Here is a 68878-nt window from a genome sequence, read left to right as displayed (position 1 = left end):
GGATTGTTGATACAAGTTTGCAGGGGAGTGTGTTCTACTCTCTTAAGAGTTAATTTTTCAGGCTCCTTAGTAATAGTGTTTATAATTGTCATGCTTAACCAGTTAGGTGCATTCCTTTGTGCTTCTGCCAACCATTCCTTAGTCTAATGGACAGCCACTCTGTATTAGTATTTCTATTGAGAGTTTAGTATATCTGTGAATGTATGTGCTTAAGCCTTTGAGTCCCTAGTCTTATGCCTTTGGGTGATATGAAAAAGCTGCCACTAGGAAGAGGTCAGTTAGAGGCAATTTAGTAGTTTTTGTGCTGTGACCTGTGTGACGGAGTCATACATTTTTAGGACCAAAAGAAGGTGACTGCCCTGGGAACTCATCAAATGGTGTACTTGTAGAGAAGCAAGGACCCTGGTTGACCATCTGTGCCCCTCAATCCAGTAGAGCAGATTCCTCACTGGGGCTGTGGTACAGGGGGCAGTGCCTTGTGCCAGGTAGGGCAGCCTCGGAAGTAGCAGGGACCTGCTAGAGTCCCTTCCACCACATTTCTCCATTGTATCCCAGGGGCAGGTGGGCCGGCATGAAGGTCAGCAGTGCACTTCATTTCTGCACAGACCACCTAAAGCTCAGAGAACCTGTCAATGTGCTATGGTCTGTGCATTATTCACTTTTAACTGGGAATATTAGAGCAGATAAATGATTGAGAATAAAATGATGGTTCAGAAAGGTGTTCGATGATTGTGTTAGAAATGTAAGAGCCACCATTTTGGGATGCCCGCACAGTTCCAAACACCACTAAGCAGAGCGCTTTAGGTGTCCCGGGTCTGAGCCTTTGTGAAGTCTCTACACGTGAAAAGCCAAAGCCAGGGAGGCCTGTGGGATCATATGCTGGCAGCCAAAATTTATACCAGGCCTTGCATGCTGATTAGTCTAGAATTAGATGTTGGAAGAGTTCACTCTTAGATTGTGTTCCACTCTAATTTGGCATATAATTTATTTTTTAACATTGTGTTTTAAGGAGAAACTGAAAGAAAATTACCATCAGAGATTGTTCCCTAATCTTCATTTGCTTGCTCTTTTGCATTTTCTCTATAACTTCCATTATAAGTGTTTAAATTGTAGCTGGTGTCTATGTGTTTGGCTTTTCAACAAAGGAACGGGAAAGGGAAAGAGAGCGAGAGAACAGACAGCGGGAGCGGGAGCGAGAGCGAGACCGCGAGCGGGAGCGCCGGCAACGGGAGCGTGAGCGGGAGCGGGAGCGGGAGCGGGACAAGGAACGGCAGCGGAGGAAAGAAGAGTGGGAGCGAGAGCGAGCCAAGCGGGACGAGAAGGACAGACAGCACAGAGACCGAGACAGAGAGAAGGAGCGGGAGAAGGAAAAGGAGAAGCCAAAGCCCCGCTCCCCACAGCCACCAAGGTAGGCCACCCGCCACTGGGCTCCGTGCTGGGGTCCAGCATTCCAGATTGTGGGGCCCCGAGAGGAAGGACCTGCAGCTCCTGTGTTGGCCCTGCCTGATTTCCACACCTGTGCCCAGAGTCTCAACGTCGATCGCTGAAGAAATGTTAATGTGTTTTCGTGAGTAGTTGCTGCCCCATCATGTAAGGTGCATGTTATGAAACATGTACTGTCCACCACCATATGTCCTAAATTAGGAAATTCTTGGATTCCCAGTTCACCTGGGGCTTGGAAGAAGGAATTAGGAACTGTAGGATGTGCTAGTTTCTGGCCACAGTGTGGCACTCTAGCGGCTTGAATGCAGGACCTTGAGTCTCCCAGTGGACCACTGGCCTCTCTCCACTGAGCTTGTTCTGGGTGGCAGGTCCCATGCTGCGCTGTGAGAGCTGCCAGTTGGACTGCTGTGGTGGGCTGCGAGGACATGTCCCACAGCAAAGGCCCAAGGGCGAGGCAGGCTCTGGGGCTTTGCACAGCTTTTCTTTCTTTTTAAATGTATTTAAATACTGAAGCAGAACAGGTGGTCCACATTAAAAAATCATAGAACTTGGTGAAATTTTGTGAGTTTTTTTAGTTTTAGTGATATGTAATTCACAGATCATGCAATATACCCATTTAAAATGTACAAATTCAACAGTTATAGAGTATACAGAGGTTGGTGGGGCTATCGCCACAGTTTTAAAACACCTTTGTCCCCACAAAAGAAACCTTATACCTATTAATAGTTACTCCCCATTTTCCCCCAAACATCCATCTGACTCCTGGCAACCACTAGTTCACTTTCTTTCTCTGGATTTGCTTATCATGGACATTTCATACAAACAGAATCACACGGACATTTGGGTTGTTGCTCCCATTTGGGTACGATGACTGAACTTTCATGTATAGGTTTATGTGTGAATATAGTTTTGATTTCTTTTGGGTGAAAACCTAGGAGTGGAATTGCTGGGTCATGTGGTAAGTATGTTGAACCTTTTGAGAAAGGTTAAGACTTTTCCAAAGTAGCTGCAACGTTTTACATTCCCGCCAGACATGTCTGAGGGTTCCACTTTCTTCCTTATCCTTGCAAACACTTGTTACCTTTTTTTTTTTTAAGATTTTATTTATTTATCTTTAGAGGGGAAGGAAAGGAGAGATGGAGAGAAATATCGATATATGGTTGCCTTTCGTGCATCCCCCACTGGGAACAGGGTACCTGCAGGCAACCCAGGCATGTACCCTGACTGGGAATCTAACCTCGATGACTGGTGATGTAGAGCACTTTTTCATATATCTGTTGATTGTATGTCATCTTTGGGAAATGTCTAGTCAGATTCTTTGCTCATTTTTTAAATTTTGTTTGTTTTTAAGATTTTGTTTATTTTTAGAGAGAGGAAAAGGGAGGGAGAAAGAGAGGGAGAGGCATATTCCCTGACTGGAAAGTGAACCAGTGACCTTTTGGCTTTGCAGGAGGACACCCAACCAATTGAGCTACACTGCTCAGGGCTGTCCTTACTTATTGAGCATTTATGGCTTCCTTGTAAAGTATAAGTTGACCTTGTATGCAAGAATTTATTTCTGGGCTCTCAAGTTTATTCCATTGATCTATGTATCTGTTTTTTATTGTCAATACCATACTGTTTTGATTACTATAGCCCTGTGGCATAGTTTAAAATTTGGGAAGTGTGCCACCTCCAACTTTGCTGTCCTTACTCAGGATTGCTTGGCTATTTTGGGGTCTCTTGATGTTCCATACAAATTTTAGGGGGTTTTTCCCTAGTTTTATGAAAAATGCCATTGATATTTTGATAGGAATTATATTGAATCTATAGATCACTTTGCTGGTAGTATGGACATTTTAACAGTATTCATTCTTCCAGTACATGAGCACAGAGTATCTATTTGTGTCTTTCATCAATGTCTGGTATTTTTATTGTAGATATTCTTCATCTCCTTGGTTAAATTTATTCCTAAGTATTATTTTGGATGCAATTATAAATGGGGTTGTTTCGTTTCTATATAGTTTGTTATTAGTGTATAGAGATGCAGCTGATTTTCATATGTTGATTTTGTATTCTGCAACTGTGCTGAATTTGTTTATTAACTCAGTTTTTCTGGTGGATGAAACCAGGCAATCATCCATTTTCTTGACCTTGATTAGACAAGCTCCTTTCCTGTGTACAGTTGTGTTTCTGAAAGTAAATGTCAATACTGTATAGTCTTTCATTTTAGGATTATGTGTGGCTGCATCGGAACACTTAGTTGTGATAAGTGCCAGTTTTGACTGTTTCCATCTAAATTGCAATGACTTGACCTCCCTAAATTCGTTGTAATTTTTTTTGCTTTCCTAACTTTAGGCAAAGTGATATCCTTAAAGAACTTCAAGGGTAAATTACATATTCTGAGAGGGTTAGTTGTTTAAAAGGCTGCTTTGATCGATCTGTTACAATAATCACTCTTTAAATTTGAATAGAAAAGCTTGATTTTGGTCTTTAGTTGTCGGTCCTTTTAAAGACCCTTACTGATAGAAGCCCTTTCCCCAGAAATGCACAGTGTTTCCAGCATGGACTCTGTCCTAGGGCCGTGTTCCCCACTTGGACGCTGCTGGGAGATGAGGCCTGGTGCCCTTCTGCTCACATTCACCAGCTTCGCCCACCCCTTTGCTGTTCATTAAGTGCCTTCTGGCCTCAGCCTTTCCTCTGCCATTCCCTCTGCCCTGGTGTCTTCAGGGCTTTGCTCAAATCCCACTACTCAGAGAAGTTGCCCCACTCACTCTTCCTGTCTTCCCACCTGCTGTATTGTCCCTCATGGCTGTTATCACTTGTTGCCCTTCTAGAATGTAATCCCTGGTAGACATTGCAGTCTTGGAGCTGGACTGCAGTGTCCACCAGGGCACTGGCTGGCATTAAAACTAGTGCTCATGAACATTTGATGGGGCCATAAATGAGTTTTGGATTTTGTAGCAGCCTGCGTTTTTACCTTATCTGGCACAAATGAGTGCTGTAGACCAAGTAAAATTGCAGATCGAGTTCTGCAAACAGAACTAACTCAGCCTGCTTTCCAGATTCATAAATGGCTGTTTTCATGCATATCCAGATCCCTGGTCTTGGAAGCAGAGGCACAAGACAGACTAGCAAGCGATGTCTAGGGTATCACTGACCATGTAGCTCCGTGGTTTCCTAATCACATCAGCTAGTCCACTTCTGTGGTTTTGCAGTTTACAAGCATATTTACTCAGGCTACAGACCCCTTCCCCAGCCCTTGCTAACATGTTAGGCTTGCTTATTTCCAAGAAGCCAAGCAGTTTTTCCAAGTCAGATATCTGTATTTCCAGCTGAGGGACCCAGGAGAGTGGTTTTATGCCTATGAGAGTATATTTTGGAGAGCCATATTGTAGGACAGCCAGACAAGTCGGCTGTGCTTCTCTGCTTGTTACTGATTCATGGTACAAACACTCGTCTAGTGCTTGCTCACTATTATCTCCAGTATCGCCTGACCTTTGTAAAAGAAAGTATATACGAATCCAAAAAAAAGTGATTTAAAAGCAGTGGCATTTACTGGTTTGGCCCCCAAACAGCAGATTGCTGTGAACAGCCTCCAAATCCTGTTTGCACAATCATAGATTTGGAAGTGAGGAAAGTAACTCAGCTGAATTACTAGGTCAATGTTCAGGAAGCTTGACTAAATGAGTTCTTCCTAAAATCTGATGGAGCTTTTCTCACCAAACTAGGCTGATCTGTTCTCCATGCCACCCCACCCCTACCCCCCATTTCTTACTTGGTTTGTCCCTTCTTTTCCTCTCCAAACTCCCACTTGTGCTTCTGTGGGCCTCCACCCCCAGTACCCACTGCCATCAGCAGAGGTGGGGCACTCCTGTCATTTGATTTAGATTTAGCCTGTCTCACTGATGCTAGTGTTGAACTCCATCGTTGATTCCCCTGCTTGGAGCTCCATCAGCCTCATTACCAGCCTAAGGGTTGGGGTTTCACCAGAGCAGAATTTCCAGTGCAGCCTCCTAGTTTCTTTGCGTTGATCAGCCAGAGCTGGCATGACCACTGCAGGAAGTGGCTGAATTTCCCTGCAGTAATGCTTTTATATGATCTCCCTTTTACAGAAGAGCTTACTTATTTGGCCCCTGACAGGCTAGATGAAAAGAACTTTTCTCACCTAATATAGGAGGATGACTGACTACATTAAGAAAGAGCCACTTGGGTGGCTTTTGTCTTCAGCCACTGTGTGAGGACAGAATCTGTACTGGAAATCTTATTCACAGGGTCTATGGACCTAAGTAGGAGTGGACAGTGCTAAACTTTAATAAAGTATGGTGGTCCTTCTGTTTCGTCTGCACCAGCAAGAGCTTTAAGGCCAGATACCCCATTACTGGGAGAGAGAGGCACAAACCAGCGAGATACCAGGGGCTCCCTTCTTCCCCCACCTGTCAGCCCCCTTTTTTGTGGTTCTCCCTCACCTGCCCCATATGTACCCCTCTGACAGGTCATTGGTAAGCTGTCTTTCAGATGTCTACCTCAGGGATTTTTCAGTGTTTCTGTAGACCTCCCAGGCTAGATGCAGTGTCACTGTATTTAGTGAGAGCATCACTCGTCACCCATGTAACTACACCTTTTGAGAACTTTTGCTCACTCTTATACTGGTGCTATTTTTCAATAGAGCGGAACCTTTTAACAATAACCTCTATGCAATTCTAAAGAATGCATCTATGTAAATAGGCAAAAATTCTTTTATGAAACCTCTGTCTACTCTTTACAGCCAAGCCAGTGTCTGTGCTTTCTGTGTGGAGCTGAGGAGGGAAAGTAGGACATCCTTTGGCATAGACAAATTAATTGTATTCTAGATACAAGTAGTAACTGGGGCCTTGCTGGAGGAATTTCTCAGACTACCTGTGCATTTGAGGTTTAGTGCCCCTCGAAGTTGAAATGGTAGGCTCTTCATTTCCTAGGACACTTGCTTAATCCTCATAAGGGAGTACCTGTTCCCGCCCCTTTTCTCACACTCACTAAAGCTTAGTTGTTTCCTAGTTTCTTAGATAGGTTTCTGGTCACCTAGGGCTGCCAGCATCCTGTGCAAGGCATGTCCATGCAGTGTTGGGTGGACTGTCAGTTCACCCTCATGGTTGCCCTGGTACTATCATGCTAACCTGTGGGTCTCCAGTTTCAGGCACACCAAGGGTCTCAGGGTGGGTTGGGGGGCATGTATAGTCTTCTTCAAAGGGGTTTATAACTCCGTCTCAAAGGCTCAGAACCACTGCTCTAGGGCAGGGAGTACCTGGGTTAGGGAGGATAATGGCAGTTAAACATGGACCACCACCCTGTATGTTTCTGTCCAGCTCAGACTCACCCTTACAGCAGTGGCTGAGGCTATGTGGCCCTCTGCCACCCCAGAAAGAAGGATGACAGTCACATAGTCACTCAAGTCTGCTTTGACTGGTCTGTGAGATATTTGTGTGTGTACACACATGGTTTCCCTCAGCTTATGGCAACTTTTTCCCTCCCTGTTGTCTTGGGCACAAGCCTCTCCTCTGGCCATGCCTAACATGGTGCTAGACCTCTCAGTTTCCTCTCTGCTTTGTCTCAGAGAGACAGTGGGTGGTTTATCACCCCCTTTCAGTGCCTTCTCGTTGATATGCACATCTTATATGGTGAAATTCACTGATTCCCTGAACTTGAACATTAAGAGTTGGGAGTGATTGTACCTAGGCCCCCGTGGTGGTGGTATAGCATGCACTGGCTGTCCCGATTGGGTCAGACAACCACACCTGGACTGCCGTCAGCAACCACGCAGGATGTGCATAACCCGGGGAAGCAGTGTGGTGCTGTGATGGGCAGGTTTCGGGCCTCCCACTCCATTCCCGGTTCTGTCGTTACCCTGGTGCTCCCTGATGAGCCAGGCAGTCAGACTGGTCCGAGTTAGATTCCCCAGCACTTACACTCAGCTTCAAAATCAGCACTGACCTTTCTGTTACACAAAAGACACTCCCCAGACAATTTAATAAACCTGTTTTACCTTTCTAATCTCTCATTCTGCTCTGTCCTGGGCAGAGCTTAATTTCTTGACTTGGAGAAAGTGCTTGTGCCCACAGCGTTTTTGAGAAAAAGCGTACCCTATTTAATTTCTTGGCTCCTTACACACTGAATTTTTCAGAAGTTGCCCGACTATTTGATCAAGATGGAAAGATAAATAGTTGTCTCTCATGCATTTAAGGCTGAGTATAGACATCCGATACAGGTAGGAATGAGATAATACCGATGCATCCAGACACAGTCACGAATCAGACATGGTTAAGCCTGTTGGCGCCTTACTCTGTTTACAGGTGCAGCGGTATGTTTTCACCATGGGGACCAGGGGTGGGAAGTGGAGGAATGGCATCAAGAACCTAAGGCAGTGGTCATGGTCTCAGACATTCAGAAAATGTATTTAAATGACAAGTCCTCACCGTGGAAATAGGAAGTCTTAGTGCACACCTCTCGAAACAGCACGGACTCGTTGTTGTTGTTCGCAGTTACAGTTTTCTTAGATTTACGTGCTTGTGATAAAGTTTAAACATGTTTTCAAAATCTAAGGATTAAAGCGACGGGTCTTTTCATTCCCAGGTCACTCCTCACTGGGGACAGCCTGTCTGTCCGTCCCCCCACCTTCTCAAGCCTCCCTTGAAAGAACTGTCACCTGTGATGGCAGTCCTTAGTGTAAGTCCGCAGACCCTTGGAATGCCCTATTCCATCAGGCCCCCCAGTCAGGGTTCTGGGACTTGCTCTGGGCCCCACTGACTCAGCATGCATTGCCATATGTCCTGAGAAGGACACAGAATTGAGAAATGTGAATAGGAAATACAAGTTAGATCACATTCTTACTTGTGTGTAGTCCCTAAGAGAGGGCCACACATCATGGTAGACTTCGGAGGAGCGTTTACAGCCAGCTGGGTGGATCATAAAAAGTAATGATAGTCCTCTGTGGGGAATGCATGGGACTTCATGCAAGGTGGGCATTCCAGAGGGAGGAATGGATTGGGGTTCAGCATTTCTTCTTTTGGCAGAGGTCCACCCAGGTGAGCTGGGAATAGGAGCCTCCTAATTTGTATGGCATGGGACAGGAAGAGATTCAGAGGCAGTGTGCACTTGGGTTCCAGGCAGGTGGGGCCACCAGGATAGTCCAGGAAAGGGGCATGGCAGCCCCAAGCGTACCCGGGGACTTCTGTGGGCAGTTCTGCTCAGTGTTAAGGGAGGTGAGCAGTGTAATGCTCCACAAAGGTTCCCGGATGAACTAGCAGAGAGGAGCTGCTATGAAAGGTGTTGTGTTTCTCCAAAATGACTGTGAGTGGGTTCAGTGAGAAAATCAACGTGTTTCAAATTCCCTTGCCCTGTGTCTTTATTAGATGTTTAACCCTTTAGATTTCAGAGGAGAACCTTTATCCTGTGTATCTTTTTTTTACCTTTGACCCCAAACCTGGCATCTGCCCAGGTTGGAGTTTCCAGATGTGCTCACTCTGGCGACCTTGCATCATTGGTACTAACACCTCTGGGCTGATGTAAGATGTGAGCTCCTCCTGAGTTGACTCAAGGCCCCTTTGTTGTGCTTTGTTGTGACATTTTTGTTTGACAGTCACAGAACAGCCGACCTCTCTGCTCCTTGGAGACTCTCTCAGTGGCCTTGAACAAAGGATCAGCTGCTGGGAGTAAGGTTGTGTCCTAGCTATGCTTAGTTAAGGCCACTTCCTCTGTCAGCAATTACTGAAGGGCTTTTTCCCCCTCTCTTTTTAGAAGTGTTTATGCAGATTCCAAATTCGTTCTGCCAGCTCTTGACGCCAATATTCTTGACTGAGGTCTTACCTTGCTAGCTGTTTCCATTCAGTTGGGTTTTCTTCCTTTCCACGTCTTTAGCTTTGGTTGGTGGCATGTGTGAAAATGGTGGCAAGCCTGCCCTTTTCCATTTGGGTGTAGTTTGTTTTTCTAGTTTACCAGGCTCTCATCTGGGGTATTGTCAGTTGAGAGAAGCACTTTAGCTTTGGGTGTCTTGGGCTGTCTCAGAAACAGAAGCAGCCCTGCTTCTCTGCCAGTGGGTCAAGGTACCAGCATGGCCCCACTGCCTGAGCAGACTTGTCTGGCCACCTGGGGACCAGGGTCATAGGTTCCATGGTCAGAGGTGCCAGCTTCACCAGAATTCCAGGGCACATCAGCCTAGGCCCTGTCCCTAAGTATCGCTCCCTTACAAACTGGGTCGCGTTTAATTTGCTGCAGTGCATAAGACGACGTCTGCTGGCCCTGGTGGTGTTTTGTTTAGAGATGGTTGAGGACTGACATTTGTGGCATTGTGCTCTTCATGAGCTACATGACACTCCAGTGCCTGTAGTCAGTGGGCAGGGGCACTTTCCTACTTTTCAGGTTCTTTTTTTTTTTTTTTTTTTTTTTAAGATTTGATTTATTTTTAGAGAAGAAAAGAGGGAGAAAGGGAGGGAGAGAAACATCAGTGTATGGTAGCCTCTCACACACCCCCTATTGAGGACCTGGCCTGCAACCCAGGCATGTGCCCTGACCAGGGATCCCACCAGTGTGACCCTTTAGTTCGCTGGCCAGCACTCAGTCCACTGAGCCATGCCAGCCAAGGCTCTTTTGAGGTTCTTAAAAGAGATGACAACACATCACTAAAATTAATTATTAGTAAAATTCCTGAGAGTAAGTACTTGTCAACGGTATTAAAAGATTTTCTTTGCAGAAATGGAAAAAAATTTAAGTAATATTTGGGATGTTTTTGTAATAAATGTAAACCATGATAATTTAGGAAAGTTTTAAAAGCTTTCTAAAGGATAAAGAGAAAGAGAAGAAAAGCTGACTTGTTGATAACTCCTGCTGTTTCAGATTGGCCACACTCCCAAACTGACTGAGAGTTTACGAGCAAACCTGTTTTATTATTGGGGAAGGGCAGTCCCCTTTGCCCTTCCCCAATATAATGTGAACATTTTTCTCAAATGGAATTTTTTAATGAAGTTTTTATTGATAATTAGTTAATTTGGTCATTCTTTTCAAAACATCTACCATTAAGCCCTGGTTGGTGTGACTTAGTGGATTGAGTGCTGGCCTGCAAACCAAAGAGTCCCCAGTTCTATTCCCGGTTAGCACACATGCCTGGGTTGCAGGCTGGGTCCCCAGTGAGGGGCACTTGAGAGGCAACCACACATTGATGGTTTTTTCTCCCTCTCTCTCTCTCTCAAAATAAATAAATAATAAAAATTTAAACTCTACCGTTACAATAAATGCTTTAACTTTTGCATCCAAGTCTGAAAACATGCCTTTCTGGTTTGGGTCCCCCAAGTCTGGGGACCTAAACCCCTTGGGCCTCAGCACATTAGTATTTGACTGTTGGGAACTGCTCTGCCTGGTTTCAGGAATCGTAACTGCCCCCCATGGCTAAGGATGTGAGCGGCCTCTGGAATGCGAGCCACAGGAGACAGGAGACAAAGCTTGTCTCCGGTAGCAAACACTGCTTCTGCTTCCTCCCCCTGCCCCCAAAGCATGGTCTGATCATCGATGATGGGTGCGACCCCTCAAAGGGGGGTCGACCTAAGACGGACACCATCACTTGGGAGGCCATCATGGAAGGACTTGGTAGGCTGTGACAAAGAGGGAGCAATGGATCCTTGTGTGCCTGCTGCCGCCCTTCCCTCCCCCCCCAGCTATTCTGACATAGCCCGAGTCCCCAGGTCCTCTGGGAGAAGCCCTTCCTGGCTCTAATCCACTTAAGCCTGAAAATGTGGGAGGTAGTGCGGCTCTTTGCCTTGCTAGAGTGGATCCTGGGTAATCAGACATAAGAAAATTCCTAAAAATCCTGTGAAACCTGCTTTGCTAAGAGTGCTTTCATTCATATGTTAAGGGTCTGAGCAGGAAATGAGTATGTCTCCCAAAGTTTCTGCAACTCCCTTTCCTGACAGACACTGACTCAGACTAAGCCCTCAGATTTCTCTGAAATTTTATCTACTATTTAATCCTTGCCGCCCTGTATTCCTGTGTATCACAAGCCAATAAAAGTCCCTGGAGGAAGGGAGGGGCTCCTGGCCTTTTTCCTCTGAGAAACTGGCCACCTCTCCTCCCCAAGCAGATTATGTCTTGGTAGTGTTACTTTCATCCGTGGCGGACAGGGGGACTTGTGAGCAAAGTCACCCCCACATTTGACTCTGATGCCTGCAGAGTCACTCATTAACACAGTGATTCCTGAGCTTCATTTTGTGCCAACTGCATGATTTTCTATATCCAGGTACCCCCAACATTATTTAAAATACTTTCACTTTTTAAAGTGTAGTCACGGCCAGGCTTGTTACGTCAGGGGAGGGTGGCCCCAGCCATTTGCTCCATCTGTGTAGGACTTGCACCAGGGATGATGTATTTAGGCCCATCCATGGCACCAGCCCAGAAAATGAGAAACTAGGGACACCGCCAGGCCTTGTTCTAATACTGTTAAAGGAGCCAGCTCAGTTTGAAACTCATAGTCTTATCTTCAGAGTGAATGAAAAATTCTTCCTAGTGAGGAAATGTTGCCTCTAAAAGATGAGGGAGGCCTGTGTGTGGCCCGAAGTGGTTTTCTTTTCCATGCTGTGATGGGGTCAGTATTTGGCATTCTTTTTCCTTCCTCTTCACTACAGCAAGAACTTCAGTACTGTCATGAATGTATCGTGAATTATTCCCTTGGTTTCCATCTGTTCCTCTCTCTCTGTATGAGGAGGGCTGAAAGCTGACAGAGCTGGGCCACTTTGATGACTAACGAAAAACCTAGTGACCGAGGTGTTCCATTTCCTATTGCATTTTTAGAACTAAAATGACACAGGAAGTGTGAAGGTGAAAGCAGCTCCCGCTGGCCTATGACAGGCTGGATTTGTCAGACAGGTTTTGCCTCCTTCCTGGATTACTTCTTCACTTACAAGCTTATGTGGTAATGTGTTTCAGGGATTGGGCCAGGGTAACAGGGATTTTATGCCTCAGTTCAGGGCGTCCTCAGGGCAGTTTTTAAAGGGTGTTGTTCCTGGTTCGAGACTCTGGGCAAATAGTAGGCATAGAAATTTCTAGTCAGTGGACTGATTGGTTTTAAAGGTCTGAATGTGTCAACAGGCAATGGTTTTTATATGTTATGGTATAATGTAATTAGATGCTGGTCATAGCAAGGCCAAATATAAGCCAAGATGGCTGGGTGAATTTGTAGTATAACTAAAAATCTACCCCCACCAGGTAGTAAACTCTTATCCTGTGCTGATACCCATGAAAGGAGACATGAATATAGCAAGGTGATATTCATAAGTTTAATCACATTCTAATCCAAAGCCCAGTGGGACTTGGGGAGAAGGGTCTGATTGTGTTACTAAAGATCCTCTGTAGATAAAAATAGGCATGATGTGCCAGGCAGTCTTTGAAAGGTAAGAGGATTGGAAATTTTAACTACAAATGTTCCTCAACTCACAATGGGGGTTACATCCCAATAAGTCCACTGTAAATTAAAAGTATTGTAAGTCAAAATTGCACTTAATACATCTAACTACCGAACATCTAGCCCAGCCTGCCTTAAATGTGCTTTGTTCAGAACACTCACATTAGCCTACAGTTGGGCAAAATCATTTAACAAAATGAATACACTATAGCATCTTGGTTGTTGACCCTTGTGATTTCATGGCTGACTAGGACCTGCCCCTGCCCAGCATCACAAGAGAATATGTCATGCCAGATACCACTGGCCTGGGAAAAGACAGAATTTTGAAGTAGTTTCTACTGAATGTGTATTTCACACTACCATGAAGCTGAAAAATAAGTTGTGAACCATTATAACTTGGGGACCATCTGTATATTGGTGACCTATTTGCAGATACGATTCTGCAATGGGAATAGATTAATGGGAGAGCTCAGCCCATGAGCTCTTCCCCTCAGAGTAGGAACTTTAATGTTCATCAAAGGTGGCATCACATTACAAACCATTTGGAAAAGAGCACTGGTTAGCCAGTGCTTCAAGAATGTCAAAAAAAAAAAGAAACTCCAGATCAACTAGAAGAAAAATTAAAGTAAATATGACTTGCAGTGGAGGACTATATCAGGGTTAAGGAAGCTGCACAAGAGAAGGGAAAGGAATTTCTTTGACAGTTGAAGTGTTATTATGCTCTGTATGTCAAACACTACCACCAAACACCTTAAAAAGCAAATAGCCTGGGAATGGGTTCCAGTTCTTCATAAACGAAGAGCTTACTAGAAAGCCAGCCAAGACAAGGCAGACGACCAGAACTCACAGGTGCCAGGAAGCACAGGAGACAGAGCCCTGCAGCCATTGGCAGTGCCGCCGGGAGCAAACAGTAGCCCATTTCTGAGAGTGCAGTTGTTGGCTTCCAGTCAAGCTCATCAGGTTACAACTGCATCTGCAAAATACTGTGCTGCATTTTAGCATTTAGTGAGAATAGCATTTAGTATGAACCACCCAGGCCTTGAGATCCTTGTTCTTTCTAGCACAGTTGCCAGGATTATGGGGTTATTTTTATCTGGTGTTGCTGATGGTGCTTCACTGGTAACAGAGGAGCCCGGCATTGCTGAGAAGGAGTTAAATGGGCACCTCTTACTGGTGAAAATGTTTGACAGTTACAAGTCACTTTCTCTTTAGGGGAAAATGTTTGACAGTTTACCACGAACTTGTAAGATGCTTATCTCCTTTGACCTGCTAGTTTCACTTTTTTAGGAATTCACCTTTTAAAAAAAAGATGTCCATGAGTTTTGTATTTAGAGCCATTTTAATGTTATTTGTGGGTTTATTTTTAAATTTAGTTTTATTTTTTGTTAAAGATGTATTTATTTATTTTCAGAGAGAGAAGGGAGGGAGAAAGAAAGAAAGAGAGAGAAATATCAGTCAGGTGCCTCTTACTCACTCCCAAATGGGGACCTGGCCCGCAACCCAGGCATGTGCCCTGACTAGGAATCTAGCAGGTGACTTTTTGGATCTCAGGCTGGTGCTCAATCCACTGAGCCACACCAGCCAAGGCTGTGTGTGGTTTATTTTGTTTTGGTTTGTTTTGTTTTGTTTATTTATCTTTAGAGGGGAAGGGAAGGAGAGAGGGAGAGAAATGTCAATGTATGGTTGCCTGTCGTGCGTTCCCTGCTGGGAACTGGCCTGCAACCCAGGCATGTGCCCTGACTGGGAACTGAGCCACAGTTGTCTGGTTTGCAGGCCCACGCTCAATCCACTGAGCTACAGCAGCCAGGCACTGTGTGTGTGTGTGTTTTTTTTTTATTTAAGTTAGAAACAGCTAACAGTGTAAAAATGTTCAGATTACATGACACCTGACAGTGAATTACCACACAGTCAGGGGGGACCAGGTCTCCATCCACCAACAGATGCCGTGGAGGAGGTGCTCCTGCTGTCGGCTGAGCAGTCACAGGCAGGTCCCAGGTGTGTTTAGAGGCAGTGTGAGCACGTGTATGCGTGTGCATCACGGAGAATAAAAGAGAGTTGGAAAGGAAAGGCGGAGATGCTAATTGCTGGCTGTCCCTGGAGAGAGAGCGAGAACTCTACTTTCTGTATTTACTAAACATTTTAAATGAACTTAAAATTTTTTAATTAATTAAAAAAGATGGGGCCAGCAGATCCCTCATGCTAAACTTCTCCTAGTGGTTCTGGGACCCTGCAGGCCGGCCCGTGTCTAAGTGGGGTGTTGAGGTGTGTAGGGTTTCTGTTTCTGTGGGTATTTCTGGCTCGGTGCTGAGCCTTCTCCCAAGGGCTGTTAGCCTCCCACTCCCACCTTCTCTCCACCCTGAGCTCCTGGGCAGCAGTGGGTGGGTTCCCACAGCCTGACCACTGCATCCCTCCGCTCCCAGGTTTTCCGGTGCAGAGTGGCCTTCATGTACAGGCTTTGATTCCATTCCAGGTGGTCTCATCTGGCCACCTGTAATCAGCATTCACATAGTCCTGCCAGGATTTGGGAGGAATCGCCCAGCAGATTGGCTTCCCGCTAAGCCACCAGCCTTCAGTCTCAACACTTGCAGCTAGTGGCTATTGCACAGGAGCATCTGTGACTTTCTCGGGGCCACTTTCTCATCACTTCTCTCTGGGTTTTAATTGGGATGTTCTCTGGGTTAATTAAACTAGCCCTTTAAAGACTTGGTTTGATAATTCTCAGTTCTAATGCATTTGAAAAAAATACTTCATATCCTTTAATTTTATAGATATTTATTGTGTGCCAACTGTAGAGAATATGTGTTAGATAAGGGTGACTCTGTCCCCGTCCTTCCCAGAGCTTGGGACAGATAGGAATTCAATAAGTAGTTATTCTCAAAAAAGGAAACGCCCATGCAGTTAGGAACAGGGAAGGAGAAGATGGGTGTTCCCCTCAGAGGTAACATGTGTGAGCAGAAACCTTTTATGGAGAGAGCTGTGCTTGTTTTCTTTGAATAAGTATTGTTGTGAGTGAAATATCTGCTCCCTCTTGGAGATGACCTTTTATTTTTCAGGCATTCCTCAAAAATCTCGCTTTTCAGTTTCACAAAATAGCAATACTGCCAAATGGAAGATGACCTGAGAATTGCTAACTCCTCTGTATTTTTAGCCGTCAAACTGAGCCACCAAAGAAGGAGGCAACCTCCACCGGGCCACAGGTGAAGCGAGCAGATGAGTGGAAGGACCCTTGGCGTCGGTCCAAGTCTCCCAAGAAGAAACTCGGGATATCGGTCTCCCCTAGCCGTGCACGAAGGCGTCGAAAAACGTCAGCCTCATCAGCCTCTGCCTCCAATTCCTCCAGGTAAGGAGAGGCGGGCTGGTGCGAATGGTTGGTTCCTAAACACCACTGCAGCAATGTACTGTAGTGCCTGGGGAAAAGTCAGTAGGACTAAGCAGGCATTGGTTAGTTCAGCTGAGACTTACTGAGTACCCGGATGCTGGAGCCTCAGCAGCAAACAACACCGGCACTTGGAACCTTGGTACAGCTTCACATGTTGAGATCAGCAAGGACGTGGGTGACTCAGAGTAGAACACAGACCTGGCAGGTGAACTGGAGAAGGGGTGGTTTGTGAGGGGAGAACACTTGTCAGGGTCACTCTGGGAGAGACACTGAGAGGAGAGACCAGCAGAACATCATGAGTCCCGTCATCCAGTCAGTCGGTCCATTTCTCCTGCAAGGTCGAGTTAGCAGCTCTGAAACCTGTGTGTGCACTAACTGCCCAGACAAGTGAGGAAGGTGTGGATGGTGAGAGCTGGGTCTCTCTTCCGGCAGGGAAAGGTGTTACAGATCAGAGAGTGAGGTATCCAGGGCAGCTGCGGTGTGCAGCCAGGACTGGAGATATCATTGTGGATTCAGGGTTTATCGCGTGCACAGATGGACAGGTAGAGAAATGACCAGACCTGTGTTTGCAGAGTCAGGCACCTGCACACACGGCAACTGTGTCCTGGCTCTGCACACTGAAGGCCTGGGAGCTGTGTCCCAGCAACAGTGAGACACCCAGCGTCCAAGTCCTGGTCTCTAAACACTATCCCCACTAGAAGGGGGATGGGACTGTAGTGTGCCCAGCAAAGTGTCCAGAGGGCAGGTGTCTCTGTGTGAGTGGGGGTGGGGGTGTATCTGTGGGTATGTCTGTGAGTGGGGGGCTGTATCTGTAGGGGATATGTATCTGTGAGGGATGTGTGTCTGGAGGTTGTATCTGTATGTGTGTCTGTGGAGGGGTGTGTCTGTGAGTGGGGGGCTGTATCTGTGGGGGATGTGTACATCTGTGTGAGTGGGGTGTGTGTCTGTGTGTCTGTGTGTCTGTGTGAGGTGGTGTATATCTGTGTGTGAGTATAGCTATGTCATCTGGGCCTGAACCCAAGGACAGCAGGCCTAGACCAGTGGACTGGGCAAAGATGGAAAAGGACCTGACTTCTCCTCTCTCCCCCTTGCATGCTCTAGGTCATCTTCACGGTCCTCATCCTACTCGGGCTCTGGTTCATCCCGGTCTCGGTCCAGGTCCTCATCCTACAGCTCCTACTCTAGCCGGTCTTCCAGACATAGCTCCTTCTCAGGCAGCCGGTCCAGGTATGTCCCCAGGGCTTGGCAGGTGCAGTGAACTTGGGCACCTCTGGGTGTGGCCCAAGTCATCCCAGGTCACCTGCATGATGGCAGATCTCTCTCCTGACAGGGTTCTTCCAGGTACTGTTGTTTCCAGAACAGTCTCAAATTCTGAAGAATGCACAGCAAGGTGCCAGCTCACTGTAGACTCTGGGAGATCGTAAAACACAGTGCACGTAGGAGACAGTTCAGACATAGTCCCTGTGTCAGCCTGCTATGGGGTGTGCTAAGTCAGAAATAAGGCACCACACTCATACAGAGGCCCACCTACACTCACACGTGTGCTTCTTTGGGAAGCACATCACCAGATGTTTGGGGACTAAATGGATGGACCAGTTTATCCTGCAGTGATCTGTTGTCCCACAGTGGCACCTCTTCCTGACAGCTGGTCTGTCTTTAGGAAAGTTGTAGAGAGGATCACAGCAGCATTAGGTCATTGGAGCTATTGAACCTGCTGGTCAAGTTAATGTTTTAAGTGGGTTGTGGAACACATAATAGAGGGGCCTGTTTTCTCTGAATGTTGAATCTTGTGCATAGCAATATCTCTGAAAAAGAAAGGGAAACTTTTTCCTAAGGGTTTCTAGAGGGCCAGCTCCAGGCCTTGGGGCCTCATGATACTCCTGCTGGAAGTTGAAGCAGTACCCAGGGATTATATAACAGCTGCCTGTCATGGGGCAGTCATGGAATGCTACCTGTAGGAGGTGAGGTGAAAGGCAGAAAAGATATTGAGCAAGGCATCCACAGTGGGAGAAATCTTGTGTGTGGCTTCACTCTGGCTCCCGGCTGTTCTCCAGAGTTCTCAGATGGACCCTCATCTTGCTGCCTGTGAGGGGGAAGTAGAGCTGCTACTCTAGCAGCTTCAGAAACATTCCAAAGAGCCTGGTGTGATGTGGGATCAACAGCTCACCTGGCCCTCCCTGTGACATGCCCTGAGGTCATTGGCTGGGCCCCTCCACCAGGTCTGACCTTCCATCCTATCAAACAGAGAGAAAGCAGGCTGATAAACTGTAGGAAAGCTAAGATAAACTAAGAAACAAGGCTGGTAAACTATAGGAAGGAGCCTAAGGCCAAGCTGGGAAATTTGGAAATCACAATTATTCAGGGCTTACCCACACTTTTTTTCAGTGTATGTGCAGTGGACACTGAAAAGAAGGCCCCGTGGCATGGAGTCTTCTAAGTCAGGGACAGGGCTGGGGCAGCTGTGACAAGGCCCGATGCTACAAACAGTGGGATAAAGAACCATCATCAGCCTGGTGGGTTTGCCAGGCTCCTCACGCTGAGTCAGGCACAGGGCAGGAGGGGGCCTTCAGCAGCAAGCAGGAGAGAGTCGGTGGAAACCCAGCTGTCCTTTCAGGAGGTGGACCCCAAGGAGGATGCTCAGCCTCCTCATCACCCAGTTCTAAAGAGACCACTCAGGACTCAGCCCTGTGTCCTGAACCAGTCCCAGGATATTTTCAGCTTGGACCTAAATTTGTTAGCTGTTTCCACAAAATCAGGTGCACTAGCCTCCCCCTTGGCTTGTGTTTATACTGTACTGATGTCTGGCTGGGGCCTATTCCAGTGTCTGTCCATCAGCAGACCTCTTGTCTGGCTCCACACCTTGGTCGGCTCCTGGGACAGCCATGTGGTCCCTGAGAACGTGAGCAGAGTGCCTCCCTGCAGCACCCCATGTGGGCCCGGGCTCTGCAGCACCTTCTAAGGAATGGGAACAGGAAGGAGGCGATTCCCAGGTGGTAACTCCGGGCTGCACAGTGTTGTTCAAGCTTCTTGGGAGTGAGCCTGGCATTCCTTCCACTCTCCTGGTGGGCTTCCCAGCCAAGGGCCTTGAGTGTGAGGACAAGAGGAGAAATGGGCATTTCTCCTGTGTGTTTTCACAGTGCAGCATGTGTGACTGCAAGAGCCTGATCTTAGCTTAGCTGGTGGTGTTGCTTGGCTGAAATGTTGAAAATCTTACAGGACAGTTTCTAAGTTGAGAGTAAAAATAGCAAACCCATAAACCTTTCAGAGGGTTGCCTCCTATGTGAATCCTGGGATGGTGGGGCAGCAGCCAGTCAGGCCATGCCTCCTAGAACTCCAGCTTCCAGCCCAGCACCCCTTTCCCAGCGCTTTGTCTGTCCTATCAGCCCATGCAACTTGCGTCCAAGTGAGCTCATCGCAGTGTCCATTAGCTGGATCACTCCCCGAGCCAGGCCAGTCTCTGGCTCATGGCACCACCATGTCTGCGCATGGGCCTGTGATGTTGGCCGCTCTCGAAGCCACCACCACCACCCTCACCACCCTCCAGCCCACCTGGGTCTCAGGTGCCCAGCGTAGCCTTCGTTTCTCCTGTGCCGCCACAGCCCGCTCGGATTGTGCGTCTCCTCGTCGGGATTTCATTGCAGCATGGAGAGCAGAGCCCGTGCCCTTCCCGTCCTGCTCACAGAGCTAGCACACCCCTTGGCTCAGGACCTCAGAAGGACTCACCAGCGTGGTCACCAGCTGTCCCCTCAGCACTCTCCTTTCCTCTCGGGCAGTGTAGTTTATGAAACGACCAAGAACTCTCTGAAGCCCACATTTAATCTGAGGCCAGCAAGCAGGAATTCACCGTGGCCTGCCCTGTTAATTTGTGGCAGCGTCCCAGCGTGCTCAAACTTGGACCTGGGTACTGTGGCGCTCCCTCCTCACACCTTTGTTTGCTCCGTAGGTCCCGGTCCTTTTCCTCATCCCCGTCCCCATCTCCAACGCCTTCCCCACACAGACCTTCTGTCAGAACCAAGGGGGAGCCAGCTCTGCCTCCTGGGAAAGCAGGGTAAGTGCCCAGGGCTCAGGCAGCTGGCAGCATCCAGCCCTTTCCCTCCCTCCTATCACGTATATGGAGAAGCCTGAGGGAACTGTAGACAGACAGGACTCGCAGAGGTGGGCATGTGGACCTAGGGGCACTTAACAGTGTTTATGCTCCAGCACCCCTGCTTGGAGGGCGGAGATGGCAATGCTCCTTGGGGTTCCAAGTGAGTGCAGCACAGGGAAGCCACCAGCTCTGCTCTTACCGCTCTTACCAGGCAGGCATGTGAGAGGTCCTCTCCATGCCCAGCCCAGGGCTGTATCACAGTGGTCCTTCCCAATAGATGTGACAGACAGGAGAGGTTAGAAACATCTCGCTCTTACACAAGCACCTGACTTACACAGCACCTAACGTGCAGTGTCCTGCCACCTAAGGGACAGGGCAGCCTCTGTGTGGGCAGACTGGACCTGCGAGCCAGCCCTGGGCCTGTGCTTGCCATCGCAAGCCCTGCTTCCTGACTTGTTCTTACGGTGGTTACTTGTTTAGCAGGAAGTAGCCCTGCACCTACTGTATGGTGGGCTTTGAAAATTTGCACCCTGAAGGTTTTCATCTTACATGGAGTAAGAAAACTGCCTCAGAAACATTAAGGGAATCCTAAGCAGCTCACTTTTTTAAATGAATTGTATTGAAGTAAAATTTATGTCTAGTGTGCCACATCCATCTAAATTGTACGAATCAGTGGGTTCAACAAAGCTGGGAGAGCACACGGTGCAGACACTCCAGCCCCCTCCACAGCTCCCCCTCCCGACTGCACACTGGGGCCTGTGCAGGGTGCACCTTTGTCTCTGCGTTTTCATCGGCCCAAATTTGATTCACCCCAACACTGGGCTGAGCAGCCTGCTTTTGACCAAGACCTTGCTTCCCGGTGGGTGAGGTCACTTTGTTGACAAGGTCTCAGACAGGCCTGTGCTCCATGCTCCCTCTGAATCAGGAGTGTTCACCTTCACTCGGAAACTGGCAGAGGGTTTTCCCACACTGATAGTAAAAAAAAAAAAAAAAAAAAAAAAATCAGGCTGCTTTCTTTACTGCAGTGTGGTTCCCACATGTGAGTTTGCCCCAGCAACCTCGAGGGGACATCCCCACATGGGGGCAGGATGTCGCACAGTGCCAGCTCCCGGCTGTTCTCCAGAGTTCTCAGATGGACCCTCATCTTGCTGCCTGTGAGGGGGAAGTAGAGCTGCTACTCTAGCAGCTTCAGAAACATTCCAAAGAGCCTGGTGTGATGTGGGATCAACAGCTCACCTGGCCTCCCTGTGACATGCCCTGAGGTCATTGGCTGGGCCCCTCCACCAGGTCTGACCTTCCATCCTATCAAACAGAGAGAAAGCAGTGAAGAAACCAGCCCCACCTCCAGCCCCACCACAGGTCCCCAAGACCACTGCCCCCGCCCCCGAGCCCGCCAAGCCAGGAGACCCTCGGGAAGCCAGGAGGAGGGAGCGACAAGCAAGGACCCCCCCCAGGAGGTAAGCAGACCCTTGTGAGGATTTCCGTGTCTTTGATGCCCGGCCCGGGGGAGGGGATGCTCCTGGGCAAAGCAGCCCAGGCCAGAGACCCATTCTGTTCCTGTCTAGTCCTGTCACCTCACTGAGCCTCGGTGTCCCCATGAGCGTAGTGGGAGGCATGCGCCCGTGTCACTGCTCCACCTGGGGAGGCAGGGCTCCCTTGACACCCAGAATCTTCCCTGGAAAGAGGTGGTGGTGGTGTGGGGACGCTGTAGAGAAGTTGAAATATTTTTTATTTTAAGAAAATGTTGTACTTAGGAAATAGACCCCAACCCACTTCCAAGTCTGTGGCAAGTTACTGGTCAAGCATCTGTCTCAAGCCAGTGATTAGCCCCGGTTCTGAGGAGAGACTGTGTCTGCCCTTTTCGATTCTGCAGAGATGTGAATGGCGGGACTTTTGGTTGTGTTGCAGGAGGACCATCAGTGGCAGCGGCAGCGGCAGCAGCTACAGCGGCTCTAGTTCCAGATCCAGGTCACTGTCAGCATCTCTCTGGCCCCAGTCCCCATCAGCTTCTGCCCCTGCTCCTGTCTCCCAGTCAGGGTCCAGGGACCTCAGAAGAGGTCACCTCAGGTGTGAGCTTTCCTCCCCTGGGCAGCCTGTGGCCGTCAGTGCGTGCTGTTAGGAGCAGCGGGGCTGGCTGTCTCCACCTGGATGAAGAGAAGAGAACAGACTGACACTCGTGTAGTAGGGAGCCTGGCCCAGTGGCTCCAGGCATGTGAGGGACTCGGATGCCTTCTGCCCCCACAAGCCCCTAATGGGCTCCAAGAAGCTGAGGCGCTTCCAGTTCAGTGGGTCTGAGAGAGGCTGGCACGGAGGCTTGGTGCTTGTTCTCGAATGAAGGGCTTGGTCCTACCCTGGCCTGCTGTGCCGGAGGCAGCCAGGAACAGGCAATTCTTTTGAATTTCAGAAGGGAAGTAGAAAAGAATTCTGCCGTTCAGGTGTTTAAAAAGATGACAGTATTGAATCAGTCCTTAGATTCCTTGAGTCAAACTTTCTTGTATTTCTAGGCAGCAGGTGGTTTATATGTATTTGCCCAAATCTTTCTAAATAGGTATAAAGGCCTAACACTTAAAAAAATGGTGAGCTCCCTTTCCTTGCCATGCCCCGGTCTGGTGTCTGATGGCCTTAGGACACGGTGGGGGTTTTCTCGGAGGTGGAGAGACAGTACTCAGCAGAGACTGCTGCGGCAGCTCGTGCATGTCAGGTCCTTGTGCAGCATGAGCTGTGACAGAACCAAGAGCCTGTGAGACTGGCTGTCATTTTTGCGCTTTCCTGGCATGTGCCACGGATTAAAGTGGTCTCCCGTCTAGTGTCACTGCAGGTTGAAACTCTCCCTTCATTGTGCATTATTAACTGGGACTCTCAATTCTGTCCTCACCCACTCTCGGGTCACACTTAGTCATCCATCCCTGCCCAGCAAACAGCATGAGCATCTCTATACTATGTGGCACCTTTAAACTACCTAGAGTTCCCTCTGAAATTTAAGGTTTGGTGGATACATGTCTTTTGAAACTGGGAGTTGGGAAAAGTAGACATCACCCCTGCCCAGGGCCTCCAGCCCCAGCCCATCTTTTGTTTGGGGACACGTGGGCACAAACAGGCTCGTACGTGTCTAGGTCCCTGAGCGTGAGCAGCGTCTCCTCGGTGTCCAGCGCCACATCGAGCAGCAGCTCAGTACACAGTGTGGACTCTGACGACATGTACGCCGACCTGGCCAGCCCTGTGTCCTCAGCCAGCTCACGGTCCCCAACCCCAGCCCAGACCAAGAAGGAGAAAGGTATGGGGGCTCCTTGTGTGCTGGTGGTGTGGCTGCAGAGGGGAGGCTGGCCCTTTGTGGAGAGAGGGTACAAGTAGCCTCGGTCAGCACCGCATGCAGTGCTGGTCAGACAGTGTGGTGATCTCCCAGTTTCATCTCTGCACGCATGTTGCCTGCTTGATAATGCACCCCTCCACCTAGTGGCACTCCGGAAACCACAGTGCAATATCAGTGACCATGACTGAGCCCTTCTTATCAGCAGGAAAATCTAAAAAAGAAGACGGTGTTAAAGAGGATAAGCGGAAAAGGGATTCATCCACACAGCCATCCAAATCCTCAAAATCTTCCGCAGGCAGTAAATCCTCCCAGCAGCCTACAACCCCCCAGCAGGCACCCCCTGGGCAGCCCCAGCAGGGTACATTTGTGGCACACAAAGAGATCAAGTTGACACTGCTGAACAAGGTGAGACCATAGGCTCTTCTGGTGGGAGCCACAGAGAACCATGCAGCTTGGGGGTCACCCTAGGACTGAGGTCGAGTGGGAGCCAGCAAGTGGCCTTTCGAACTTGGTGGCTGGATATCACCCCTGCTCATCCTCCTGCCCTGGTGGACAGCCCTGTGGGAGAGGGAGGGGCCCGAGGGCACGGAGTGGACAGGTTGCTGTAGCACATCCTGAGACACACCAGGGCACCTGGGGGTGAATGTTCTCCCTGACCCTGAGCACCTGCGCCCTGATCCTCCTGCTGGTTCCCACAGGGCAGCACTGGGACAGTGCAAGTCAAACTTGGTCTCTGTGAGATGAAGTCTCCAAGGCCCCACGGGGCTGGAAGGGCGAGAGGCTGAGTCTGCTGGAGGCCTGTCCCATCGCGTGGCCCCCACAGGGAGCATAGCATCTCTGCTGGCACCTTTGCTACAGAGCGTAAACGTCCCCCAACCATGGGCCCTGCTTCACTCGGGGCCATCTGGGTGAAGACGGACCTGTGGGAGCAGAGAGCAGGTGTGGGTCTGAGGATGTCTCCACTCTGTTCCTTCCACTGTGTGTTCCGCCTGGTGGCCAGTGTCTCAGACCCTGTGTCCTCACTGTGCTCCCTCCATTACTTCAGGCCGCTGATAAAGGGAGCAGGAAACGGTATGAGCCCTCAGACAAGGACAGGCAAAGCCCTCCTCCAGCTAAGCGGGCCAACGTATCCCCAGACCGAGGTGAGCTCTGTCCCTTCAGGGGCCCAACTGGTGGAGGGACCGGGACCTTGTCCAGTTTTTGAAATTGAGGACCCTTGCTTGCCCTGGCCAGCGTGGCTCACTTGGTTGGAGCGTCATCCTATAAACCGAAAAGTTGCAGGTTCAGTCCCCAGTGGGTCCCCAGTGGAGGTGTATACAAGAGGTCCCTGATCAATTCACCTGTGAGAAGCAACCGATAGATGTTTCCCTCTCTCCCTTTCTCTAAAATCAATGAACATTTCCTTGGGTGAGGGTTTAAAAAAAGTTACAAAACAAGAAAAACACAGAGAGAGAGAGAGAAGACCCCAAGGTACTTCTGATCTTTATTTACAGTATTAGAAGTCAAAACTGCCCTGGCTGGTATAGCTCAGTGGATTGAGCGCAGGCCTGTGAACCAAGCAACTGCAGTTTGATTCCCAGTCAGGGCACATGCCTGGGTTGCAGGCCAGTTCCTAGCAGGGGACGCACGACAGGCAACCATACATTGATGTTTCTCTCCCTCTCTCCTTCTCTTTCCCTCTAAAGATAAATAAATTTTTGAAGTCAGAACTAAGAAAAATTCTTAATATTTTTAAGTAACTGACAAGCCACTATATTTTAGCACAAATAACGTTTTTTAATGAAAAATAACCATTTCCCAAAACAAAAGTTAGTATGAGTGACATTGGGGGTTTTCTGATTGTTTTTTTCAGCTTTTTATTGATTTTTGGAGAGAAACGTCATTTTCTTGTTCCACTATTTATGCTTTCGTTGGTCGATTCTGCTGCACGCCCTGACCAGGGATCAGCCTGCAGCCTTGGTGTATCAGGATGACACTCTAACCAACTGCGCTGCCCCGTCAGAGCAGCGTTGGGTTGGGTTGGGTTGGGTTGGTTACAGATTTCTAATATCCGGCTGACAGACAACAGCTGGGTTCTCATCTCTTATGGTAGCACGGAACACACGGATTCCGGGAAACTCCACCCTACTGTGAGAATGTGGGAGCAGAGGGCGGGCAGGGTCTCCGTGTTACCGTAAGAACAGTCTGACTGCTCAGTGGTCTGTTAGACACCAGCTCTAGAAACCTGGAACCAGTTCAGAGTTCAACTCTCAGGGATTTCCTGGGGCCTCACTGAGGAAATTAGGAAGCCGTGCTGAGCTGTCAAGATAGAACGGGGTCACTAGCATCCAATAAGGCTACACCAGCCCTCTTTGCTGCAAGCCCCATGTATAACTGGAACCCTGCTCTTACGTTGTCCCAGGTTCTCGGGACCGGAAGTCAGGTGGGAGACTTGGCTCTCCAAAGCCAGAGCGGCAGAGAGGCCAGAATTCCAAGGCTCCTGTGGCCCTGCCAGACAGGTGAGTGCCCCACCTGTGCCTCGGCCGCACCACGTGGGCTCCTTTGCCTCAGGAGGGCCGGCAGACCCAGACGCAGCAGGGGCACGTCTTAGATCTGGTGGCAGGAGGGCGGCCCCACACGTCTCACTCTATCCCACCAGTGGGCCCTGGACTAGGAATGGCCTGAGGCACTCCGCTCTCAGCCTGAGGTGGGGAGATGGGAGTTGGGGGCTTGGGGATGGGAAGGTGGTCCCAGCTCTTTTGTACCTTCCATTTGAGGCACAGGAAATAGGAGAGTAATTTCCTTTTTTCAGGAAGTTGGCTCTCGGTCCCTGTGTAGCTGCACTGTGTAGCTCGGGGTCAAGATTTAGGTGAGGGGGGTGGATATGGGGAGGGGAGGCACGAGACTCAGAGCTGTGCAACCCCCAACACACACCCGGGCACCCACAGACTCAGGGGTCCTCCTAAATCTGTAGTGTGGGTTTTAAGTCACCACAGCAGGAGGTTGTATACAAGGACCAGAAGCAGGAGGGACATGTCGGTTAGCAGGGTGCTGGGCTGGGGCCTGGGCACTCATCCACCTTGGGGTGGGGGCCTCCATTCACTGCAGAGAGGGGCCTTCTGCCTGGCAGTAGCTCATGGCAGACAGGGAGAGGCACTCGGACCCCTCTAATGGCCTCCCACCCCTGCAGGAAGCGCCAGTTGTCACCCCAGTCCAAGAGCTCCAGCAAGGTCACAAGTGTGCCTGGTAAAGCCTCAGACGCCAGCACCACCGCTTCCACCGGCACAAAATCAGGGAAGGCCAGCACACTGTCAAGGCGGGAGGAGCTCCTAAAACAGCTCAAAGCCGTGGAGGACGCCATTGCTCGCAAGCGGGCCAAGATTCCTGGGAAAGTGTAATGGGCCCTGCGGGCTCGGCTCCCTACCAGAGGCAGAGACTCACGTGTTTTTATAAATAGGGTAAGCGCAGCCATTTTGGATTTTGCAGTCAATGTCTTATTTTGGCTGTGATTCTTTTTAAATATTAAAAAAGAAAGTTTCTCAGCTGGAAAAGAAGCCACACACATGTAATGAAGATGATGCTGAACCCCAGCCTTCCCCTGACCACACTGACCGGCCTCTTCCCAGAGCAGAGACAGACAGGCAGCAGAGCGCACGGAGCAGCGAGGACGGGGCAGAGCTCTGTGTGAATTCCAGGTCCCGGGTGTGCAGCCCAGCCGGCCCGTCCGTGTTTCCTCCCCGCCTTCCTGTCCTCCGTCTGCCGGTGAGGCCCGGCCTCGCCCTGCCGTCTGTCGTGCCCTCGCCGTGCGGCTCTCCTGCCGTCGACGGGAACACCGAGTGCTTCTGAGCAACCTCTTCCCCGTCCCTGCCTGTCCCAGGATCAAAATATATATATATTCTTCACTAAATCTGACTGGGAGATATTTCCTGTCTTTTATTTTAAGCATCAATTTGTTTTAGTTGATTTGAAAACAAACAAAAATACAGAAAAGACCAAAAAAAAGGCCAAGGGTATTGTTGGGCGTCTGTCTAATGTGGAGGGTCTTTTTTTGAGGGGTCTCCTAAAATAAAATATTTTGATAAGCAGCTGCCTTAACCCTGGTGGTGGTGTTTCGTGTGGCTGGGCCTGCACACCTCATGGTGTCCGCTGGGCCCACCTGCTCTGCGGTGGCCCCTGGCTGATGGAGGCTGGGGACGTGGAGTCTCCCCTGAGACCCTTGTGCGATTCCCTGGGAGCTTTTCAGCCGGGAACAGTGATTGCTCACTCACCATTAGTGCAGGCACTCTGCCCTCTGACTCCTACCCAAGGGAGCACCGTGCCTCAGTTTCCTGTTGGTGGACACGCACCTGGCCCTGGCAGGGCTTCCTGAACTCAAACGTGTGGTCACCTATCCCAGCAGAGGGCCCTGGGGTAGAGGTCAGGAAGGATCCTCCTCGGGCCAGGCCAACGCCTGTCCCCAAAGTCAGTGCCCCACCCAGAGCCTTAAATTTGCCATCTGGCCCCCACACAGTTGTACACATAGCAAAGGTGGAGAAGTCCTTGGCCCAGGACCACACTGTCCATCCACTGCAGAGCAGAAATGTCAGCCGATCTCACTGTAGCAGCCCCTGCGGTGCCGTAGCCTGGAGAGTCCCAGTAGGGCCCTTTCCACCGTTGGGCCAACCCCACTGCTCACTTGGGGTCACTCCTGGTTGGATTGAACTCAGAGTGGTGCGTGGTGCCATGGACCTCAGTGCGCTCTGCCACCCTCAGGTTACCATAAAGCAAGGACTGTAAGGACTTGGGGACAAAACACCCGCAGAACCCACATTGCTGCCCCCAGTGAACCAGTGCCAGGAGGCAGCAGCCTGGGGTCCTCATCCACTTACATGACCTCCTGAGTTGACACAAGCTTAACAGTGTGTGCATTTCATGGCACTCCGCCCCACAGCTGGGTGGCAATGAAGCCAGACAGGAAAGCTTGCAGGGAGCTAGTGCTGTGGACTGACCACACAGCCAGGCCTCCTGACTGCACTGTTTTCTGTCCCGGGTCCACGTCCTCTTACAGCACAGGGCCACGAGGTGCCCCTCACATCACGGCAGCCTCAGTGGAGTGTCATCCACAGTTTTTAAAGGCTTATCTGGTGTGCCATCAGGTCAAAGCCGGGTACAAAGAGAACTCCCGTTTTCTGAACGAGTGGCTTTCAGGAACATGGAGCCATAATCCAGGACACCTTGAGTACCAGCCTGTCCCTGTATGTTCCATGTCCATAAGCCACTGGGCCCTGTAATCCAGCTGGGCAGTAATTGCCCCTCTAAAGCCAGGAGCCCACAGGTGAGCCCACTGCACAGGTCTCTGCACTCCTCCCTCTAGCCCTTTCTGGTCCCAAGAGGCTGACCTGACCCTGACCTCTTAACATGTAGGCTGGACCCACAGCCCTAGGTCCCCTTGACCCAAGCCAGGTTTAAGTTAGCAGGTTTTCATTTGCTGTCTGAGGTTGTGGCTCACCCGGCCTAGGCTGGGGAATGTGCCTGTCCTGGGCGGGGTGAGGGCCACACCCTGAGCCAGCTCTCCCCTCCCTAGGTCTAGTGGAGAGAACATTCCAGGCCAGGCATCTGAGAAAGGAGACCTGTGACTGAGATCCTGACAGGTGGTTAACATGCAAATAGTGGGGTAATCACAAGTTTCTCACGTTCTGTCTCTGCCCACCACACTGTTCCTCCAGTGCCCAGGCCACTGTGGGGTCCCCTGCCCGCCAGTCCTCACTCCACAGCTATGCTAACCCCTCCCCTGCCAGCTGCCCTTTTCTCCCACCGAAGGGCCTTTGCACTTGCTGTTCCCTGATCCTGGAACCCTGACCTGGCTGACTCCCCCCACTTACTCTCAGCTCCAGCAAGCTGGCCCCATGCCCTCAGTCCCTCTATTGTCTACTGCCACAGTGCTGTCCTCAAGCTGTCACCTTGGGTTTCCTCCAGTGGAACCTCAGGAAGGGAAGCGCTTTGCTCCAAGCTCTTAACACTGGCCTGTTTCAAAGGGACTGGATCTTGATTTCCACCTCTCGGCCCCGGGGTCAGGCCCCTACTGTTCCCCTCAGGCTTGAGCCTCCACCTACCCCTCTTGCCCCCAGATTTGGCTTCCCTCCCCCGCTTACTGCCAACCCTCCAGCTCCTTGGCAGTTCCCCTGCCAGCCTGTGAGCCCCACCCCGAGCAGAAGTCATCCTCATCCTCACGGCAAGAGAGGCTCAGGTGCTCTGACTGAGGAAAGCCAGGCCCTGGCCTTGGCCCTGGGTGAACAAACAGGGACGCCCCCACCCTGCAAAGCCCCATGGACGGGGCCATGGACAAGGATGCAGTAAAAATCATTCCTGACAATGCACAGTTCTGTGGAATAAGAAGACTGGGCTGTATGATAGACTGACCACAGGCAGGGCTGCCTGGAGCCCAGTGGTCAGGAAGGTCACACCCTCCAGGTAAAGGGGAGACAGTATTGTCATCCCCCCTTCACAGATGAGGGGCCTGAGCCCTGTTGCTGGGCCCCCCTCTAGGATAGGTGAAAACTTTAAGCCCAGAACCCCAAGAGTCTGGAGCAAACCCTTCCCACAGGCTACCTTCCAACCCAGGCCCACTTGGCTGCTCTTATCCAGCCAGGGCTGTAAAGGCTGAGCCACAGGCTGAGCCACATACGAAGCACCTGTTGTGTCTGTCCCTGTGTCTCCTGTGTTTTACCTTTCTGCCTTGGCTTGTGCCTTTCTCTCCACGGCCTTCCCAATGCCAGCCCGTATTCCCAGATTTGTCTGTGTTGCACCTGTCTCCTCTGTCCATCCCCCTCCTCTTGCTTTGAAGTGCCCTCACACATTCTTCTTCCTGCATCTCTGTCCTCTTGGTTGTTGTGTCCCTGAGGGTTGGGGGTGTGGTAATCAGGGGTGTGGTCCCGTGGGCATGGTTTGTGGGGGGGTTCTTCCCAGACACCGCCTCCAGATGCCCTCAGACCTTCCACTGGCAGCACCTTTCCAGTCTTGCCCAACCTGGGACTTCTGTGCTTGTTCCAGCAGCCCAGGAATGAGGCTCCACCCCTGCCCGTCCTGCGCCCTTCCGGTCCCCCCCCCTCCACACACACACTCCCAGTCTTTGTACTGGCTTCTTGCGTGGGGGCAGGGGGCCCATGGTGAGGAGGGACAGATGTGAAGTCAGGGTCCCAGTTTCCTCGACTGAGCACAGTGCGCGCCTGGTCAGCTATTCAGAACAGACACGGGGACACAAGACGCAGACACTCCATGGGGTTGGCCTGGGCAGGGGGATGGCCCTCCTCAACACCCATCCCCCCACCCCGCACCCCACCCTCTGCCCCTGCTGGACCCAAGCATCCAGAGCCTTCCTGCCGGGTGGGAAACCTCAGGAGCCCCTGTGAAGCAAGTTTTACAGCCTTTTCATTTCCTGACTGAACACCTGTGTGAGTGCAGCTGGACTTTTCAGACCAAACGAAGCATTGCTGCTGCCCGCTGGGTCTTCCTAGGTTCCTGGCCTTCCTGCCTTGCCGGTATTAACCACCTAGTTGCCCAGCATGGGGGACGTCATCACCCTGCTTTTTCCTACAAGGTCATCCAGGCTTATCTCCCCTTTGTTCTGCTGTGTTAATGGAGCATCTAGGTGCTAGGACAGGATGTGCAGGGGACATGGGCCCTGCCATCAAGGGGCTCACACTACATTTCTGGGAACAGCAGGAGGGGCTGAATTTTTTCTCTTTAAAAAAAACATTTTTTTAAGATTTTCAAGGGGAAGGGAGGGAGAGAAACATCAGTGTGTGGCTGCCCTTCAAGTGCCCCCTACTGAGGACCTGGCCCCCAACCCAGGCAAGCACCCTGACTGGGCATTGAACTAGTGACTTTTCAGTTCTCAAGTCAGCACTCAATCCACTGAGCCACAGCAGCCAGGGCTGGAGTTTTTCTGAGACTTCCAAGGGCCCCAGCAGGCAGGCAGGCTGACCTAACCCACAATATCAGCATCCAGTGCTCAAGGGTGTACTCGGCTCAATTGTGTCCCCCCTAAAAACATGTTGAAGTCCTAGCCCCCACTACCTGCAAGGAATGTGTTCTTATCTGAAAAAGGGGCCTTTGCAGATACCACTAAGGTATGGATCTTGAAATGAGATTGTCCTGGATGAGGGTGCGTGTCCTCATAAACAACACAGACATGCAGGGCAGCCATGTGAACACAAAGGCAAAGGTTGGAGGGATGGATCTCCAAGCCCAAAACTCCGAGGATCACAGCAGCCACGCTCAACTGGAAGAGGCAGCAAGGATCCCACCAACACTTTGTTTTTGGACGTCTGGCCTCCAGAACTGTGAGAGAGTAATTTTTCTCTTGCTTTAAGCCTCTTAGCCTGTGGTACTTTATTATGGCAGCCCTAGCAAACAATGCAGTGGGTGAGCTCCCCATTGCAGGAAGCATGAGAGCAGAGGATAAGTGGGTGGGGGCATTGTAGGGGAGGGGCAGTCCTGGGGACTCGTTGTATACATCCAGCCATTCCATCCATCTATCCATCCATAATTCAAAATAAGCAGAGAAAACAGTCATGACACGGCACCTGTTGCTGAGGCACTTCCATCCACCCATGCAGGGTAGGACCTCCTGTAACCCTCACCTGCTCCTCGGAAGGCAGCTTAACCCTGCAAGATACTAAGGCCCAGAGAGGGCAAGTCCTTGCCCACAGTCACACGCCGCTGTGTGGAGTTGCTGGGAGAGCCCAGGTGTCCCGCTGCCTTCTCCAGCCCCACCCCTCTCAGGGGGCCTTCATGTCCACCAGGTTTGTGGCTTTAAACAGAGAATTGTGCTGTAACGGTATATACATTCTGGCCCCTACCATCAGGCAAAGAAAGGCTGGAGGGCAGGTTGGCACCCTTCCTCCACCCCCCAGACTCTGATTTGAGAGGACCAGGACAAGCAGGACCCTCAGCATTGGAAGGTGCCTAGGTGCCTGCCCAGGGATCTCCAGGCAGGCCCTCCCCAGGATGGCCCTCAAACCCCATTCAAAATTTTGCAAGATCTGGCTCCAAACTCTCTCTGTTTCGGGATAACAAAGGCACCCCAGCACCTCTTTTCTCAGCCAGCAGCATGAGTGGGTGGGATACAAGTGGGCTCCTGGGGCCTCCTTAAATAAAGCTTCCTAGAGTGCACTGCTCTTTAATGTTTCCAAGGCATTTTCATCCCCTCCTCAGACATCTTAGCTTGAATTTTTGTTCAAAAATACACAGAAGCCCAAACACAGGGTGGGGCAAAAGTAGGTTTATAGTTGTTAGTATGGAAAATAATACAATAAGTAATAAGTAATAAAACAAAAAGAAACTATGTTTCAAATACTATTCTAAATCCTCTTTTGCCCCACTCTGATGAAGCCTAAAGATGCTCACTAGCCCCAACGCCCCAAGTCTCCCCGGGACTTCCCCCAACCATGCAGTTTGATGCAGACACTGCTGTTCACCTGATCTTGATGATCTTAGGTAAAAAATGAAGTGAACTTCATGTCCACTGACAGGACAGGAGAACTGTGCTGCAGCATGTGATGCGTGAGCCCCGCCCCAGGTACCGGGTCACCAGGTCCAGATAGCGAAAACATACAGGTGTAATCAGAGAGTCAAGCTAAAGAATCCTCAGCAGCCCTGGCTGGTGTGGCTCAGTGGATTGAGCTCCAATGTGCGTGTGAACCAAAGGGCTGCTGATTGATTCCCAGTCAGGGCTTGTGTCTGGGCTCATGTCTGGGCTCATGCCTGGGCTCATGCCCAGGTCCCCAGTAGGGGGCATGCAAGAGGCAACCACACATTGATGTTTCCCTCTCTTTCCCTCTCCCTTTGCCTCTCTAAAGATAAATAAATAAAATCTTAAACAAACAACAAAAAAAGAATACTCAGGATAAACCCTTTTACAAAAGGTTCCAGAATGTTACATAGGCAGGGTCTGTTTGCGGCTCCATCTACAGGTGTGTAGCCTGGGGCGGGGTCTGTCTGGGTGTGGAAAGGAAGAAAACAGAATAGGGTGACAATTAGGGTGATAGTGAGAGAAGGTCGGCAGCAAGGGGTGGGCTTCATCTGCCCTGGGCTGGGGAGGAGGGACAGTCTGTGGGGACCAGGAGAGAGGGGAGGAGGAAGCGGCAGCTGGGCACTTCCCAAGGAGGAAGCGATGCCGGATTTTCCCCAGGTGTGGCCAGAGGTATAAAGGGTGCTGACAGCCAGCTGGCCAGGTCTGCCATCTGGTGCACCCCAGAACCACAGCCAAGTGTGCCTGGGACTGTCGCCAGGCACACACCAGTCGCTCTGAGCCCAGCCGCTGCCACTGAAATGGTGAGCTGCCTCTCCCCACGCCCCCACATGGACTGTGCCATCTGGTCCAGAAGGACTGGCAGTTCCCTGAGCTCTGAGTTAATGATGTTGGGATGGGGTCCAGGAAGTGCCCCCAAATCTTGGGGCAGGAGGGAACCAGAACTCAGGTTCACTGGGGGGCTTGGGCTGAGGGGCTAGCCCCTCTGGGTCTGTTTCCCCAACTGTAAGAGCAGGCTATTTCCCATCTCTACACAGGGAACAGGGCAAGCTGGGGTGGCAGCAAGGTGCCTCTTTCACTGGGCATGCCCTGACCACCAACTGCCTGTTTCACCAGCTCCTTCCTGGCCTTCTGCTTCTGCTCTGGCTGTCTGCCAGCCTGGCTCTCCATAGTCCCCCACTCTGGGGAGGCCCCCACATCCACACCCGGGGGACCCCACGCTGCTACTCAGCCGAGGAGCTGTCCCTGGGCCAGGCTCCTGCACACCTGCTGGCTCGAGCTGCCAAGTGGAAGCAGACCTTGCCGGTAGCCCTGGTGTCCAGCCTGGAAGCAGTGGACCGCAGGAAGCGGCACAAGGGACCCCCAGCTGGAACCCAGTGCTCAGTGCTGCAGCCTGAGGAGGTATTGGAAGCTGACATCCACCAGCGCTCCATCTCTCCCTGGAGATACCGGTGAGGGCTGTGGGGCTCCCTGGGCACTGGGGTTCTCCTGTGTGGCACTGGGCTGCTCCTTCCCTTCTCTTGCCACTGGATCCTTGAAGAGCTCTGAGCCTCAGTGTTTTCACTAGTTAAATGGGATAAGCATCCTGACCTCCATCCAACCAGGCACCTGTTCCCGGGGATGGGGTGGGGACCCATCAAGTGAGCTCCTCCTTGCCACTGTTGTCTTGAGATCTCAGCCCAGACTCAGGTACCAGGGTCTTCTGGGAAAATTCTGGGACCCCCACTTGAACCCCTGCAGGCAATGGGCTGGGCCAAAAGGGAGGTAGGGCGGCTCATGGAAGCCACCTACCCTAGCTTCGGTGCTCTGAGAGGGCACTGGAGTCATGGGAAATCACCGCTTGCTGAGCACTGACTGCATGCTGCCCTCCTGGCTCCCTGCAGCCTGATGCCTCAGCTCCCAGGCCAGGAGCGCCCCAGAGTGCGTGGGGCAGCCACGGGGTGCAGAGAGGGAAGGAGGAACATGCCTGCTGAGACTCTCCACAGTGTCTCACCACTCTTCTCCCGCAGCGTGGACATGGACGAGAACCGCTACCCACAGAAGCTGGCCTTCGCCGAGTGCCTGTGCAGGGGCTGCATCAGCACCAGGACCGGCCGTGAGACAGCAGCGCTCAACTCTGTCCCGCTGCACCAGAGCCTGCTGGTGCTGCGCAGACAGCCCTGCTCCCAGGACACAACAGGGGCGCCCACGCCCGGGGCCTTTGAATTCCATGTCGAGTCCATCCAAGTGCCCATCGGCTGCACCTGTGTCCTGCCCAGGGTGGTATTGTGACCACTTGCCTCAGATGTCCCCACTGCTGTGCTGTGGGCAGGGATGACCTCCCAGACTGGACAGTGGGGCTCTCCCTGAAGAGAGGGCCCCTCCTATTTATGTGTATTTATTGGTTATTTATATGTCCCGGGTGAGCCTGCTTCCTCCTACCCAAGGTCCCCGGGCAGGTACCAGGGCTCCAGGCCTCTAGTTTGAGGAGGAACAGTGGAGACTGGGCACTCAGTGGAAGGGCCAGGTGATTCTGCTCTAGTCAGCCCCCTCTCAATGCTCAGTTACCCTTTCACACCAACAGTAGGCTAGAAGGAACCTTATTATTCTCCAGAACTTTTTAAAATAAAAACAGGAAAGGTGTTGTGATGGCCCCACTTGGTGGTCCCACTGGGATCCCCCACACTCCTTCTTCCCACCTCTCCTGTATTTCTAAAACAATTATTTATTATAAATGCAAATACGTGTCATTAAATTGATAGACATCCCGAAGGCACAGCATCGGATGTCACAAATACAGGGGTGAAGTCACCCTCCTCACCCTCACCCCTGCCTGGCCCTCACTCCCAGCTGGCCCTGCAGGAGTAGCTGCAGGCCCACATTCACCAGGAAGGCCTATGTGTGAACCCCAACACATCCAGGGTGGGGGATGTGTTTGAATAGAGCGGAACACAGGTGTGCCCTGCTGGCTGCTGTGTTTTTGCCTGGTCACATCTCCTGGCGATGGTGCTGGCTCCCGGGGATGGGCTGTGTCCCCACAACCCAGCTGTGATGAAGAGGGGCCCTCCTCTACCCACCGGCCCAGGGTGTGACCAGACCTACACTGTGACAGTGAGCACCCTTTCCATCCTGGGGAAATACCTCTGTGACCCCGGGGACAGGCATCTCTGAGGGTAACTCCCAGGGGGTATCCGCTCAGGGGGGTACCTGTGCAGCCTGGGTGAGTGCATTCACCTTCACCTAGCTGAGCCTTGCTCCCCCAGCCCAGCAGAGGCCCAGGAGCTCCGAAGGCCATCCGATGGCCCCAACGGCCCCTTGGGCTTCTGTCCACCACAGGTGACCTGCTAGTCCCCAAGCTAGATGCCCCACTGGCCAACTGACACCCAGCCTGTCCTCACACAAAGGTCCTAAATCTGCACTTTCCAGCATAGGATTGTCGGAGGCATTTCTTTAAGGGGGCCAGGAGTGCGTGGCCTCAGCGGATGTGGAAGGGGACCTGGGGCAGTTCTGGCTCAGCCATGACCACCTTTTGGCAGGGCCCTCAGCACCTCCCTGCCTGACCAGTTGTTTTTACCCACTGAGTAACACCTACTATGTGCAAGTACCAGGAAGTAGGGAGGGGTGACCTTGGTCTTGAGCCTGGAAGGACCATGGGATCAGCACATATTTGCCGAGTGTCCATGTGCCTAGTGCCAGGAATAGAGCAGTGGATAAAATGAACAGATGTCTGCTGCCCACATGTAAGGTGACTGACAACCACAGAATAAGTAGCAAAGTGCTCCATTAGGGCTGGTGAAGGAATTAAGGACAGTGATGCAGGAAAGGTGGAGGGGCTACAATTTCAAACAGAGGTCACACGGCCATGGAGGCCACCTGAGCAAAGATCTGGGTGGCCAGCTAGGGACCTGTGTTCCAGGTGGAGGGCACAGCCTGCATAAAGGCCCTGAGAAGGCAGCGTGCCTGCCTGAGGGGTGGGGTGGCCCACTGGCTGGAGCGGAGGGAGCAGGGGGTAACTGTGGGTCCAGGATGCACAGTGTCGTCCTGGACTGCAGGAGTCTGTAGGTCTGAGTGGGTGCCAGGCTCAACCACAGTGCTGGAAATGGCCTGCAGGTGACAGGGTAGAGCAGAGAGGTGACAAGTAGATTTGTAAGACAGAGAGCCCTGATGGGGCTTGGAGAGTCAGGGGCTGGCAGTTTTATGGTCCTTCTGGGAGGCTGGAGTGGCCATGTCCTGGGTCAGGGCTGCCGGTGCTGAGTTGGCCCTGGAACCTTAGAGGGCCCCAGGTCTGAGAGCAGGATTTGTTGAGAGCTGGTGGGGCAAATGGCAGGCAAGGGATTTAAGGACTTTTCCAGACTTTGAGGGAGCAGGTGGTTGGGGAGAGCCCACCAAGGAGGCTTCCCAGGCCAGGATGTGAGCTGAAGCCAGGCAAAGCTTGGGGGCCATGGGACTCCCCATTAGGGAGCAAAAGGCAGTACCTAGGAGGGCCATGCCATGTCTAGCCCCCTCCTGGAGAGAGAGGAGAGAAGAGAGAGGAGAGAGAAGAGAGAAGAGAGAGAGAGAGAGAGAGAGAGAGAGAGAGATGTTTGGTGTATGTGTTTGCGGCCTCAGAACTGGAAAGGCAAGGGCAGGCCTGAAGCCCCCCCACAGCTGGTCTGGCTGTCCTGGGCGACATCAAGGTGAAGGCCAGCTGGGCTCCCTGGGGCCTCCCCTTGCCCACGTGCATTCCTGCTGCACTCAGCTGCTGGGGTGGGACTAGGGGGCTCCACAAGGCGAGTCTCTGGCAGGTCCAGGAAAGCTTGTGGGGGGAAACACACTCCCTCCTCCCAGGCCTGGGGACTTCATTTCTAGAGTAGAAACTCAAATACTTGGAATTCCAGATACTTTATTTCATGGAATAGAAAAAGCGCTGTGATTTCAGGTGTCATAGAGAAAGATGACAGGCTTCTGGGAATGACAGCAGAAGAGGGCGTATGGTTCTGCCAGGCAGATAAGGGGGTGCTCTTGGGGTCTAGATGGTGCCCCCCAAAAGCTATACAAGCCACTCAGGGAGCAGTTTGAGGCACTGGTCACACAACCTCATCCGTCACTGGGACAGGGTTTTCCTGGGGGCCACTGGGGACCCTTGCTGCTGCTGCCTCCTCTTCCTGCTCACTGGGTTTCTTGCGGGCCTCAGCTGGGGGCCGGGGTGGGGGGTTGCTAGGTGGTTGCTTGATGGTACCCCCAACCTGCGGCCGTTCCTTGGGCTTGGGCTCGATGGGAGTCCATTGCTCACCACGGATGGCTGCCTGCCCGAAACAGAGGGGCTGGGCTCTGGGGTCCTGCAAGGCCCACCCCCAGCCTGGCCTCACCCCTGCACTCACATCCCTACCAGGGCATGGAGCAGAACCCAGACCGAATCCCATTAGACCTGAAGGGGCTGTGGCTCAGAGGTTAAGAGGCTGGCTGGAGGCTCTGCCCGACCCCAAACTGGGATTATTACACCATGCCAAGAGGGACCCTGCAAGCAGGAGTGGCATGGACCCCCTATGTTTCTGAAAGATCCCCTGGAAGCCACTTCCAGGTGCATGCTCCCAGACTCCCCACAGGAGCAGGACAGAGAGGCCAGGCCAGTGTGGCCATCATGGTGAGTCAAGAGGCCGGCAGTACCCACACAGGGTGGGAGAGGCCCAGGAGGACAGCGGTGGAGGGCACGGTCCCACTCGGCCTGGAGCCTCCCCGAGGGCACCCAGGCCTGCTGGGTAGTGAAGAGTGTGCACCAGGGAACTTGCTGAAATGCAGTCGCCCCCATCCCCATCCCACGAGGAAGGACACCAGCTCCTGGCCTTGGCTTGGCCTGCAGGTGGCTGCAGGGACCAAGGTGTCAAGCATCAGCAGGGGTGACCACAGACGACACCACTCACCAGCAGATAGATGCCACTTGCTATGGCCAAGCAGGCTGTCCCCAGGATGGTGGCAAGCAGGAAGCCAGCTGGTACCGACAGCCTGAGGAGGGGATGGGTGTGGGGGGATGGGAGGCTGAGAAGAGCAGTCAGAGGGGGTGTGCAGGGGCTCCAGGTCTTAGGTGGAGGACATAAGAGCTTAGTACAAAACAGACAGTGAGTGTACTGTCCCCAGGACTGTGGACAGAGGGGACACCTGGCCCTGCCAAGGCTGGGCTTTTAAATTTGGGTCTCTGGAGCTGTCCTGACTTGTACCCTAACTACCTGGGGACCCTTGATCCTGGCCCCACCCCCATGCTGGGGGGGAGGCCCACGCAGCTGCAGAGGCAGGAAGGTGTGCTGGCCTCTCTGCAGTCACCACCAGACACGTGTGTGAGGCAGCAGACTGCCCAGCTGTGCCTCGTCACTAAAGTTTGGGGTAAATTGTTAGGCAGGAGGAGAGGACAGATACAGGTTTGGGGGGCTTCCAGAAAAGCCTGGGGCCTGGGTTTTGTTTGGGAAAACAGCTGGGCTGAGAGGGACCTGACTTGCCCCCAGTGCTCCTGTCCAGGCCTTCAGGCCCGTGGGGAGGAGCTACTCTGGGCCCTCCCAGAGCCTGAGAGTGGGCGGACTCACCCCAGGTGCAGGAAGGCCCGGAAGTAGTAATTCCTGGAGAGGGGCCCGAACAACTTCAGCACTTTCGTCATGTACTTCTGTCCGCTAGGCCAAGTGAGCAGGGAGGGAAGATGGATTGGGTCCTACTCAGCAACCCCACGCCCACCCTGCCCCAGAGCACCCCGGCTTCTTTCCTTTCAAGGACCTGGAGCTTCAGAGGGACAGGTCCAGCTCCTGCAGGACTCCTGGCTGAGTGTCCCACCCTTGTGGGTTCGACCCGGCCCCTGAGTTGAACTGAGGGCAGGTGGGGACTGACCATCTCTCCATGGTGGAGCCCTTCTTCCTCTTCCCGCGGGGGTATTCCAGCAGACAGACAAACACTCCTGCTGCACTGAAACTGTGGTTAAGGAACAGCCCAGCCCAGCCTGAGGGGCCACAGTGAGCCCCTCTGCTGAGAAACAGATGCAAGTGCCACCTGGAGCCACACAGTGCGGGGACAGGCAGGTGGGATCCCACAGGACTGGCCACTTTGCTGCCGGTCCTGCATGCACCCTCTCTCCCCCTTGCCTGTCCTGGGTTTCAGAAGGCCTGGAACAGCCAGGCAACAGGGCAACTGATAAAAGAGGGTTCAGAGAGGATCCCTAGGGGTGTGACACCTCCCATTCCCTGCCACGCACCAGACAAGTCACTTCCCTGCTGAGCCTTGGCTTCCAAAACTGCAGCTGAGCCTAGCCTGCTGAGTCTAAAGGGCCCAGGGATGTGAGCAGCACTGTGAAAACTGTAAAGTGCTGTGCCACTGAGACATTGGCATCTCCATCCCCAGGCCACTAGCACCGCCCCTGGCAGTGCCACCCACCCCACTGGGTCTACGGTGGGAGGATACATGGAGTAGGCGCCAAAGTACCACAGGGTAAACTGGCCAGCAGTGGCCACGATGCCGCCTGTGATGAGGACTGCGGGCAGAAGAAAAGTGGGTTAGTAGGAGCCCCTGACCATGGGAAAGACTTGCCTCCACCCCCTCCCTGCAGGGCTGGGATCCACAGGGGGCTCTGCCCACCTCCCCTTGTGCTCCCTGCTTCCACAGCTGGGCCAACAGACCACCACAAAACTGCCCTTGAGTCCCCTCAACCCTTTTGCCCAGGAGGGGGACCCAGGTGGCTACAGGCACCTGCAGATAATGGAGGATGCCTTCCCTGAGGAAGTGGCAGTGACTGGGGAAGGGGCTGAAGCTAGTGGAGCCGGGCCTGTGTCCCTGGAGCTGCGGGCGAGAGAGACTGCCTTGCAGCCCTGTGCAGGAGGAGCCTGGACTCCAGCCCGGACACTCACTCTTGAGCTCTGACCCTGTCATTTTGAGTTTTTGCATTTAAAGGCCACATGGTTGACTTCGGATTTTGTGTCGGCTCCATGGACAGCCTCTCCTCATTGCATGGTTCCTGTTTGTCCCTGTTCCCGTGTTTTACCTCATTTCAGTTTGTCTGACGTTGACATTCCTACACCCTCCTTTGGTTTGGATTTGTCGGCCATTCCATCTCTTTAATTTGGGCTCTGTGTGGTCCTGCTGGGTCTTTTCTCCCCAGACATTTTTTTTATTGTGGTAAAATGTACATAAAATTTTCCATTTTAGCCGTCTTAAAGCGAACAGTTCAGTGGCATTAAGTACAGTCACATTTTTGTGTACCCACCCCCAGAATTTCTAACAATTTCTTGAGGTATAATTATTATGTACAATAAAATAAAGGCGTAAGCTTGATGACTTTTCACAACGTGCGCCTCCATAGAACCTCCACCCAAGTCAAGGTCCCCACCTTCCCGGGAAGCTCTCTTGGGCCCCAGTCCAGTCCACTGTGGAATCTAGACCTGGTTTCTCTGCTCAGCCAAAGGCTGTCCAGGTCACTCACGTGGTTTGGATGGGTCACTAGCTCACTGTTTTCGTGAAGTTTTCTATTGTATGAATCAACCACAATTTACCATCCTTTATGTCTTTGAGAAATCTGATTGCTTCCAGTTTGGGGCTATTACAAATAGGCTGATGTAAGCAAACTTTTAATATTTTAACCCATCTGACAGTGAGTTTAACAGATTTTATTGGCTGTGATTGCAGGTAATTGGAACTTATTTTGTTTTCTCTTTAACAAGTGTTTTTGTACTTCCTCCTGCTGGCTTGATTAAACTTTAATTTTAAAATTCCTTTTCCTGAACCACAAGTGGACTTCAAACATTTAATTTCAATCTCACCTCCCAAATTACCTATTATTATTATTTACAGTCAGTACTTAGTCACCAATGTCTTCATTCCTGCATCCCCTTCCTTCCTTCTGTATTTAATTTCTCTTGTTGAAGTACATCCTTTAGTAGTCCTTTCCATGAGGTTCTCTTAGCAGCAACTCTCTGGATACCTGAAAACGCCCTCATTCTGGAATAATAGTTTGTCTGGATACGAAATTCATGGTTTTTGTCTCAATACCAGAGATATTATCCCATTGTCTTCTGGCACCTATTATTGATGATGAGAAGTCTGAAATCAGTCTGATAATAATTCACTTTATTAACTGGTAAATTTGAAGAATTCCTTTAATGGTCTGTATTTTCATTACAATGTGTCTCAGAAGGAATTTAAACAAATGCCTATATTCTGTAAGGAACTTTGTTCCCTCCTTCAATTTTGGAATTTCCCCTCTATGTTGCCTCTTTTCATTCTGTTGATTCTTTCCTCTGAAAATGCCATGATGCAGGTGTGGGGTTGTGGAGACTCGGCTTCTCTCAGCCGCGTTCTGTGGTCTCCTCAGACCCGTTCCACGTCACCAATTCTCTCTTCATCTCTACACTGTGCTTAATTCAATTAACCTTCATTGACTCTGTATTTTACTTCTAGACATCCTATACTAGTCGGTTTTTTTTTTGCACTGCCCTGTATAATTTTCTATCCCTTTATCCCCTCGAACAGTTCTAAACATACCTCCACGTTTGTACCCATATTCTCAAGTCTCTTCCTAATGGCACTAGAAGCTCTGGTGCTAAGGAGGCACATCCTCATGTCTGGTGTCTACTTCCTCAAATGGTGGGTACGTTTGTGAGCTGCGCCCAGCAGGGCCCGTCTGTCTTCCTGTGGCGGTCCGCGTGCCCTGGTTGAGGAACTGCCCTTACAGAACAGTTTCACATTTGCCTCTGCCTGGGGCCTACGGGCTTCTCTGGTCCCAGATCCAGTTTATCTGAATTTCTTGGTTGCTGGTCCTTGTGGCACAGGGTAGGATTCAGCCCTCACCCCTCGCACAGCACAGGCCTGAGTTTCTGGAGGTTCTGTCTTGCTCGTGACTTTCTTCATCCAGGCTCTAACAGCAAATGACAAGCTTCCTTGAATATGACAGTTTTCTAGTTGGTTTCTTGTACAGGCAGCCTTTCCTGGCTCCAATCTGAAGCATGCAGCTCCATTTCAGCCCCCCCTTTTTACAATGGGGCCCCCAAATCCCACTGGGTAAAAGCCTGAGCTCCTGTTGGTCCCAGTTCCCCAGATGCCCCTTCCTTCTGCCTTAGCCTCACCTCCTTGGAAGCTCACTGCACTTTTATGGCCAGATTTCCTATTCTTGGAGTTAAGCTCAGCTATGCAATTACTTTCAGTTTGCTCATGAGCACTCCTGTGAGTTGGGAGGGAAGGGTACTCTTCCTATACCTCCAGTCACCATGTGTCTACTTGTCTTTGGGGGTGTAATTTTCTGGCTGGCTAGAGAGGCACGAGAGCTGGTAGCTCTACTGTGTAGTGGGTCTCTCACAGGTACAGGGAACGAGACAGGTAAGGCCCCTGTCCTCATGGGGCTTACGGTCCAGGAGGGAACAGAAATAAACATCAGAGAGTAGTGAACTAGAACAGGGGACCGTGACAGAGATGTCTAGGTACTCTGGAAAGACTGCTCAGAGATGAACGGAGGAGCCAGCCACAGATGCTTCACATGGGGGACTGCTTCTGCAAAGGCCCTGGCATGTGTCCGGGAGATCGGAACAGAAAGGAGGTCTGTGCAGCTGGAGTGACAGTGGAGGGAGGGGGGCAGGGGCACAGCAGTCAGAATCTGGTTTTTATTCTTCACAGTGGGATGCACTGCAGTATTGTTGACAGGAGGTGACATGCTCTGATTACATGTGATTTTCTATAACAAAAAAGAAGCCTGTTGGACGCACCTGCTAGTAGAGCCCAGCCAGTCCCGAGCAGTCCTAGGGGCTGCAGTTTATCGAGTCAGTAAAAAAAGTCAGCGAGAGGGGAACTCACAGCGGGAAGGGACCCAGAAGACCTTCCAACAAGCTGCCTCCCTTTGTGGTAGAAGGAACAGGGCCAGAGTGTGCAGTCGTTTAGGACTTGACTTCGCTGCCTGTAAAGTGGACTAAGAACTGCACTGGCCTCACAATGCTGTGAACATTAGCTATGGTGAGGAAGGGACAGCCTGCACACAGTGGGCACGCCATGAATGGGACACCAGAGTGTCACTGTCTGCCTCTACTGGGACTAGATCCTAGGCTTCTCACAGAGCTCCCAGTGTGGTGTCCTCTGTCACCTTCTACTTCCTGGGGGTGGGACAGGGGCTTGGGAGCTATTGGAGAAAGGCAGGCTGGTCTTCAGCAGTCTAAGGCCTTACAGCCAGGCACGGGGACAGCCTGGGGTCAGCTCTGGGGACCAGTAAGAAGGATCTGACCCACTGGGGGATGACCTGCCTCAACACAGAACAGACCACTGGGTCTCATGCCCCAAACTGCCCACCTCAAAATGTGACGTTACAGTTCAAGGCCAGAGGGACTTCCTCTACATCTACGTCCATCCCTCCCACAGCTTTGCCAGGCTCCTCCAGCCCCGCAGTGGCAGGGGTGCCTCAGGCTGGGTCTCGGGGGGAATGGTGGTGGGCTGGGACCCTCCTCCTCACCACATTCTCCACAGTCTTCCCATCCACACACTCCCACCACCCTACAGGTCCTTCCTGGGAGTGGCAGATCCCTGGGGGCTGGCAGAGCTTCTGGGCCACTTCCTCTTGCCTAAGCCCCTCCTGGGCACAGACTCAGCGCCCCTTCTGAGCGGTTCCCCTTCCCAGTACAGCACAGGGGTGCAGACCCCACTGGGCCTTCCCCAGGGCTCCGAGCATAGGTTCAGGGTAACCGGGGGCCTGTCATCTTTCCCCAGAAGCAGTTTCTGGAAGTGGAGATAGGAAGAGTCCCTACGAGCGGTTTTAAATGTCCAGTGAAAGCCCAGGGCTGGGGAGGGAGCCCCTGGCGACCCCTGGGCAGAAACCCACTCCAGGGTCGGAGAGGCGGTGGGGACAGGGGGTCCCGCCCAGATTTCCCAATCCTGGAGAGCAGTAACTTGCTGGAAACCACCCTGGCCGCAAACTTCCTCTCTGGGAGGAGGTCTGAGCAGGGCGGAGGGGTGAATGAAGAAAGGGCAGCAGAGCGGGGAGGGGACCAAGCAGACGAACCTGCAGGGACGTCTCCGGACAACCTCCGCAGCTCAAGGCCTCCCACCATCCGGCTGCCCCCAACCCCAGCCTACCCCAGGTCCGGCTCCCCTCCCTGCAGCTGCAGGTCTCCGCAGAACTCTCGGGACACCTCTCCGGGCTTCAGCTCACACCTCCCAGTCCGCAGCCCAGGCCCTCTGACTCCTCCGGACTCTGGATCTTCATCCCGTTTCCAGCCCGCCCCGTTGCTCGCTGCACCCTGGGGTCCCCCGGTGCCCCAACTGTTCCAGCCTGCAGACCTGGGTCGCTGACTCCCCACGGCCCCCGCCCTCGTGCCGAGCTCCGGCATACTCACTCAGGCCGGACGCCAGCGCCTGCTCATTGGCCCACATGGCCCACTCGATCTGTCCCATGTCGGCGGCCCACACGGCTGACTCGCCTGGGACGCTGAACCCGGCGCCACCGCTACCTCCCAGCCAACTCCCAGCCCGGAGTTCCGGCACCACCTCCCGCCCCTTAACTTCCCCGGGTCTGCCCACCCCCAGCCCCGCCCCACCCAGCGGAATAGCTTTGCCTCTCAGGTTCCGGCCCCGCCCCCCCGAGGGAGGACTCGGGGGAAGCCGGACCCCACACCGGCTTGACTTGCGCACCTGAAGCCCTTGCCTCACCACCTCCAGCACCCACTCAGATGCCTGCTTGACGCCAGGCACCTGTCCTGCCAGTGTCCTAAGCATCCCGTGTGAGCACCAGGGAGGGGAAACCCAGTGAGGCAGACACCTGCTTCTGCGGGAAGTCCCCACAGAATGCTGAGCTCCTTACAGGTGCCAACATCGGCATCTTCAGAAGAGGTGAGCAGGCCAGGTTCCGAGAAGGGCTAAAAGGTTCAGAGCCTTCACCATGCCCACTGGGGAGTTCCCCTCCAGGGAGAAGGGCCTCAGACAAGAGTCTCTGAGCCTGGGGGGTCCTCCGTAGAAGTCAATGCCTGCTCCTAAGACAGTGGCAGGCCCAACCCCCACATCACCCGGCCCTGAGCTAGCCAGGTATTGTGGGCAGCCCTCTGCTCACAGGACTCACTTAGGGGAGGGCAAGGTGTGCAGAGCTGGGAAAACCTAGAATGTAAGATTGCTAGTTCCTGTCCCTTTGTCATCTCCTTCTTCTGCCCACCCCCTTAAGGACCAGCAGCAGCATCTGACCCTCCCAGGGGAGAGTGGGGAAGAGGGCGTTAACCTGCACCCTAATGGAAAATTCATGTAACAGCCATTCCTGGATTCCAGAAACCCTAAGCTGTTGGGATGCGAACCGTCCCAAATCGGTGCTCCTTCCTGCACACGTGCTTCCCACTGTGGGCTGGGGACGTAAAACCAGACCAAACCCAGGTCCCCACACCAATCAGAGCTCTGGTGACCCTGTCAGTCACCTAGTGTGGCCCATGGCCATGGGGGAGGCTATGTGCCGAACACCCCACCACAGGGCTGGGCAACTGAAGGGGCACTTTGAGTCAGAAGGCAGCTTCTTCAGGAGCAAGTCAGCGAATGGGCAAGTTCTAGGTTCCCCCGTCCTGCAGGAGGCGGCACGTGGCCATGGCCTCCCCACCTCCTTATGACTACTGCCTGCCGCCCACACAGCAACACTGGTTCCACAGAGGCATGCCAGGCCTGGTCAGCAACTCTGGCTTTATTCGCAGTGGCCAGTTGATAGGGCTCCTGTGTGACAACGAATCTGGGGCTGCTCTCCCACCTCCCACTGGAGACCCACTCCTGGTCTTTTTATGAAGAAACATACTATCTGCATCCAGTGGACAGAGGCTGGCAGTGGAGCTAGAATGACCATTGTGCTCTGAGGGATCCTGAGCCTGCAGCGGTTGCCCCCTGAACAGTGATCGGTCCTCCAGTTCCAGAGAGACGCTGACGCCCCATCATCTCAGGTGGAAGAGCTCCTGTTTAGGCAGTGGGAGTGGCCCCAGAGCTCAGGGTCAGAGATCCTTCATGGGGGACACACCAGCTGTTCACCCCTGTTGCTGGATCTACCAGGGTCCCACATGTCACCCTAGCCTTCATCTCAGCACAGAACTGGTGGGGGAGCTCAGGCATTTGGTAGGGGGCCTGCTCCTGGCCACCTAGGGACTGTAGGTTGTCACCCCACTGCCCACACTTGGCCACAGCACAATTCCTGGCCTCAGGCCAGGTGCCTACCCACTGGTCCCAACAAACATGGCACAGCTACCGCCACACAGAGCACCCCATTCCCAGCAAAGCAGTCCTTTCTCCAAGTGGCAGCCAGGGTTCCCCTTGAGGAGGGGTCAAGCCACTAGCTTTGGCAGGCCGTCAGGGCCCAGGAGATGAGCATGAGGCTGGTCCAGAATTTGAGGCCCGGGCCCCACCTGGCAGGAAGAGAAATCAATGTCAAATTGGGGTTACGGGGAAGAACGGGTGTACCCCCGCCCTTGCAGGGTCACTGACCACCATGTGACGATGGCCTGGCCTTGCGCCCAACCCCCTTAGGCACAGCCGTGTGGTCCCGACCTCTGTTCCCCAGACTTGTGCGAAGGGCAGAGAGTAGGGCCTAGGCACAGGATCGCATGCGGACTTGGAATCAGGTGACCTGAGTGAAATCTCGGCTCAGCCGCTCTGAGCAATGATCCTGATCTGCTTCCGGTGGGTGAGGCCTGAGGGTCCCCAGGATCCCCGAGTCTCCATTCCCAGTGCCTCCCTCTCCCCTCATTGGGAATGTGCCCTCACGAGTCAGTGTGTGCTGAAATGTCCACTTCAAGACCAAGTGAAACAAACCAGTGGAGCAGATGATGTCTCAAAAACAGAATGGCGCTCCTCCTACTTTTGCTGTCATTCTTAACACCTTGATTTCCCACCTGAGATGGAGCGGGGCTGAAGGGAACCCCTCCATCTGGCAGACACACCGGTCTAAGCCTGTGAAGCCCGTGTGCTGGACGGGCACTTCCCCAGGGGGGCGGGGCCACGGGGGCCTCAGACCCCGGGCTGAGGGCCAGTGTCAGGACTCACCTGAGTGGCAATGATGTATTTGATGCCGCCGGGAGTGGGATCCATGCCCAGTGAGGCTTTGAGCTCGTCTGAGAGTGGGGCAGGCCTCACAGGCAGCCCCTTCAGAAACCTGGGGAAAGAAGGCAGGAGTGCACCGTGTGCCCGTCAACGAGAACCGTGCAGGATGTGCAGACCGGGAGGGTGTGAGTGTCCATGGGAACGGGGCTTCTTCTGGGGGTGACAAACAACTGTGGAACCAGATGGAACTGCTGTTTGCAACAACAATGAACGTATTTAATGCTGCTGAACTGTGTACACTTCCAAGTGTTTTTGACCGTCCACACAAAAAACTGAGCGGGAATGACAAAGAGCCAAGCTGGGGGTCACAGTGAAGGTTGGTTTCAGGAAACCTCCCTGAGATCGGGGTTCATCCATGGCCCATGGCTATCGCTCTGCCCAGTTCAAGCACGAGTGCATCACCGTGTTCCTCCGCACACCACACACTGCGGTGACAAGGACAGTGAGAACAGAGCTCTGACCAAGGGACCACTGGCCTCCAAGGCCATCCTGGCTGTCCTACTTGGGGAGGAAGTGAACATTCTGGCCTCCCCCCACTAGCCACCAGTACTGCCCACAGTACAGTGCGGCCCCAAATACAGAAACAGGTAAAACAAACCCCGACTCCCGGCAGCCCTGGCAGGAGGGTGTCCCACATTCAGAAAGGGCCATTAACACAACTGGTAGGAAACATCCCAATGTTCTGTCCCCATAGTGAAGCTGCAGTCGATGTCCGCACAGGAGTCATGAGGCCGTATGTATGTGTATGTGTGAACATGGGGCTGGGACATGTGAAGCAGAAGAGTTCATGGCAAGGCTCACTGGTGACATACTGCCTGTGGTCCCCAAAGGGATCAATAATTCCTGGAAGCCTCCCCATTTGGCACCACAGCCTCAGGTGCAGCCATCCCTGACCCCAGCAGGAGATCCTGCCCCTCCCTCCATGGCTTCCCCAGTATGGGGGCACAAAACTCACCTGTCGCTGTTTGACTCAGGGGGGAAGCTGTGCTTCACGGCAGCCACGAACTCAGCCACGGTGTCGTCCAGGGTAAAGATCACCGCGTTGGGGCCTGCATCAAATGTGTATGCCACCTGGAACCCAAGTGGTCAACATCAACTTCTACACAGTAGCTCTGCCCCTCTGGTCTGCCTGGAGACCCAGGGCCTCCCACAGTGCGCATGGGGCCAACCCAGAGTGGAGCTGTGGTACCTCTGCCCGACAACTTAGGACCGGGTCGGGGTGGGCAGGTCCCCCACACCAGTGCTTTGAAGTACAAGGTGAGATCCCACAGTCACGGAACCAAAATGCAACAGACAAAAACTGTCGGTGCTCTGCACATAAGAGCATAAAGCAGATTCTGTGGAGCTTTGTTACAAACAAGTACATGTTGGTCTTACTGACACTCACGGCCTGAGGCCCACTCTCTGGGTTTCCAGCACTGCCCTGGCCCACCTTGCCTTGGTCTGCCCGTGGTGGGCATTGAAGCGGTGCACCAGGTGTATGATATGCCTGGAAGTGTCGCTGAGGTAAGAGATGGGTGGGAAGGTGTCCAGACAAGTGGCATGGAACTGGTTGCTGTCCTTCATGGTCAGCTGGCCGAAGCCCTCGAAGTTTCTTTCTCTGATGTAGCGAATCATCTCTGCCATGCGTGCCGGCACCACTGCCTCGGCCCGGAACTGCAAGGCAAAGGTGCTTCCCAGCGAGAGCCTGCTGCTTCACAGCACAGTGTTCAGAGCACAGGCTCTGGGGCAGAGCCTCCCCCAGGCCTCAGCACCCACTGACACACCCTGCAGAGCAGATGAGCTCAGCTTCAGGGGACATGGGTAGAGCTTGGCATGTGTCCTGACATGCAGGTTGTACCCTGGGGAACTGGCGCCTGCCCCAGTGCCAGCCTTACTCTGAGCAGAGGGCTGGTCTCCACGCTGGTCTGCATGCCCACAGTGCTGCCAGTCATCTTCTTCTCGGCGCTCACCTGCACGGAGGGGGAAATGGCCTGCACCTCACCTCCAGGCCCCAACGCTAAACACCCGCCCTGTCCTGCCCCTCCCCTCAGCTGGTATAGACAGCAGAGTGGGGGCTTCTGACCACAGAGGCCTCCTGACTGTGGCGGAGATGATACAATTCTGGGAATAGCAGGGTGCAGATCTGCAGCCCCTTGCTGCATGGGAGTCGCCCCTGAACGCTCCACAGACTGCCATTCTGTCACCCACGACAGGCCTGAGAGGCGGGCGAAGCCTTATCTCCTCCTGCTCTCAGCTTGGCCCAAGAGGACTCCTCACTCCACCATTGTCTCACTCACCACAAGAATGAGGACTCGGAGTTCGGGCCAGTGTGATTCAGGGGCCACCTGCCGGGCCACACTGTCCTTGCCGTCAGCCTGCTCCCCCATCTGCCACTCCACAAAGCCTCCATATAGGCTCCGACAGGCGCTGCCCGAGCCCCGACGAGCCACTTCTGAAAGGTCACTCTTAACCCCGTAGACTTGGGCCAGGGCGTACGCTGTAAGCACAAGGAGAGTGAATGGGGGAGGGGAACTAAGATATGCAGGCAACAGGGGTCCCAGCCCAGGCTATGCTCAGCACCCTATGAATGTGCCCTACAGGAAAGTAAAAAGAATTCTGAAATGACAAGAGCTTCAGCCACTGACTCTCACGGCTGGCACTCATCTCCTCACCCACGCCCTGCTCCGCGTGCTCACGTACTCAGCATTCTCAAAGGCACGCACTTTGACACACAGAGATCATTAGAGCCTGTGGTACTGCAATGGAGGGGAACCACTCTTGGGGACCTGAAGAACCAAGTGCTGAGGGGACAGAGTTTCTCCAAGGAGTGACCCAAAATTGGGATTTTAGGGGTGCTATTTGGGGCAGACACCAAGGCACAGAGGCTTAAAGAATGTACATGCCCAGGGTGGCCAGCATGTTGGGCATGATGAAACAGGGCTGGGCCTGGCCACAGGTCTGATGCCGGGATGCACAGCTGCGGTCCACAAGGCAAGAGCTCTGCCCCAGACACTGGCACCCCTCCTGGCCTGGCTTACCCACCACCCATCCCCAACAGTGGTTCAGGCATGGGTACATAAGCCAAGCCAAGCCAAGCCAGTAAGCATCATCTCTGGAGTTTCCACTGGGTTGCTGTGGCTATGAGGACAATATGAGCCCGCTGCCCACCACTCCAGTGACTAGCTTTGTGCCTAGGTGAGCAGGCCCTATTGGAGAGTGAGCCAATGCAGAGGAAAGCAAGCCAGCACTTCCAGGGAGAGAAATGGATGACCAGTGAGGCTGTGGGAGAGTCTGGAAGCAGCTGCAACCCTAGAAATTTTGTTACATTAACCAAGAAAATTGTCCCTATTTTAGACTTAAGCCAGTTTGAGGTGGGCTCCTGTCACGTAGAACCTCAGGAGATTTTGACATTCAGATGTGAACATTCAGCCTCATGTGCCAAGGCCTCTGTGAAGGCTGCAAGAGCGTGAGTCTCCCTGCAGGCACTCACCTAGGCAGGCATAGCCTGAGGCCGAGGAGGCCAGGCCTGCAGCTGTGGGGAAGTTGTTCACCGATGCGATGTGAACCTTGTAGCTGAGGCTGAGAGGCAGCGGGTCCTCCTCCTGACCACTCCTCTGCTTTCGGGCCAGGCAGCGGACTGTGGAGGGGGAGACAGCCACTGGGTAGAACTGCTCTACCTGTTCCTGACATCTTGCCTGCCGTGGATCAGAGGCACAGCTGGCACTGGACATCTTCCCCAAATTCCTACAGGCCTGATTCTTGGGTAAAGCCCCAGACCCCAGACCCACATCAGGCTAAGCTAACAGGTATCTCCATGCCCCGCCCCTGGGGGGGTCTCAAAGCCAGGTAGGGAGGGCAGAGACAGCAGCATCTGCTGTGGCCTCTGCTTCCACCCACAGCAATGAAGGGACGAAGAAGGAACAGGCTGAGACTGGCCCCCATGTCCTATGCGGGAATCCCACTCACTCTGCCTCAGGCAGGCCTGGATGCGTGGCTGCCCTATGTCGTCCTTCCGGCCGTTAAGCCAAATCTGGTCCTCAGTGAAGTCCTTGCTAATGACAGCTGTTGTAGTGGTTTTCAACTGAAGAAGAAAATGCAGGACCCCTCAGGGGCGAATCACCCTTTTCTGCTGGGGAGGCCTTTCTTGCCAGGCCCATCACCCACTCAGGGGCAGGAAGAGACTTGCTGGGAAAAGGAGTTTGAGGCCAAGGCAGTAGGGGAGAGTCAGACAGTGGCAGGCTCGGCTCCAAGCCTGGTCTCTCCACACAAGGTGAGGCCAACACTTCCATCTCCCAGAGCAGAACCGGACACAAGAGTGAAAGGACAGAACCTCAGGGGTGACCTTGGGGTGTAGGTGCAAGGAGCATTCCTAACACTGGGGCATGGAACATACACTTCATGAACTAGGGATTTATTGCTACCAATTGTTAAACGAAAGTTTAGTAAATTTTTACCTTGGTGTTTATTGCCAGTCCATACTAACCTGGTCCTGGTGCAAAGTGACACTCAGGGAGGAGTTGATGGGTAGGATCAACTCCTCATCTCGCTTTCCCCCTGCAACAGACAACCCAAGGCAAGGCCGGTCAGTTTCGTGACCCTGCATACCAGGGCACTGATGCCTCCACCCACCAAAGCCCCACCTCCCCAGTGGTGCTCCCTAGTCACCCCCACTTCCATCCCACAGTTCCCCATTTACCTAGACCCTGCTCTTTCAGTGCACAGTCTAAGTCTTCTTTCTCCTATATCCATACCTTCAGGAAGCCCTCCCAGATTGCTCTGCAATTCACTGGCTCCAGGTCCCAAAGCAGAGCTGGAGACCAGCTATCTCCTTGTTTCACTGTTTCTGTTTTATCTTCTTTCACTCACCGGACAAACCACCTTGGAGCGTCTACCAGGTACTGAATGCTCAATTGTTAGGCTTTTGCCTTCTCCACCCAAACAGAAAGAGCCTCAGTTACTGAAAGCACCTTAAATCTCACTGCTCATACTCCCTGGAGACCGTCAAAATCGCCCCTACTTCTGCCAAGCACTTCCACTCCTGCCATCTCATGGCAAACAAAGTAAGCTTTCTGAAAATTTTGAAACTCTTTGTTAAGCACACACAATATGCTGCACTTTTGGTTTTTTTTTTGGGGGGGGGTGGCAGAATTACAGGAGATAATAAAGATTCATACCTGGCAGGTGATATATGAGAGCCCAGAAAAAGACCCCATATATACACCCAACTGATTTCTGACAAAGGTACAGTTCAGTGGAGGGACAGCCTTTTTGACAAATGCTGTAGGAATAACTGGACATTTATAGGTCACCAAATGAACCTTGACCCAAGTCAAGGTTCATAACTCAAAATGGATCACAGACTTAAATTTAAAATGCAAACCTTCTAGGAGAAAATCTTTAGGACATAAGGCTAGGCAAAGAGGTCTTATACTTAACAAAAGCATGATCCATTAATGGAAAAACTAATACACTGGACTTCACCAAAATTTTTTAAACTTTAGCTGTGTGGGAGACCCTGTTAGGAGGAAGAAAAGACAAGCTACTTGGAGTGGGAGGAAATATTTGCAAACCACGTATCCAACAAAGGATTAGTATCTACAATATAAAATGAATATCAAAAACTCAATGGTGAAAACACACACACACACACACAATCCAATTAAAACATGGACAAAAGACATGAAGACACATTTCACCAGAGGTCACACAGATGACCAATAAGCCCATAAAGGTATTCACCATCATTGGCCTGTAGGAAAATACACACTAAAACCACAATGAAGTATCACTTAAAACAAAAACCAGTAACACCACCAAATGCCAAAAAACCTACAATGTACATTGTTGGTGGGAATGTAAAATGGTATGGTAACATGGGAAAACAATTTAATAGTTTCTTTAAAAAACTAAACATGCAATTACTCTATGACCCAGCAATTGAACTCCTGGGCATTTATTCTAGAAAAATGAAAACTTATGTTCACACAAAACCCATACAGCCCTAGCTGGTGTGGCTCGGTGGTTTGAGCGCGGGCCTGTGAGCGGAAAGGTCTCCAGTTTGATTCCCAGTCAGGGTACATGCCTGGGTTGTGGGCCAGGCCCCTGGTTGGGAGCACGTAAGAAGTAATCAACTGATGTTTCTCTCCCTCTCTTTATCCCTCCCTTTTCCTCTCTCTGAAAATAAATAATTTTTTTAAAAAAGAAAAAACCCATACACAAACTTATAGCAGCTTTATTTCTTTATTTTATTTTTATTATAGCAGCTTTATTTCTAATATACCAAAGCTGGAAATAACCCAGTTGCCTTTCAAAGGGTGTATGACCTGTCGCCCAACCACACCAGGGAACAGGATTCAGCACTAAATGAACGAAGTACTGATGCCACCACCACCCGGATGAACCTCCAGAAAGTATAGTGAGTGAAAAGAGCCTATCCCAAAATGTTACATGCTGAACGATTCCATTTATGGAGCATTCTTGCACAGAGAACGTGCTAGAAATGAAGAGCAGGCCCCAGGTGGATGGAGTGGGCGTGACCGTGGGAGCTAAGCGCCCCTCCCTAGGAATGGTCGTCTTGTGCGAACAATGTCCCCTGACTCGGATCCCCCGGCGGGTTGACGGCGCCCCCACATCCGTGCCCCCGGCCCGCGCACTCACAGTACTTGATGACCGCGATGTTGACCGGCGCGGTGCAGGTAACTGCCACGAGAGGATTCTCCGAAGCCATTCCGTAAAACGCGGCCAACTCAACCAACAGCTGCGGAGTGTACGAACTTACGCCCCAACAGGCCCCACCATTGGCCCACGCGATCCCAGGTGTTTGAGCGTCGCCCAATCAGTGGCGAGTCTTGCCTATGCTCCAACTGTCAGCCAATGAGTGGGATCGAACCACGGGCTACGGTCGCCGAGCCCGCCCCTTTGTCCTCTGCTGACTCGCCCGGGCTCTGCGCAAGCAGAGAGTATGCGCAGGCGGGGAACTTCCTTTGGTAGGCAAGAGGGTAGGCGTGGGGTAGGTGTGGGGTGTGCGCAGGCGCAGGGTGGCAGCCTTTTTCGAGAGCCACGGACTTAGCTCAGGAAAGTACCATCGGTAAGGGAACCGGTATCCTCACGTGGTGGGCGGGTTGGACTCAAAGAGCTTTCTTAGCTGAGAGGAGGCTGACTGGGGCTCAGGAGTCCAGCTATCCCAGCCCCTGGGGTCGGAAGACTCGGGTGACCGTGCCTGCGTGCTCCTGAGGCCGAAGGTTAACAGGATACCAGCAGGGCAGCTCGCAACGCCCCGGAGTCTCGCGTCGCCGCCCCGGGTCCTTCCCTCTGCCTGGGGTCCCGCAATCCACCTTTCCGCACGGGCCCCGTCACCTGGGAGACTCGGGGGTCCCAGGACTCCGCATTACCGGGCCTGACCAGTGACGCTAGGTGGCGGCTGCTAAGGGATGAACTGCTTCAGAGACAGGCGCTTTGTACCCCAAATTCCATTTTAAAGCTCCGTTTAAGCAAAGATTTTTTTTTCCAGGGCTTGAAATGGATTGCCATACATACACGAACTTTAGTTTTTTTCTTATGGTAAAATACACATAATGTGCCCTGTCCGGGAGGTTCGTTTGGTTGGAGCGCGGGGCACCAAAAAAAAAAAAAAGGGGGGGGTGGTGGTTGTTGCGGGGTCGGATGCCCAGTCAGTGCACAAACCTAGGCTGCGGGTTCTAGGTCTGACAAGAATGGGAGGCAACTGATGGGCGTTTCTGTGTGTCTCCCCTTCCTCTCTAAAATCAATAAAAACATCCTTGGGCGAGGATTATAAAAAATACATATAAGGTGAAGTTTATCATTTTAACCATTTTAAGTACACAGTCCTGTGGCATTAAGTACGTTCCTGTTGTGTGATTATCACCACCATCCAGCTCCAAAATTTTTTCATCATTCTAAACTCACATTCCTTGCCCATTGAACAGTGACTCCCCATTTTTTCCTTTCCCTCTATACAAACTTATTTTTAGCTTTAAAATGGTTCAGGTTTCAGTCAAGATATTAAGAGAGAATTAAGAGTAATATGAAGTCTCCCATGCTCGGCCCTGTTAATGTTTTTGTGTATCTTTCCATCAACGTTTAAAGCAAAATACAGGCACACCTTGGAGATACTGCAGGTTTGGTTCAAGACCACTGCAATAAGGTGAGTCCTGTGAGTTTTTAAAATTTTCCAGAACATATGAAAGTTATGTTTATACTGTACTGTAGTCTATTTAGTGTGCAGTAGCGTTATGTCAAAAAATCACTATGTACCTTTTTAAAATAAATGTTTTTAATTACAGTTGATATACAATACTATGTTAGTTCAAGGTGTACAACATAGTGATTAGACATTTATCTAACTTACCCCCATAAGTTTAGTACCCACCTGACACCACACAATTTTTACAATATTATTGACTGTATTCCCTATGCTGTACTTTACATCCCTATGACTATTTTTTAAAAGATTTTATTTATTTATTTTTAGAGAGGGGAAGGGAGGGAGACAGAAACATCAGTGTGTGGTTGCTCCTTGAGTGCCCCCTACTGGGAACCTGGCTGACAACCCAGGCATGTGCCCTGACTGGAAATTGAACCTGTGGTGACCCTTTGGTTCACAGGCTGGCCCTCAATCTACTGAGCCACACCAGCCAGGGCTCTATGACTGTTTTTTAAAAAATGCTTTAAAAATCCTCACCTGAGGATAGATTTATTGATTTTAGAGAGAGAGAGAAACATTGATCACTTGCTTCCCATAGGTGCCCCAACCAGGAATTGAACCCACCACCTTTTGGTGTATGGGACAATGCTCCAACCCACTGAACCACCCTGCCAGGGCCCCTGGCCCCATGACTGTTTTTATAACTGGCAATTTGTACATCTTAATTCCTTCCCCTTTTTCACTTAACCCCCTCCCATCTGACAACTATCAAAATGTTCTCTATGAATATAACACTGTACATATCTTAATTTAAAAATGCTGTTTTTGCTAAGAAATGCTAACCAGAGGATTTCCTCCAAGATGGAGGCATAGGTGGAAGCACTGTGCCTTCTCACACAACCAAGTTTAAAAATAATAAGGTTTTAGCAACAAAAACGCAGCTAAACCACACAAAAAATTGAACTATACGGAAGTCTGACAACAATGAACCCTTCAGCCAAACCAGTAAGAGGGGCAGAGTCAGCAGCAGAGCAGGCTCGGACGGGAAAGATCCACTGGACTGACCGGGCACGTGACCCAGGCACACCGGCAGCCATGGGCGGATCCACTGAGGGCTGACCACGGTCACACATTCACGCATAGATAAACCGGTGAAGGAGCGAGTGGTGAGACAGACTGTGCAGGCCCCAGTGGCAGGAAGCGGCAGAGGGGACCACTATTGTCCCTCTCTGACCCCGACCCCACATACAGCGTCACAAACCAGCGACCTGGGTGGCCCTGCCCTGGTGAACACCTAAGGCTCTGCTCTTCATACCTAACAGGCATAAACAGAGCAAAACATGGCTCAAGAACAACTCAGAGCCCCAGAGCTGATAAATCTAAGCGATGAAGAAATAGCTAAACTTTCAGATGCACAGTTCAAAACACTGGTGATCAGGATGCTCACAGAACTGGTTGATTTTAGTCACAAATTAGAGCAACATATGAAGGCTGAACTAATTGAAATGAAGGGAAATGCACAGGAAACCAATAGTAATGGAAAGGAAACTGGGACTCAAATCAAAGGAGTGGACCAGAAGGAGGAAAAAAATGACCAAACAGAAAAGGATGAAGAAACAAGAATTCAAAAAAATGAGTGTTAGGAACCTTCAGGACATCTTTAAACGTGCCAACATCCGAATTATAGGGGTACCAGAAGGGGAAGAGGAACAGCCACGAATGAAACTTATTTGAACAAATAATAAAGGAGAACTTTCCCAATCTGGCAAAGGAAATAGACTTTCAGGAAATCCAGGAAGCTCAGAGAGTCCCAAAGGATTTCTCAAAAGAGATCTTGCGGGCAAGAAGGGGCTGGAAAGAAGTATTCCAAGTCATGAAAGGTAAGGACCTACACCCAAGATTGATCTATCCAGCAAAACTTTCATTTAGAATGGAAGGACAGATAAAGTGCTTCTCAGATAAGATCAAATTCAAGGAGTTCATCATCACCAAGCCCTGATTATATGAAATGTTAAAGGAGCTTACCTAAGAAAAAGATTAAAAAGATGAACAGTGAAAGGACAGCAAACTCACAGTTATTAAGAACCACACCTAAAACAAAAGCAAACTAAGAGGACAGCTAGATCAGGAGCAGAACCATAGAAATGAAGATCTCAAGGAGGGTTAGCAACAGGGGAGTGGTAGAAGGAGAAGGGGGGAGAAGGTACAGAAAATAAGTAGAATAGACGGTAGGTAGAAAATAGATAGGGGGAGGGTAAGAATAGTATGGGAAATATAGAATCTAAAGAACTTGAGACACGTGGACATGAACTAAAGGGGGGAATGGTGGGGGAGGGGTGTGCAGGGAGGAGGGGAATGAAGGGGGGAAATAGAACCACTGTAATGGTATAATCAATAAAATATATTTTTAAAAAAGGAAATGCTAACCACATTTGAGCTTTTAGTGAATTATAATCTTTTTTGCTGGTGGAGGGTCTTGCCTTGTTGTTGATAAAAATGCAATATCTGTGAAGTGCAATAAAACGAGGTATACATGTGCTGGCCTGCTAACCAAAGGGTCACCAGTTCGATTCCCAGTCAGAGCACATGCCTGTATTATGGGTGAGGTCCCCAGTACGGGGCAAGTGAGAGGCAACCACACATTGCTGTTTCTCTCCATCTCTTTCTCCCTCCCTTCCCCTCTCTCTAAAAATAAATAAATAAAATCTTAAAAAAAAAAAAAGAAATACAAGAATAAATCAATTTGAATGTTGAGACCTGGAAAATAACATTTAAGAAAATGAGGTATGCCTGTACAAGCGTATAGCTTTTTTCTCACCTTGTTTTTTCTCCTTACGTGTTTCTTGGAGATCATCTCAATTTGGTACACAAAAGCTCCCTGGTTTTGTTGTCTAGACATACTATAAGTAGCCAACTTGTCCCCTGCTGTTGGACAATTGAGTCATTTCTAGTTTTTTTTAAATATCATAAGCTGTTTTTCCATACATTTTGTGCATGTGTATTTCTGTAGGAGAAATTCTTGGACTTGTAATCACTGAACCAAGTGAGATGTGCCTGAAGTAATTTTGACAGCTGTGGGCAAGTTGCCTCTGGAAGTTGAATTGATTGTTGAGATCAAGTGTGCACAAGCCTGTTGTTTACGCTTACAGTAGTCATGGTGTAACCTCTGAACTACGGAGGAAAGGGTTGAAGACAAGTCACCTGTGAGCCTCAGTAATTTGTGTTTTGTGTGGTGGTAATGGAAGGGAAAGCACCAACATTTATTAATCATCTATTTTGTGCCAGATATTGTCTACATTATGTAGATAACTTTTCAATTTTATCATTTATAATCAAAGTATCAGAAGGTGAGACCTTTGGGAGGTGATTAACAGCCCTCAGGAATGGGATTAGTGTCTTTATAAAAGAGCCCAAAGATCATCCTTCCTCTGTCCACCAAGTGAGGACACAGCAAGAAGACTAGGAATCAACCAGGAATCAGGCTGTCGCAATGCACTGAATCTGCCAGCGTCTTGATTTTGGACTTCCAGCCTCCAGAACTGAAAGAAATCAGTGGTTGTTTAAACTCCCCTGCCTGTGGTGTATTTTTGTTCTAGCAGCCAGAACAGACTAAGATAGTATATGTAATATTGTCTTAGTCTGGTTTCCTCGAGGTTCCACTTGTCAAGCAGCCACTTTCAAATCTTTTATTTTCCTCCATGTTTCTAAGTAACCTGTTTTTTCCCCTCTCTGTTTTTGTTTTTCCTTCCTTCCTCCCTCCCTCCCTCCCTCCCTCCCTCCCTCCCTCCTTCCTTCCTTCCTTCCTTCCTGTTGCAGATAGCACCTGTTGATTACCACTAAGTAGAAGGGAGGAATTCTCTTCCATCCCAGCCACATTTCTTCCTTCGCTGTCCTCCCGAAACAGTTAAATGGGCATTCCTTGTTTTCGTTATTATGACTGTGTACCATAGTCACAGTTGAGCCATGTAGGCAAGGGCTCCCTTACTTAGTGGAGAACCTTAAGTGAACAGCCCCTTTAACCCTAAAAGAGGGCCAGGCATAGATCCCCGCACTGACACCTTCAGCCAAGTCCTCCTGAACTGTCAGCCTATGCACATGTATGAAATAAACTCATTACAGGGCCTCTTTGGTAAATACATATGTGAAATACATACGTTTTACCTGTTTTCACATTTTTACCAAATAGGTTGTAGAGTTAATGCTTTTGGATCATGGTGGGGGTGATAAACCAGAGGACAGGAATTTTAAAATACATCCACAGATTAATTTGTTCCTATAAAGTGTCTCAAAGGGCATGCAAAAATGGAGTAAAGCTTATAGTTTTTTTTAAAGATTTTATTTACTTATAGAGAGGGGAAGGGAAGGAGAAAGAGTGGAACATGAATGCGTGGTTGCCTTTTGCGCTCCCTCTACTGGGGACCTGGCCCACAACCCAGGCAAGTGCCCTGACTGGGAATGGAACAAGCAACCCTTTGGTTTGCAGGCGGACACTCAATCTGCTAAGCCACACCAGCCAGGGCTTTTTTTTTTTTTTTTTAAAGATTGTATTTATTTATTGTTTTTTAGAGAAGGGGGAAAAAGCTTGAAATTTTAAGGCTTAGGAGCAAGAAAGAGTAACATGTCCCACAATCTTCCTTAGGTTTCCATTTTTGTTTTAAAGCATTTAAAAAATTGTGGTAAAATATGCACAATGTAAAACTTACCATCTTAACCATTTTTAAGTGTTCAGTTCAGTGCTGTTAAGTACCTTCACATTGTTGTGCAACAGTCACCCCCATCTGCTCACAGGATTTTTTCATCTTTCCCAATTGAACCTCTGTCCCCATTGGACACCAACTCCCCATCCCCCTCCTTTAGCCCCTGACAACCACCAACCACCATCATGGTTTCTGTCTCTCTGAATATGACACCTGAGACATAAGTGGAGTCATATAATATTTGTGTCTAGTTTATTTTACTTCGCATAATGCCCTCAAGGTTCATCTGGTCTTGTAGTGTGTGTCAGAATTTCCTTCCCCCTTTTTTTTTTAAAAAAGATTTTATTTATTTTTAGAGAGGGGGGAAGGGAGGGAGAAAGAGGTAGAGAAACATCAGTGTGTGGTTGCCTCTTGCAGGCCCTCCACCAGGGACCTGGCCCACAACCCAGGCATGTGCCCTAGACTGAGAATCGAACTGGCGACCCCTTGGTCCGCAGGCTGGCACTCAGTTCATTGAGCCACAGCAGCTAGGGCAGGGAACTTTTAAAAATGCACATTCTGATTCAGGAAGTCTGGGGTGGGTCCTAAGTGTCTGAATTTCTAGCGAGCACCAGGGCATGCCAATTGCTGATGCTGCTAATCCCAGGGTCACACCCTGAATAGCAAAGACAGATGACAGAGACCACATGGGCTCTGGAGTCTGGCAGACCTAGTGCATAAATAGGTCTCAACTGCAGTGTACCTCAGTCTCCTGACATGTAAAATGGCAGTAGTGTTCCCTACAGAGTTATAAATCGCCAGTGCAAGGCTTCTGACACAGCACAGAATAAATGAGGAACTTCATCAAAGCTGCTCTCTGGATGATTCATGTTGAGAAGAGATGACACAGAACTGCTGAGTCAGAGGTAAAGAAGTGGGGGTCCTCGCGTGCCACTGTCGAGCACCATATATGTGACGGGTGCACTCCTGACTTGGTCCTTGAGCCTTTTGTGCCTTGCGGCTACAGAGAATGTGAGGAAAGCTTTCTGCTCATTCAGTAAACATTGGTCACGTGTCTGCCATGTTTCATTGTGCTTTACTAAGTGCAGGTACACAGTGTGGTGAGCAAGGATGGACAATAAAGCAGAGACAGGCAAGCCTGGCCCGGGTCTGAGTGCTGGCACACATCTGTCCCCCTTCCTCCCATTTAGGGGCTGCTGGGACAGCCAGCAGAGGGGACCAGAGAGCAGAGCTGCTGCGAGGTGTCCTGTGTTGTGACCCTCAGTGGCTTTGGCTGCACTCTCAGCCCCAGCCTAGGCATCGGGGACAAAGAAGGCAGTAAGTGACTTGAAAGCATGCATTTGTACATGAATTTTTTTTCCCTTTCATTTAAACCTGGTCCACTACAGAGTTTTTCTGGAACCCAGCAGATGCGAAACACCACGAGCTAGGCAATGCCAAAGGAAAGGAAAGAAATGTTTCTTCTCTGGGGATTTGCAGTTGGGGGTGGGTGGTAGGAATTTGATACTTATGTAAAAGGTTATATTGTAGATGTGGTGGCAGGTAAACTGCAACCCAAGATGATACAAATGGTGGGTAGCAGACAAGCCAGTCCAGGGCAAATATGTAATGAGATGCTAAAGTGTGAAAGGAATTGGGGTGGGGGCCGAGGTGACTATGATGTAACATGGGGGTGATGTGTGTGTGGCAGAAGGTAGGGAAGGAGCATTCTGGTGGTGTAGGAGGGTGGTAGCAGAGCGAGTGGGGACAGATCATTCCTAGCCCTCCCTCCAGGAGGAAATTCCCTTCTCTTAAAAAAAAAAAGTATTGATTTTAGCGGGGGTGGAGGGGAAGAGAGAGGGAGAGAGAGAATTTGCCAGGACAAATTCCTCTGTCTTCCAGGCCAACCTAAGAGGGAAGAGGTAGCCAGCACCCTTCTGTGTGCTGGTGGGAGGGTGAGAGTGAATTCTGTTCAGAGTGAGAAGGCCCAGTTCCTGGGAGATACCCCTATCCCAGATTTTATCCCCATACCTTATTTCAAATTTTCCTCTTTTTTAAAAAGGTTTTATTTATTTATCTTTAGAGGGGAAGGGAAGGAGAGAGGGAGAGAAATACCAATGTATGGTTGCCTCTCGTGTGTCCCCTGCCGGGAACTGGCCTGCAACCCAGGCATGTGCCCTGACTGGGCATCGAACCACGATCATGTGGTTCGCAGGCCCGCACTCAATCCACTGAGCTACACGAGCCAGGGCTCAAATTTTCCTCTTAATCCTTCTTTTCAACTCCTTTGGGATGTATTATCTTGGCCCTGGAAATAAAGGGTTTGAAGTAGGCCTCTTAAGGTCCAATACTCTGATTCTGTGCCCGCTTAGCAAGCACAGACTCTCCCGTAGGTTTTCCCAAGCTAGCTCTAGACCAGACACTGCGAACCCTTCAGTAAAGGGCCAGATGGTAAATGTTGCTGGCTTCGAGGACCACACAGGCTTGGCCTCGGCCGCTCACCTTTCAGTGGCAGATCCAAATCAGCCACACAGAAGAAGTGAGTGAATACGACTTTATTGTGGGCACTAAAGTGTGCATTTCACATAATTTTCAGGTCATGAAATCTTCCTCTTGATTTTTTGGTATATTTTTACGGCGGTAAAATATAACTAACACAAAATTTCCCTTTTAACTATTTTTAAGTGTCCAGGTCAAGGGCAGCGTTCAGTGTTGTACAACCATCACTACTAAACACCCCAGAACTCTCTCGTCTTCTCAAACTGAAATTCTGTCCCCATTAAACACTAACTCCTCATTCTCTGTCCCGCAGGCCCCGGTATCTACCATTCTACTTTCTGTCTCTATGAATTCTATTACTATAGGAAGCTCATATAAATGGACTGATGCAGTATTTGTCCTTTTTGTGACTGGCTTATTTCACTTAGCATAATGTCCTCAAGTCTCATTAATTTTGTAGCATGTGTCAGAATTTCCTTCATTTTCATGGCTGAATAATATTCCATTGAATGGATAGAACACATTTTGGTTATCCATTCACCCATTGATAGATACTTGGGTTGTTTTCACCTTTTGGCTACTGTGAATTATAGCCTTTTGATTTTCTTTGCTGCAACCATTCCTAGCTCTTGGGCTATACAAAAACAGACGGAGGCTGGCTTTGACCCTGGGCCATGGTCTGGTGAATGGCTGGCTTACACTTTTACTGCCTTGAATGGGCTCTGAGGATATGCAGCATGCTCATCATGTCTGAGCTGTAGGCATTGTCTTCGCTCAACTGCTCATCTAAAAATATTTGCCATTTAGTTTTGGAAGCAAAATGCACGTTTGAACCTCGCATAAACACATTGAAAAATGGCATTTTGGAACAAGGATCAAATGACAATAAAGGCAGCACAAGTACTTTGCCTCTTTGCACCACCAAGACGTCACACAGGCCACCAACACCATGAAGATCTGAGCACATCGTTGACCACCCATGGAGAATTGTTATAGCAGCTGCATCGCTGAAATGCCCAACCCTACGAACCCGAGTGTGGTTGGAGCTGGTGTACTGGACAGACATACAGATCCCACTGGAAAGTCGTGCAGCCATAGACTTCTCGGCACCAAGCAGGGACTGCCTTCCATTGTGAAACCTCTTGGTTGTACAGCAAGAACCAAAACACGTACGAGAACATTCTGTAGTTGATCCTATAAATAATGGAACTTAAATCCAGTAATATTTTATTTACATATATAGTTTCAGTAGATGAAAGACATGTAAAAAATCACATCCTCAAGCCCCAGAAAAAAACTGTTTTGACTCAAGGGGCCATGATCACTGTGAAAGGAGTCAGTCTCAGTAGTTATCTCGAAGGTCTGATGGCAAGTACAATATTTTCAAATGAGAATAAAGGCTGAGAAGCAATGGGGAGGGTAAATTAAATAAATGCTGAAACTGCAGAATTGACAGCTTCGGGAAGAAGGAGCACGAGGATACCAACAGCACCAGCAGCATTCGTAGGGAAACGATCCGAGTTGGTATGGAACACCCAGTCTTTTTGCTCCCTACTAGCTGACATTACATATTTGCTATTTAAAATATGCTACTATATTTTAGGTAGAATTTTTTTAATAAGCTGAAGAAAGGCTATGTGACTTGATCAAAACAGAGATACAGGGTTTCTAAGTATAACAGATCATCTGAAATTACTAGTGTTTGAAATGACTGGCTTTAAGGATTCCAGTATTTATGCGAAAATTTAACAATTTTTGAAAAATACAAAAAAATTACTTGGTAATTGGTGTTAGCTATCAAATCTCCTTATGGTAGAATTGTAAAGCTTTTCATTGAGCCAGACCAGCCAGGGAATTTTAAAGCTTTTCAGGAACTGGAATCCTACCTGGCTTTGCACCAACCTAGGAACAAAGCAGAGCCACCTCTAAATAGACATGATTGCTCTGCTGTGATAAATTTCAAGAGAGAACTCACTTTAAAAGGAGAAATTGTATAGTTTTAAAAGATATATTAATTTATATAAAATAACTTGCTCTGCTATAAACTATCATTAAAAACTAGTGTTTTAATTTGATATTTAAAGGGCATTTTTGGAGTGAAAATTATAACTAAAATAATGTATAACTCCAACAAAAGTATGATTTTATTGTATTACTATATCAATTTTCCAAAGTTCTGTAACTTGATAAAGGTATTATCTTCTTTGAATTTGTACTTTATGATTTAGTATGCTGTATCATGGGCTGTTTATGTTAACTGATAATTAAGTCATTATCAGAATTTTGCAGCACTTTAAACTTAAACAGAAGAACAACTCTTTAAATCTTTTAGCATTTCACATTTGCCTAATTTATTAATTGCCATGTGTCAGAATCATAGTTCTTTAGCCCTGTATGGTTTGCCTTAGTTGGAGACAAAGCAAAGGTTTGCCACTCTGATTCCCAGTCAGGGCACATTCCCATTGGGACATGAGGCAAAGGCAGCTGATAAATGCTTTTCTCCCTCTCAAAAAAAAAAAAATCATGATTCTATAATTGCTAAAGCATGTTATGTCAGGTTATTTAAATATAATTACTTTTTTAAGTAATCATGACCACAAAACATCTTTTTTACATGAGGAGCTGTAAATGATTTGAAATTACTCAAATGATGTCTTGATCCAAAGCGTAAATCCCAGGTACTTGATGTATTTAATAATAGGGTGCCAATGTGGGGTGGGTGGGGGGCCAAGGGAGAAGAGAAGAACAATAGGGAGGAAAAAGCGTTGACCTAAACTAACCACTACATGAATTACTGTGCAGCTTTTATTTACAGGGAATCCTTGTTTTGGGTGCCAAAGGGCAGCCGTACTCTGAAAAACAATCCAGTAAATGTATTTTATTTCTTATTTTGTGGTAGTTAATTATCAACCAGTAAATAATATCTTTGATACTTTAAACTGTTGCATATGGAATATTTTTGTTAAAAGGTGATTAGCTCTTGCTTTTATTTTACATTGGTTAATGTGATAAAATTCTAGTAAGGTTTCTTATAAAAGAAACGAAGTTTTGTGTATATTTACACACACATATATATGTGTACACATATATATACACATAAACCACAGAAATAGTATGTGCCAGACAATGAAAAAATTAGTGATTTTCTACTTAAAGTATTGTATAGCTTAAGATGTTTGGGGTTATTTGTAGAAGCAAATGAAATTTCCATAGCGTAAAAAGAAAGATTTATTTTATTTAGAGAGAGGGGAAAGGTGAGAGAAAGAGGGAAAGAAACATCAACATGTGGTTGCCTCTCACACATACCCATCTGGAGACCTGGCCCACATCTTAGGCATGTGCCCTGACTGGGAATTGAACTGGTGACCCTTTGATTTGCAGGCCAGTACTCAATTCACTGAGCCACACCAGCCAGGGCTCAATAGTTTGTTTGTTTTTTTTTTAATCCTCACTTGAGGACACTTTTTCACTGCTTTTAGAGAGAAAGGGAGAGAGAGAAACATTGACTCAAGAGAGAAGCACTGATTGGTTGCCTCCCTACACATCTGGATTGGGGATCGTGCACACTTGGACCAGGGATTGAACCTGCAACCCAGGTATGTTCCCTGACTGGGAAGTGAACCCACAAAGTTTCAGTTATGGGATGACATTCCAAGCAACTGAACCACACTGGCCAGGGCGCAATAAGGTTTTTTTTTTTTAATTAATTAATTAATTAATTTTTAAAGATTTTATTTATTTATCTTTTAGAGGGGAAGGGAAGGAGAGAGGAAGAGAAATATCAGTGTATGTTTGCCTCTCATGCGTCCCCTGCTGGGAACTGGCCTGCAACCCAGGCACATGCCCTGACTGGGAATAGAACCCCGATCCTTTGATTCACAGGCCCGTGCTCAATCCACTGAGCTACACCAGCCAGGGCTATTTATTTATTTTTAGAGAGAGGAAAAGGGAGGAAGAAAGGGAGAGGTAGAAATATCGATGTGTGAGAGGTATACATCGATTGGCTGCTTCTCATGCGCCCCCACCTGGGGACCACAACCAAGTCATGTGCCCTGACTGGGAATCGAACCAGCAACTTTTCGGTTTGCAGGCTGGCACTCAATCCACTGAGCAACACCAGCCAGGGCTCGATAAGGTTTTTGATTATTATTTGTAACCAGAGATTATTTTTACAATTGAAATAACATTCAGGGTAAACAAAACATTGCTACATACTGATATTTAATGAAAAGTTGCTTTGAAAAGGTCAGAATGCCCTGATGATAAAAGATTTCTTAACAACAACAAAAAACCTAAACGACCACACAAAGAGAACCCCAAGTTCAGTTCAAACTTGTATTGGTTGGTGATGGTAGGGCTGGGAAAACTACATTCATGAACTGTCATCTGGCTGGTGAATTTGAGAAGCATGTAGCCACCCCGGGTGTTGAGGTCCATCACTCAAGTGGCCAGAAGCTCGGTGGCTGGGAGACAACTGTTCACATTCAGGCCCGGTGTACCACTGATAATGTTTGATGTAACTTCAAGAGTCACTTACAAGAAAGTGCCTAACTGTCACAGAGATCTGGATGAGTGTGTGAAAACATTCGTACCTTAATATCCACTTTTGTTGTGTGGCAACAAAGTGGATATTAAGGACAGGAAAGCTAAGGCAAAATCTATTGTCTGCCCCTGAGGGAAGAATCTTCAGTACTACAACATCTCTGTCAGAAGTTAACTACAACTTTTCCCTGGCTGGTGTGGCTCAGCGGATTGAGTGCCAGCCTATGAACCAACAGGTTGCCAATTTAATTCCCAGTCAGAACACATGGCTGGTTTGCGGGCCAGGTCCTCAGTTAGGGGCGTACAAGAGGCAACTGATCGATGCATCTCTTGCACATTGATGTTTTTCTCCCTTCCACTCTCTCAAACAATAAATAAATAAAATGGTTTTTAAAAAATGTGTCTTTAACAAAAGTAACTACAACTTTGAAAAGCCCTTCCTCCGGCTTGCTAGAAAACTAATTGGAGACCCTAACTTGAAGATTGTCACCATGCCTACTCTTGGCCCCATCAGAGATCATGGTGGACCCAGCTCTGGCAGCGCAGTGTGATCATGGTCTAGAGGTTGCTCAGACCACCACTCTCCCAGGTGGGGATGAGGGCCTGTGAGAAAGGGAAGCTGGAGCCCAGCATCAGAAGTCAGTTTTATAGGCAACTGTCCTGTGATGTTGTCTAGTGGTCAGAGTGTTTGCCACTGTATTATATAGCTAAGCAGAACCTGTGCTTGATCTTTGGGATGCTGAAAGAGATGAATGGGCTTTGGAGTGAATGAGGCAGTTTAAAAATACCTCCATTTTTTGGACCCGCATATTTAGCTGCTCTTAAAAAAGCAGGAATGCGGCTGCTTCCTTATTGAGTTTCAACTATGAGACTGCTGCTGCCGCATCACA

General features: G+C 50.3%; 4 protein-coding genes and 2 pseudogenes across 9 annotated transcripts in view; 4 read left to right on the top strand and 2 right to left on the bottom strand.

Moving 5' to 3' along the window:
• Positions 1 to 27694, top strand: part of ZC3H18 (zinc finger CCCH-type containing 18) — a 62337-nt gene extending 34643 nt beyond the window's left edge. For 3 of the 5 annotated variants that reach the window (XM_037142346.2, XM_037142343.2, XM_037142344.2), the window contains 11 exons: positions 1146 to 1408; positions 15993 to 16184; positions 17325 to 17450; positions 20167 to 20271; positions 21624 to 21767; positions 22219 to 22278; positions 23424 to 23584; positions 23823 to 24025; positions 24666 to 24762; positions 26022 to 26118; positions 26790 to 27694. In XM_037142346.2, the coding sequence (XP_036998241.2) occupies positions 1146 to 1408; positions 15993 to 16184; positions 17325 to 17450; positions 20167 to 20271; positions 21624 to 21767; positions 22219 to 22278; positions 23424 to 23584; positions 23823 to 24025; positions 24666 to 24762; positions 26022 to 26118; positions 26790 to 26997 (1656 nt within the window). In that variant the 3' untranslated portion in view covers positions 26998 to 27694. The remainder of the gene's footprint in view (positions 1 to 1145; positions 1409 to 15992; positions 16185 to 17324; positions 17451 to 20166; positions 20272 to 21623; positions 21768 to 22218; positions 22279 to 23423; positions 23585 to 23822; positions 24026 to 24665; positions 24763 to 26021; positions 26119 to 26789) is intronic. The other 2 variants (XM_037142347.2, XM_037142345.2) reach the window with 1 other exon arrangement.
• Positions 27695 to 33839: 6145 nt separating this feature from the next.
• IL17C (interleukin 17C) lies at positions 33840 to 35433 on the top strand. Its single transcript, XM_037142463.2, has 3 exons — positions 33840 to 33913; positions 34227 to 34561; positions 35120 to 35433. The coding sequence occupies exons 1-3, from the start codon at positions 33911 to 33913 to the stop codon at positions 35379 to 35381; spliced, it is 600 nt and encodes a 199-aa protein (XP_036998358.2). The 5' UTR covers positions 33840 to 33910; the 3' UTR covers positions 35382 to 35433.
• A 2521-nt stretch (positions 35434 to 37954) lies between these two features.
• LOC119047041 (cytochrome b-245 light chain) lies at positions 37955 to 45564 on the bottom strand. 2 transcript variants are annotated; one of them, XM_037142342.2, is made up of 6 exons: positions 45407 to 45564; positions 40506 to 40575; positions 39939 to 40013; positions 39644 to 39727; positions 38990 to 39071; positions 37955 to 38370 (listed from the first exon to the last, which is right to left on the bottom strand). In XM_037142342.2, the coding sequence occupies exons 1-6, from the start codon at positions 45462 to 45464 to the stop codon at positions 38173 to 38175; spliced, it is 567 nt and encodes a 188-aa protein (XP_036998237.1). In that variant the 5' UTR covers positions 45465 to 45564; the 3' UTR covers positions 37955 to 38172. The 2 variants fall into 2 exon arrangements, with proteins under 2 accessions (XP_036998237.1, XP_036998236.1); XM_037142341.2 differs by having other exon boundaries at positions 37955 to 38374; positions 45407 to 45562.
• A 1145-nt stretch (positions 45565 to 46709) lies between these two features.
• Positions 46710 to 54881, bottom strand: MVD (mevalonate diphosphate decarboxylase). The gene is made up of 10 exons (XM_037142340.2): positions 54765 to 54881; positions 52591 to 52661; positions 52074 to 52188; positions 51598 to 51744; positions 50405 to 50604; positions 50003 to 50077; positions 49563 to 49781; positions 49081 to 49196; positions 48069 to 48177; positions 46710 to 47431 (listed from the first exon to the last, which is right to left on the bottom strand). Exons 1-10 carry the CDS (start codon positions 54832 to 54834, stop codon positions 47351 to 47353), a joined length of 1203 nt encoding a protein of 400 aa, XP_036998235.2. The 5' UTR covers positions 54835 to 54881; the 3' UTR covers positions 46710 to 47350.
• Positions 54882 to 58593: 3712 nt separating this feature from the next.
• LOC128627623 (GTP-binding nuclear protein Ran-like) lies at positions 58594 to 68597 on the top strand (annotated as a pseudogene).
• On the top strand, positions 64184 to 65241 carry LOC119047005 (PRELI domain containing protein 3B-like; annotated as a pseudogene).
• Positions 68598 to 68878: the final 281 nt, after the last annotated feature.

This window comes from Artibeus jamaicensis, unplaced genomic scaffold, assembly GCF_021234435.1.
Source record: "Artibeus jamaicensis isolate MK-2021 breed Jamaican fruit bat unplaced genomic scaffold, CSHL_Jam_final contig_464, whole genome shotgun sequence".
Lineage (NCBI taxonomy): Eukaryota > Metazoa > Chordata > Mammalia > Chiroptera > Phyllostomidae > Artibeus > Artibeus jamaicensis.
This window is presented reverse-complemented; position numbering and strand designations above follow the sequence as displayed.

Bases quoted from the DNA above. Each gene is read 5' to 3' on its own strand.
- IL17C (XM_037142463.2), top strand. The intron at 34,562-35,119 runs GTGAGGGCTGTG...CTTCTCCCGCAG, and splicing joins ATCTCTCCCTGGAGATACCG to CGTGGACATGGACGAGAACC.
- LOC119047041 (XM_037142341.2), bottom strand. From the start codon at position 45,464: ATGGGACAGATCGAGTGGGCCATGTGGGCCAATGAGCAGGCGCTGGCG. The intron at 39,072-39,643 runs GTGAGTCCGCCC...TCCCCTCCTCAG, and splicing joins CGGGCCTTCCTGCACCTGGG to GCTGTCGGTACCAGCTGGCT. The intron at 38,375-38,989 runs GTGAGTGGTGTC...TGTTTCGGGCAG, and splicing joins CAAGTGGCATCTATCTGCTG to GCAGCCATCCGTGGTGAGCA.
- MVD (XM_037142340.2), bottom strand. From the start codon at position 54,834: ATGGCTTCGGAGAATCCTCTCGTGGCAGTTACCTGCACCGCGCCGGTC. The intron at 50,605-51,597 runs GTGAGTGCCTGC...TTGTGCTTACAG, and splicing joins CTCAGGCTATGCCTGCCTAG to CGTACGCCCTGGCCCAAGTC. The intron at 47,432-48,068 runs GTGAGTCCTGAC...TCTTCCTGCCAG, and splicing joins AATACATCATTGCCACTCAG to GTGGGGCCCGGGCCTCAAAT.